The sequence below is a fragment of the Hydra vulgaris genome, chromosome 02, assembly GCF_038396675.1.
Source record: "Hydra vulgaris chromosome 02, alternate assembly HydraT2T_AEP".
Classification (NCBI taxonomy): Eukaryota; Metazoa; Cnidaria; class Hydrozoa; order Anthoathecata; family Hydridae; genus Hydra; species Hydra vulgaris.
Window position 1 is genome coordinate 12767871 of NC_088921.1, and position 72089 is coordinate 12839959.

At 25.9% G+C, this 72089-nt stretch overlaps 3 protein-coding genes across 3 annotated transcripts; 2 read left to right on the forward strand and 1 right to left on the reverse strand.

Moving 5' to 3' along the window:
- Positions 1-18607: 18607 nt before the first annotated feature.
- LOC136075851 (TNF receptor-associated factor 5-like) lies at positions 18608-19690 on the reverse strand. The gene has a single exon (XM_065789288.1). It carries the CDS (start codon positions 19688-19690, stop codon positions 18608-18610), a length of 1083 nt encoding a protein of 360 aa, XP_065645360.1.
- Positions 19691-30866: 11176 nt separating this feature from the next.
- Positions 30867-31407, forward strand: LOC136075852 (deoxyuridine 5'-triphosphate nucleotidohydrolase-like). Its single transcript, XM_065789289.1, has 2 exons — positions 30867-30894; positions 30980-31407. Exons 1-2 carry the CDS (start codon positions 30867-30869, stop codon positions 31405-31407), a joined length of 456 nt encoding a protein of 151 aa, XP_065645361.1.
- A 5847-nt stretch (positions 31408-37254) lies between these two features.
- Positions 37255-38154, forward strand: LOC136075853 (ATP-dependent DNA helicase PIF1-like). Its single transcript, XM_065789290.1, has one exon. The coding sequence runs from the start codon at positions 37255-37257 to the stop codon at positions 38152-38154; it is 900 nt and encodes a 299-aa protein (XP_065645362.1).
- The last annotated feature ends 33935 nt before the right edge of the window (positions 38155-72089 follow it).

Consider the following 72089-nt stretch of genomic DNA (forward strand, 5'->3'; position numbering starts at 1 on the left):
TAATACACTCAAAAAGATCCTTGCAGACCCATGCCATCCTATAACTACTAAATTAACTTAAACCAACATCGGAAACCCTAATAGATTCCTGTATGCTCTTAACACCGCGAAAACAACTACTTACCAAAAAACTTTTATTCAAAAATACCACCGAATCCTTTGTGATGACGTCAGTGACCTCTACCTCCCTAGCAATATTGGAAGCTCTACTGCCTTTACAATGCATAAATAATATGTTTCTCCCCTGTATTCTTGCTAAAATATTAATATTAAAGGACAGATAAAATTGTACAATTCATTACTTGTAATGCTAATCAATTTTAAATAAAGATTTATAAAATAAAAAATTAAAAAAAAAATCCATGTATGTATATATATATATATATATATATATATATATATATATATATATATATATATATATATATATATATATATATATATATATATATATATATATTATATATATATATATATACATACAATTTTAAAATTTATTCTGAAAAATAGAGTACTCAATGTTCTTAATATGTGTGTGTGTGTGTGTGTATATATATATATATATATATATATATATATATATATATATATATATATATATATATATATATATATATATATATATATATATATATATATATCCTTATCTCATAGTCGAAAGAGACTTTTAATGTAAAAAAAAATTCTCTTTTAACAACAATTTTACTACCTCAACACTCCCTTGTAGCAGCAGGCTATCTTATAGCCTGCTGCAACAAGGTAGTGTTGCTACATCGACTATCTTATAGCCTGACTCGCCTTGGAGTGTTGCTACATCAACTATCTTATAGCGTGACTCACAACGCAGTGCTGCTACATTGACTGACAAATAGCCTGACTCACAACAGAGTTCTGCTACATGAACTGAAAAATAGCCTGACTTGCAACAGAGTGCTGCGACATTGACTGAGGTTTTGGTTTGGGCAGGCAGTCTATCAAATAACTAAAAAATTTTTTTGGTCTTTAAAATAAAATAAAACCTAAAACTGTTATTTTATGGTAAAAACTTGAAGATTATAATGCAAGAGCATATATATTAGGGTGGAGTGAATATTAGTTTTTTTTACAATTCGTTTAGCCTGGGTGTGCAAAAGTTGTCTATTCATTTCAGAAATACTCTGAAAAATATCAATGCTCTAGGAAATTATCTTGAGGTTCCTCAAGACCTCTAAAATTTTAATGGGTCTCTAATATTATGTAAAAAAAAGTTTTTCAAAAGTATGTCATGTTGGGTTTCAAAAGAAGCAAAATTTTATAAAAATTTCAAAAATAACAATTATTTTATAAAAAAATTATTATTTAAGATTTTTTTGAAATTATAATTAAAAAAAAAAAACTTTTTTCATTTTTAGTTTAAAAGGTCATTTTTTCTGCAATAAACTGTAAAATAACAATTCTTTTTTAAAAATAATTGTTATTTTTGAAATTTTTATAAAATTTTGCTTCTTTTGAGACCCAACATGACGTACGTACTTTTGAAAAACTTTTTTTTACATAATATTAGGGACCCATTAAAATTTTAGAGGTCTTGAGGAACCTCAAGATAATTTCCTAGAGCATTGATATTTTTCCAGAGTATTTCTGAAATGAATAGACAACTTTTGCACACCCAGGCTAAACGAATTGTAAAAAAAACTAAAACTCATTCCACCCTAATATATATATATATATAAATATATATATAAATGTTTACAAACTTTGCTAAGCAAATAAGCTAAAAACTTGTTAGTCTAGTAAAAATTTTAATGCTAAAATTGCTAGTATCAATAATCTAGCGAAAATTTCTTAAATAAAATAAAAAAATTAGTATTGAGAATTCGTATTTATTGATGTTCATATATTAAATTTATTCAACTCTCATACAAGTTGTTGTCATTTATATATATATATATATATATATATATATATATATATATATATATATATATATATATATATATATATATATATATATATATAAATATATATATATATACATATATATATATATATATATATATATATATATATATATGTATGTATATATATATATATATATATAATATATATATATAATCATATACATATACATATACTATGTGGTCAATTCTACAAAAAAATTTTTTTTTTGGTAATAAATTCTCCCCTTTTTTGCTAGACTTAAAAGTTTTTAGCTTTTTTGCTTAGCAAAGTTTGTTATTAAAATCGTTATTGTTTGTTATTGGTAAAAATTTTATTTTAAAATTATTAAATTTTATTAAATTAAATTTTATTTATTTAAATTAAATTTTATTAAATTAAATTAAGTTTTTATTTATTTAATTTTATTAAATTTTATTTTAAAATTATTAATTATTGTTAAAAGTTGTTTGTTAGCAAAATTGGAAAAATAAGCAAGAAAATCTTAGACATTACTAACACATACTTTAGGAATAGCCTAAAAGTAAACCAATGGAAAAATACCACCGACGTTATTAATTGGTTCAACGACTTGGAAGACAAAAGTAGTTGTTTCTTCATCCAATTAAACATAAATGAATTTTATCCATCTATAACTACAGAAATATTTAATAAAGCCGTTTCCTTTGCAAGACAACACACCACAATAACAGACGACCAACTTAGAATTATAATACATAGCCAAAAATCCCTCCTCTACTACAACAATAACACACGGATAAAAAAATTGAATCATGAAAGTTTTGATGTAACAATGGGCAGCTACGATGGCGCTGAAATTTGTGCACTTGTCGGGATCTACATTCTCAACGAATTATCTAATATAATTATAAAAACCGACATAGGGCTTTACCGTGATGATGGCTTGTTGATAATACACAATTCTAACGGCCAAGAAATGGAGCAAATGCAAAAAAATGTAATCCAAAAGTTTAAAGACGTTGGATTTCAAATAGACATAAAAGCAAATCTTAAATCAGTTAATTTTCTATGTAACTTTATGTAACTTTCAATTTAGCCCAAAACGCCCATAAGCCTTTCAAAAAACCCAACAATAGTCTTCAATATATTCACATATCTTCTAATCACCCACCACAAATTATTAAACACTTACCTACTTCAATATCAAACAGACTATCGCAAAATTCCTCCAGCGAAGTTATATTTAATCAATCTAAAAACAAATATGAACAAGCACTAAAAAACAGCGGATACAAAAACTACTCTCTCAAATATCAGATCAAACAAAAAACACCCCAGAAAAATCGTAAACGCAATATCATATGGTTCAACCCCCCATTTAATAAAAACATCTCCACAAATGTTGCAAAAATGTTCTTGCATTTGCTAGAAAAAAACTACCTAAGACACGCAAACTTCACGAAATATTAAACAGAAACACAGTAAAGGTAAACTACAGTTGCACTGAAAATATAAAAAAAACTATAAAAAACCACAACAAAAAAATTATCTTTCCAAAAATTGAAAATTATGATCCAAAATGCAGCTGTCAAAACAAAGCAGAATGCCCCCTGAATGGTTAGTGCAAATCCACAAATATTATATATAAATGCATCATCGCAGCAAAAAACCAACCCAGCAAAGTTTATATCGGATTAACGGAAGGTGAGTGGAAAACCAGATACAACAACCACAAATCATCATTCAATAATATTAAATACAAAAATTCTACCGCCCTATGAAACTATGTCTGGGATTTAAAAAACAATTTTAATGAAATCCATATGCTAACATGGTCTATTCTCAAGTCAGTACCCCCCTACTCGAATATTTCCAAAAGATTTTAAAAACTTGTACCATGTACTATTTTATGTTAGCTAATAAAAACTATTGATTACAGATGATTATTATTTTTGAAAATTACTTTAACAACACTTATAGCTGTTACATCATAAGTGATATTACTCTTAACGTCACGTCTGTGGTAAAGTTGTCACGTCTGTGGATTACGCTATAAGTTTTTAATTTTTTTTTAGTAAACTGACAATTAACGAGTTGTGTGGATACTTTCAAATAATTAAATATACTCAAAGCTATAACCACAAAAAAATTTGGTTTAAAAAATTTAATATTTAATTTTTATAAAATTAACTATCGAAAATGTTACTTTTCAGGAGAATGACCCATATACTATATATATATATATATATATATATATATATATATATATATATATATATATATATATATATATATATGTATATATATATATGTATATATATATATATATATATATATATATATATATATATATATATATATATATATATATATATATATATATATTTATATATACAAACTTTGCTAAGCAAATAAGCTAAAAACTTTTGAGTCTAGTAAAAAAAAGGTGAATTTATTACCAAAAAAAAAGTTTTTCGTGGAATTGACCACATATAGTATATGTATGTATATTTATGTATATATATATATATATATATATATATATATATATATATATATATATATATATATATATATATATATATATATATATATATATATATTTATATATTTTTATATATATATATATATATATATATATATATATATATATATATATATTATATAGGTAGAGCATGCACGAGGGTACTGATGCATCAAGTTGTTTTTATCCAAAGTATATTTATAAAATGCTAATTCGCAAATCATTTTTATGGAAAAGATGGTCGATCACTAAGACGATCTTGCACAAAAAGAATATATCCAATATGCATCAAAATGTAAAAAAGCCATATCCAAACAACATAAAAATATGGAACCAAAACTGGTCAAAGAAAATAACTAAAATAAGTTTTTTAGTTACATAAATAAAAATCTAAACAACCCCAAAAAAATATATCCTCTAAAAACCAATAGCAACTTTACTACTAGCAATATTGAAATTGCGGAAGTGTTTAACAAACACTTTGGAAGTGTTTTTACGGTAGATAACGGTGATTTGCCTAAAATAAATGCTTTTGTTAGTGAACATATTAAGATGGAATGCGTAGATTTTTTAGCAAAGATAGTTCATCAAAAACTAAAAAATCTAAAACCTAGCACATCGTTTGGACCTGACGGTATACCAAATATACTTTTAAAACAGTTAGCACATATAATATGTATTCCGCTTTCATATATATAGTAGAATCAAGTTTTACGTCTAGCTCGTTACCAAAACAGTGGTTTTAAGCTTCGGATTTGCCTATTTTTAAAAAAGGATCTACTTTAGATGCTAACAATTATAGACCTATATCCCTCATATGTACTAGCTGTTGAGTAATGGAAAGTATTGTTAGTTCATGTATCGCTGATTATCTTAATATAAATAATCTAATAACACCTAATCAACACAGCTTTTTATCTAAAAGATCACTGCACAAATCTTCTAGAGTCAACTAATGACTCGAATAAAGCTTTAGACAGCAATTTAACTACTGACGTGGTGTACATTGATTTTCAAAAAGCATTTGAATCTGTACCTCATCCAAAACTTTTGAAAAAACTTGCAATGTTTGGCATAATAGATAAGCTGCTTCATTAGATATCAGCATTTCTTTCCAACAGATATCAAAGAGTTCTGGTTGGAAATTCACTATTCAATCCAACCAGCATCCTTAGTGGAGCTCCAAAGGGTAGCATTTTGGGTCCAACGTTATTCTTGTTATATATTAAATATCTACCCTCTATAACAAAAGATCTTAATTGCTCTCTAATGTTATATGCTGACGATATCAAGCTATATAGTTCATTTAAGGATGCTGATTACAGTCACGATCTTGCTGTTGCCATTTATAAAGTTTATCTCTGGTCAAAAAAATGGCAGTTAAAAGTAGCCAATAATTGGAGCTTTACTCATAGAATAGCGCCTACTTTTTTTTGTAAAGAAATAAATTACAACTATGAATTAGGAGATCATAATTGAACCTGTTCTACAAACCCAAAAGATCTTGGTGTGACCATGGATTCTTACTTAAATTACAATAGTCATATTTCAAATATCGTCCGCGCATCAAACATTCGAGGATATCTAATCCTTAAGTGTTTAAAAGTCGAGATCCACGTGTTATCGTAAAGGCCTACACTACCTATATAAGACCGATCTTAGAATATTTTTTATATACCTATATAAGACCGATCGCTATATACCTATATAAGACCGAATATACCTATATAAGACTGATCTTAGAATATTGGTCGCCATACCGCACTGAAATGAACAAAGTAGTGGAAAGAGTACAAAGACGTTTTAGCAAGAGAATTGCTGACCTAAATAACTTTTCATATTTTAATAGACTTAGAATTCTTGGTTTGGAGCTACTAGAAATTCGTCGCCTTAAGCAAGATATGATTACATGTTACAAAATTCTGAACAATTTAATTTGCTTCAATGAATTAAGTTTCTTTTTAATTAACAACTATATTTACACTTAAGGACATAATTTCAAATTATGCAAACTAAAATGTAAACTCGATGTCCGTAAATATTCTTTTTTCACTCAGGGTTTTTAATACGTGGAATAACTATCTGATGTCGTGAGCGCCAAAAATATCAAGCGCTTCAAAATTAAAATTAATTCTATCGACTTTGAAAAACACTGTTCCAGCTAACTAGATTTTGTTTTATAACTGTTGTCTTATATATAATTGTAATATATATATATATATTGGCAAATATCTCGCATATGTGTTATGTGATTATAGGGCACACTATCAGAGTCCTTCATATTTTATGGACCTGCGTGTTCTTTAGAACATGTATCACTGTTCTAATAAATTTTAATCTAATCTAATCTACAGATTTGGGTTGGGGCAGATATTTTTTTTTTAAATAGTATAAACATATAACAAAAACAAATACCGCCAAAAATAAATTATATTTTTCAAATATAGAATTTGACTTATGTTATTCTTTTTGAATTCTTATTATTAAGCCATATATCTTTTATTGTCTTAGAATATACCATGCATTGACATATTGAATAAATTATACTTATATTGTCATAGAATATACTATGACAGTATTATTGTCTTTTATAACAATAAAAGTTGTATAACAAGTTTTGTCTTCGTTTATACAATGTATATTGCATACACAAATATCTTCGTGCATATAATGTGTAACAATGTATATTGTCATTGTGTATACAACGACAATATAGATTGTATTCTTAATGTATATTCTACTATAAAAAAAATCCTTATGAAAAAAATTAAATGTAAAAAAAAATTTTTTTTTGGTAATAACTATGGCAATACTAATAAAATTTGTAAAAATTATTGATTACTAATAGTATTTTTATTCAACAATATTGTTTATTTAAGTTTTTTACAAATTTTGGGTAAAAATTTTTTGTTTTTAGTTAATTTAGACTGTATTTATAATTTTATCAAAAACTATAAATACCGTTTTTGATAAAATTATCTATATCAAAAAATAAAAAAGTCCACATTTTTTTTCAATTTATATATTTCATATATACTAAAACTAAATATAGATTAAATTGTTAAGAAAAATTTAAGAAATAGTCGATTAATGTCATAATAATTAAATTAATAACATACAATCTAATCTATTCCAAACAACTCTATGAAAGTTATTAAAATTTAGATTTCAATGTTATTTTGAGATTAAATACAAAATGGCAAACGCATTTAACCACCATCAAATAAAATATCTATGAAAAGTTAACTATAAAACCAAATGTTCCCAACAGACACAAATAAAACATGATTTTAATTTTAGTTTACATATTTGTTTGATCTGTGTTTCTTTATAATAAGGCTCACTTCTGAATGTAATTCAGACGTCTTATGAACGTTCCAGGCTGATCAAAATAAATGTTTTAGTTTCAAGAAGGTCTAGGACGTTCAGGGTGTAAACTGAACATACATTATACGTACGTCTAGTGTTTGCTGGGTATTTGATAATTTAAAAATATTTTGATTAAAATGCTTTGATAAAAAGAATAATAAAAATGCTAAACTACAAAAAAAAGATAGACCATTAATAATTGTAAACATGGACCGACGTGTCAAAGTTTTAAATCTTTGGTTTCAGTATAAGATTGATTGTCTGAAGAAAAAAATCGTTGATTTTTATGACAAAATAGAGTGAATTATCAACTGTAAAACATGGTGGATTTATTGTTAATGTGTGAGACTGTTTTGGTTGGAATGCCACTAGTGACTTTGTAAAAATAGAGGAAGTACTGACAATAGTTTATTTGTACACCTAAAAAACCATGCTACATCTTCAAAAAAATAAGTTAATGAAAAGCCATTTATTTATTCAGAAGAAAATGACTTGAATCTAAAACATATTTTTCAAAAAATTGTGCTATTTGACGGAGTCTGAAAACAATCAAATTTTGAATAGAATGATTTAGCTTCCCTAATCACAAAATCTCTCTCCTATTGAATTTTTAAGTTAGGAATTTAAAGTAATGTCAAAAACTAACGTCTAATGATGCATAAGATGTGTAAAAAACTTATTAATTAGTGTCATCAATTGACTTTGACAAATTGGATTAGTTGTTATTGTTCAAGAATATGTATATTGTTATCGTCACTAAAGGTGACTAAAAAGCAAGTAAATTATAAACTAATCTAATGGAACCTAATATTGATTTTTTTGTAAACCTAATAAGTAGGAAGATAACATATAATTCTGGTAGACTTTGCTTTAATTTTCTCTCCCAATAGTAAGTACAGCTTTGCTATCTGATTTCGAAAAGTACAACCATTCCATTAATTATGGATGTTAGTGTATATGTGTGTGTGTGTGTGTGTGTGTGTGTGTGTGTGTGTGCGTGTGTGTGTGTGTGTGTGTATGATTCAGCAAGTATATATATATTTTTCTCACGATTGAAAAAAAACTTTTTATATTAAAAGATTTTGAGAAGTTTATTAAAAATGTTTTTAAAGACACAGCGGATTTAAGAGATGAAGTTGTGAGATACTGGATCGCAATATTGGAGGTTGAATGCAGCCTACTAATTATAAATTATTGGACAATTTTTTGAGTTAAAAGAGTTTGCAATTCTACTTACGATTGTAAAAATGGTTGAGACATTGGACACTATATAGGTTTGGAGAATTATACGGAATGTTTATAGGAGTCAAACAACTCAACCATTTACTGAAAACACTACAACTACTAAGTATAAAAATATAAAATAGTGTGAGGCATCAAAGGGCCAAACAGGTTTAGTTCATTTTAACTTTTTTGCAAAGAATATGGTTTTAAGGAAGATCATGCTACAATGCAAGCCAACAGAAGAAATAAATCAAAAAAATAAAAAGAAGTTTTGATTACTATTATTTTTAATAATATATATTTGTTGTTAAACTTAAAGGTCTTTTTTCAAAATGATATTAACTATAACATCATATATATTCAATTATGTCATATTTGTCAATTATGTCAATATTTTATCTTGTTTCCTTAAATCCAAATCAAATAAAAGTTATAAATTAAAATGTATTTCAAAAGTCAAAAACCAAGCTTCTGTCAAGCTTCTATGGTAAATTTAACTCATAACTTGATTAAAAAATATTTTTTTAAGTAATTTCTATAAATAATGCTAGATATTTTCTACTGGAATACAAGAATTTAAGATTTAAGGTAAAGTGATGTAAGGTAAACATTAAGGTGTAAGGTAAATATTGACACATCTTTGTAAAATATTTTTTTTAGCTGTGACAAACTAAATTTGGTATGCAATATTTTTATGTGTTTACCAATGATAATGCTCCCATAAACTGATGAAGAATTTAATCAGTTATCTATTATAGATAATTAATGTTGTTTTTGGGGTTCAACTGGTAATGTTACCCTTATATGTGTAAAATTCACAGTATTATGTTATATGCTTTAAACGTTAAAGTTTCATCATGAGGGGTAACATCATCGGAATATTGATAAACAAAATAGAGAAAACATTTTTAATGTATAGTAATAAAATTGCAATGAAAATGTAATGTTATATTATTTTTTGAATGACATCAATTAGTTTCTGTTCTGATAGTGCCTACTTACTAATATAAAAAAGTGTGTTAATTTATGTTTTTAAAATTTTTCCCTCTAAAAATCGTCAAATTATTAAATTCTACATCACATTAATGACTCAATAACTGATTATGATGAAATTCTGCAGTGCTTTAATTTTTATTGGATTTCTTCGTTACAAATTTTTAAGTGTTTGCTTTAATTTCAGAAGCAACATACGTTTTTAGATCTGTTGACATTTAATGTATTGGTACATTTCTTTTCTTTTTTTTTAAGAATTACTCTTTTAATTTAGGGTTTGTTTGATTCCATTTCATGTAACCGCCAACTTTCGCTTGATTCTTGGCCTATGGGATGACTTAAGCATTTCTGTCAATGTTATCTCAAAACTGAAATAGAGGTTCAAAATAAAAATGCAACAAAAAAATTTAAAATCCTTAGTATTTTGAAACAACATCATAAAAACACATGTAAAAAAATTATGCCCTCCGTATTGTGTTGTTGTTTACGCTTACTATTATGTGGATAAAAATAGTTATATTTGTTAATTTAACATCTTTTAAATGAACATCTGGCTTCAACATCTGTTAAATTAATTTAAACAAAAATTAAAGAGTGACTGATAAAAATGTTTAATCTAATACATGTGGATGTTACCCACATCTCAAAGTAACCCTTAACCTAATAAGTAATCTTGTTTATTTAAAAAATAAACAAGGAGAATTACTAGTTCTAAGAGAATTATATCATAAGTTACTTTGAGCTTTATTTAATTTTTTTTTTCCTGTTACTAGAGTTTGCAGCTTTAGTTTTGGTCTTTTTTTTACTGAAGGCTTATTGTATTTAGATGCCTAAAAATAATGACTAATAATTCTTTAAATGAATTGAATTGTTTTGGAGATGGTACTCTTCAAAAAAATATTTGTAAAAAAACAATGCTTATATTTATCTCCAATAACAGAAATCAGGATACCATTTTTTAAGCATTTTACTACGTTTGCGATACTCATAATTTGACTACTGTTTTAAACAGTTTCTTCAAGTAAACAAAAAGTTTTTTTAAAAATTACCAAAGAAGAGTTACCCTAAAACTATCTTTGATAATTTTAAAAATAAAAAATAAACACGTAGAAAATTGTGATTTAAAACTTTGCTTCCAAACTTTTTTTCTTCTCAAACCATGAAGCTTCTTTTAGAAAAAAAGACGAAACTTCTTTTAGAAAAAAATCTTCAATAGCAGTAATAACATTAAGAAATTTATGATGTTTATTTTAATAATAATATTTTAATAATTTAATAACAATAAGAAATTTAAGAGTATATTTTAATATAAGTGTTAAGAAGGTAGAATAAATTATTTTTCAGAATATTATTGTCAATGACCCTGTAAGAAAGGTGCTGAATATTACCAAACTGTATGTCAATGATACAAAAAAGCTTTTACAACTATCCTCAAAACTATACCATACTTAATTCAAATTACTTAAATCAGATCTTAACTTTATCTTAACTTCTGCAATATAACATATCAAAATGTGTAGTTGTGCATTATGACCATAACAACAAAGAGTATTTCATATTAAAAAAACAGTATGCAGTTGAAAGAGTCAGTTACAGAATGAGAAGTGTTTTTTAGTGCAAATTTAAATTATAAAAATCAAGTTTTTATTGCTTCTAACAAAACAGGTCAAATGTTTGGTTGAATCAAGAAAGACTTGGACTGCTTTATATAACTTTTATTTGTTACTACAGTTTGCAATTTCAGTTTCTATCTCCATTTAGTATTTACTTAACAGTCATTAGCTGATTAATCATTACTTTCCGGAAATTGCTGGATTGATGTTCAAATTGTGAAAATATGATCAGATTAAAATTTAATTTTAAAAATTTACCATCAAAGTTATACAAATTTAAAACCATTCTTGTTTAAAGGCTTAAAGCGTATATGTACTTTTGTAAAAATTGTGCTTTAAAGTTTTTAAAAAAGCAAAAATACGTTTTTAAAGTTAAGGAATCTCATATTCAACTTTGAGAATGAGATTCCTTAACCTTTCCTTTAAATTAATTGACCATACCTTTAAATAAATATGTTAGATAAGAAGATAACAATAGTAAATAAACTTAAATGAGAAGTTTTTCAAGGTTAGTGTAATAATGAATAAAATCACAACATTCAAACATATGGTTGGTGTAATAATTAATAAAACCACAACATTCAAACTTATGGTTGGTGTAATAATGAATAAAATCACAACATTCAGACATATGGTTGGTGTAATAATTAATAAAATCACAACATTCAAACTTATGGTTGGTGTAATAATGAATAAAATCACAACATTCAGACATATGGTTGGTGTAATAATTAATAAAATCACAACATTCAAACTTATGGTTGGTGTAATAATGAATAAAATCACAACATTCAAACATATGGTTGGTGTAATAATTAATAAAATCACAACATTCAAACTTATGGTTGGTGTAATAATGAATAAAATCACAACATTCAAACATATGGTTGTGTAATAATGAATAAAATCACAACATTCAAACATATGGTTGGTGTAATAATGAGTAACATCACAACATTCAAACATATGGTTGGTGTAACAATGAATAAAATCACAACATTCAAACATATGGTTGGTGTAATAATGAGTGATAAGAGTTATATGGAAAATAAAATTATTTGAAAAAGAATCTAAAAAACCACAAGTATTTTTTACTCAATTATTTTACTAGAATAATTGTCACAAAATGTACTGAAAATGTAAATGTAACTCACTCGGACATAACAATGTAAAATAAAGTGTAATGATTTTTTTTTTGGATTGATTTTTTTATCATGTTGCTTTTTTTGTAGTGTTTTGACATTAAAAGAAATGTTATCATAAACAGAGTTCTGTTTAAGCAAAAAGCAATAAAAAGGCTATTTAGCCTTTTTATTGCTTCTTGCTTAAACAGAACTCTGGGTTATGAATTCAAATTAATTGAAATTCAAATTTCAGAATTAGTGTAAAATTTGTTATATATTTTTTCTGAATTTAAAACTATGATACCTGTGCCTACTATTTAATACATATATATATATACTATATACATATTTAAGATGCGATGATGATGATGATGATGATGATGATGATGATGATGATGATGATGATGATGATGATGATGATGATGATGATGATGATGATGATGATGATGATGATGATGACAATGACGATCAATTGTTTATATTTAGATACATCAGAGATGTGCACAGCACCGAAAAATTATTATCGCAAAAACTATGGAAAAATAAATGAAGTACAACCACCATTGAAAGTACCTGCAAATGTTGATTTGATAAATAGTTTTGTTGAACTATGTATTGTTGATGCAGTTAATACTCAAATGGATATTGTTTTTAATTTTGAACGAAAAAATTTTCTTGAAAAGCAATTGAACTATAAACCTATTCCATATAATGAAATTTTTATGGAAGAAAAGTCTGTAATATTAATATCTGGAGTAGCTGGTATTGGAAAAACATGGTTGCTTCGAAAATGTTTGCTTGATTGGTCAAACGATTTAATTTGGAGAAATGTTGAACTTGTGTTTTATTTGGAATGCAGAAGGCTTAATCAATATCAAAATATTTCTAATATTAATGAATTACTAAATGTTTTCTACAAAGATATTATAAATGATTTCAAAATTAGTAATCATCCTGCACTGTTTATAGTTGATGGATTAGACGAGTTTATTTATTTAAATAAGTTAATAAATTGCAATTCAAGTTGTAAGTATCCAATTGTTAATGCTTTAAAAGAAATTCAAAAATACAAATATGTAATTGCTGGTAGAGTTTATGCAATTGATCAATACCAAAGTATATCTACAGAGCATAGTAATAAGCTAACCGTTCAAATAATGGGATTTAACCAAAAAGGAATACTTAATTATATAGAAAATAAAGTTAGAGAAGAAAAAAAAGATGTTGTAAAAGAAACGTTAAACAGCTCTCCAATTGCAAAAGCCATGGCATCTGTTCCATTTTATTTATGTTCCATGTGTAAAATTATTAGTGATTCAAAAGAAATAAATAAAAATTCTTTCTTAACAATGACAAATTTATATGCAAGTATTTTTTTATACTTTTTTCAAAACCACATCATAAAAACGAATAAATTAATGAATAAGATAATTGAAGACAATTCCAATAAAAAATATATTTTAAATATTTGTAAAATTGCATATGAATTGTTTGTTGAAAATAAAGTAATTTTTTCAGAAGAAGAGATTCAAACTTTTATCATTGATTTTGATAACAATGAAAGTAATGTTTTTGGATTTATAGAAAAGATTGAAACAAATCTGGAATGTTATTATCAATTTGCACACTTAACAATAATGGAGTTTTGTGCATCTGTATATGCATATAATTGTTTAAGTATTGAAGAGATTATAACCAATAAAAAGCTGGAGAGTTGTTTATCGATGATTTGTGGATTAACTAATAAAAGCCAAAATAGTTTAATAAAGTTTCTTGTTAACTTAAATCCTTCAAAAAATGGTTCTGAAGAACTTTTGTATTCTATTTTAGGTAAGTTCTATTATGCAATAAGATATGAAAAACATATAAATTTTTACCTTATTTTTTTAAAAAACAATATTTTTGTTAATGCAAATTAATTTGGGGGTAAGTAGAGTAATTCTGTCATTTCTAAATTTTTTCTTGTTTTAAAATGTTATCATGTATATAACTTATATTTATTTATTTTTACACTATTACAAAAACTTGATTAAAATCAATTAATTTGTTTTTAAAACAAATGAAAAACAAAAAATGGTTTTAAAATAAATATTGAATTATTTATCAAATTTTTAAGCTTTTTAACTTTATGACAAGTCTTTTTACCTAAACTAAAAATAAGCTAAAATTGTCATCAGTAATTATAGTTTACAATAATCAAAGATTACCAACAAAAAAATATATGTCTGATGATATATGAATGTTGGAAAAGTGTGTTACGAGTTCAGTATATTTTTTTTACGAGTTCAGTATATTTTTTCTGGGTGTCGAGAGGGGGACCCCGTCAAGTGGTTCGTTATGGTAATTAAATAATTCGTATAAATAAAAAAAATTTATTCGTATAAATAATTAGAGTCTAATTCAAAAGGCGGAGCGTTACACAACCACTCTTCTTCTTTTTCTTCTTCTTGTTCTTTTGCTTTTTCTTTTGCTTCTTTTATTTCTTTTATTTCTAGTTTTAAACATTGTTCAAAGTTTAAGCCTCGGAGAGGTCTTTTTAATTTTAAGTTTGGTTGTTTAAAATCAAACGGAGGACTGTCGAGTTCCATCTCCCAGTTGTTATTATTATTATTCATTTTTTATAACTAAAAAAGTTAAAATGTTAGTATAAAGTTATATAAAACATTGTTAAAAAATGAAGTAAAAAAGATGGAATAAAAAAGACAAAAATATGATAAAAAATATATTTCTAAAATAAAAAAATACAAAAAAAAGTTAAATTTCATTTGTGTAGCTGACAAGCTTGACAATTGCCACATTTCTTAATACAGAAATAGCGCTCGTTGAATAATTGTGAATGTTTTAGTGATTCTCTTTGCAATTTAAAAAAGTAGGGATACATGGCTAAAAAAAAGAAAAAAAGTAAGTTAAATAAAAAAAATTTTAATTTAAAAAAATAAAAGAAATGAATATACCTTTCATTTGTTGTCGTATTTTTTTTGGATTTTTTGTTTTTTTAGCGTAACCATAGTTTTTCATTTTTTTTATTATTCTAGCTATAAATATAAAATAACATCATTTTTATGTACAGTTTGATGAGAATTAATATAATAATATTGCTTTAAAGCCCAAGTAATATAATTTTTTAATAAAATATAAAACGGTTATATATATAAAAAAAGCTTGATCGAAAAAAATTCTAAATGTTTTCTGTATAAGAATCGAGGTCCAGTTTCAGTTGTCTTGTAAAAAGTTTGAGTCCAAATAATATATTTATCCGAATTGTAATATTCAATAGGAATGACTTTGGCAAGTTCTTTTAAAAATATGTCCATTTCAACTTGTATTCTTGCTAATCCCATTTGCTAATCCCATTCGTGATAATGCATGTTGTATTCTTCAAAACTTTTTCTTATTAGTTGCGTTTTTTATTAGTTTAGCTATAAATATAAAATAATATCGTTTACATGTATAAATGTTTGATTCATAATAAAATGATATTGAAGTATAGCCCAATCTATATAATTTTTTAATAAAATATAAAATTGATCATATTGAGTATTGTTTAAAAAATCGTAATGATAATGCGAGTTAAATATTTCAATTGAAAGATATAAAAAAGTATGTTGCGCGTAAAAAAAACTTAATTTAGATGAAAAATGAAATAAAAACCATCAATCAGTATATCTTGGAAAATAAAACGAGTTTTTATACATAATAAATTCTTCATCGTAATAACACATTGGTATTGCATTTTTAAGTTTTTCTTTAAATAATATAATTTCTTTTTTTATTCTGCAAAATCCCAATTGTCTTTTACATAAATCTTTCAAGGTAGGGATTTCGTCGAGTTTAAATGCTAATTTTGTTTTTGAACAAAACCATACCATTTTTTCATATTGAAGATCGTATTCTTTGAAACTTTTGCATCGATGATTCTTTTTTGTTTCCATTTTTTATTAGTTTAGCTATAAATATAAAACAAAATCTTTTATATGTATAAAATTATTAGTAGTAATAAAATACTATTGATCTTGTGCCCATTGTGCATATTTTATGATACAATTATAAAAAAAATCAAGTTCTTTATCATTAATACATCGATTATAATAGTGAAATCTAAACACATTGTACAAATAAAATACAGTTTTTTTTTGAATCCAAAAAAATCTAGTATGATCAGAAAAAAATTCAATAATATAAAAAAAATCATCATTTGTATAATATAAATTAGTAAAATATAAATATCCGAGTTCATCTTTTAACAATTCGAGTTTAACTTTCATTTTTCTGATGGCTAATTTTCTTTTCGCTAATTCTTTTAAAGATTTCATATTACGTCCAATGTTATTTTTTGATTCTTGCTTAAACCAACGGACAATGTGGTTAATCTCGTATGACTGAAAGTCTTTGATTCTTTTGTTATTGTTATTTTGCATTTTTTATTAGTTATCTAAAAAAATATTAAAAAAATTGTTTTACAATAGTATTATGAATAAAACAGTGTTCTGTAATATAAAAATATTGATATTTTGCCCAAATTACATATTCTAATATTATACAATATAATTCTTTCATTAAATGTGTTTCTAATTGTTTTTTTGGATCTGCTAAATACGAAATTTCTGTAAAAAGTAAATGAAAAAGTTTCTGTAGATAGCGTCTTTGAAGATGATAAAATAGTAAATGTTTATTTTTTTCTAAAAATTCTTCATAAAATATGTGTTTTTTATAAGTATAAAATAATAGTCTAATATATATTCCATTTGTCCATTTTGTGTTTCGCATTTTGGTTCTATCAAATATAGAGATGATTTGATTTTGTAATTGCTCAAATTCATCAATGATTCTTTGATGAGCCAAAGTTCTTTTACATAAATCTTTCAAGGTAAGTTGTGATTGAATTTCATTGGTAAATTTGTTCATGTTATCTAATGTTTCATCGTCATAATGAAATAGATAATAAGAAAAATGACGTTCGTATGGAGAAAACCAAATTAGTGTTTCTTGTTCAAAGTTTTCAATACGATAATAAATGTTTTCCAAATATTCAAAACGATTTTGATTTTCGTTGTCAATCTTTTCTTTCTCGTCAATCATTTTAATTCTTTTTGTTCGTTTCTGCTTTTTTACACGTTTATGTTGGAGGCGTAATGAAGCGAATTCGAAATCTAATAATCTCTTGATATTGCCCCAGTTGCTTCCCATTTTTTTAATTAGTAATCTAAAAAAAATTACAAATATAAAAAATACATAAAAAATGAAGTAAATGTTTTGGAAAAAAATTATAGTTTTACTATACAACTAAAAAACTATAACTTTTTCCCAAAAAAAGTTTTTAGTAGAAATTAGTTTCTTGAGCACATTCAGGTAAAGGATTGTAAAAATTGAAAAGTTTTTGTTGCTTGGCTTCAATGACTTCACTTGGAAATATTGCATTTCGTGGAGAATAAACAGGTGGTAAATGTTTAACTAGACTTTCTTCGTACGTTGGCAAACGTGGTATTTTATTTTTATATTTAGTGATAATATCCATTCGATGAATCGCTTTACATAATACAAATAAATATTCTAATTTGCTTTCTATCGATTCGTAAGTATGTCCTTGTTCGTCTTGTATAATATTATCTTTGAAGTACTCTATAATATTCAATCCGTTTTTTAAATTCCAAATGGTATTCTGAGCATGAATTTGATAGATTTTACGTAAGCAATGGTTAGTTCGAGACTGATTTGACTGAAAATGTCTATTGCATTCATTTTATTAGTTAATCTAAAAAAATATTTTCATGTATAAAAACGTCATTATAAAACAAATAATTACATAAAAAATCATTAGATAAAATTCAAAAATGACAAAAAGTTTTTACAAAAAAAATATATTATTGAATAGTAATTGTAAGATATAAGTTATTGTTTATAATAAATTGATTTAGTTCTTGGTGTGAAATGAAATTAGGAAATCCAACAGCTACATTAAATTCTTCGGTAGGTTTATCAAAAGAACTCGCGTTTAAACTTTGAATATAATTTTCTGGAGTGATAGTATGAGCGAAAAATTTTTCATTATTTCTCAGAGTAAAAATTATTTTTTTACTAAAGGGCCATTTCAAATTATCATCTAGTTCTCCTCGAATAAGTTGGAAGAAAATGGCTACATTCGTTTCATTGGTGCTGCGAGTATAAATTTTTATACGATAATAATATCCTTCGGGTGAGTAAACAGCTTCAGAATAATAAGCTTCGTCGGAAAGTAATCTTAGATTCATTTGATCAAGTTTGATGATGTGTTTGTCTTTAAGGAGGTGTTGCATAATTTGTGGTTGTTGAGTTGTTTTTTTTAAAGCTAAGAATTCTGTAGCGTTTTCTTCAACAACTTGGTTGAGTTTTATAATTTCTTTATTGAGATTTTGTATCTCCTCTTGATTTGCTAAAGCTGCTATGTTTTCATATACAACATTTTTCAATTCTGTTATTTCTTTGTTCATCTCTTCCAAGGTTTGTTGTAGTGTAGTATTTTCTTCTTTTAGTTTTTTAATTTCTTGTTTATCTTCTTTTTGTTTGAACATCGTTTCTTTACTATCTGCAATTAGTTTTATTATAATTTCGTTACAATTCTTTGCTCCAGCTAAGATATGGTTGACAGAAAGATTCAAATAATTTAAATTTTTCTTTTCATCTAGTACAATTTGATCAAAATATTTATTTTGTTGATCTTTATAATATTGAAAGCATATTACAGAGTGCTCATCATAATCTTCGTTGTTTACAGCAGTCTTGCAAAAAAAGCATGTTTTTTGAAATTCATATTCACATTCATGGTTTAATAAATCTGATACCTTTTTCTTACATGTAAAACATTCGTAAGATAATTGATTTGTAGAGCATTCCATTTGGTGTTTCATGAGTTGATCTACAGTAAATTCCATATCACAAAAACAGCATGGATAGATGTTGTCTGCCATTTTTTATTAGTTGCTAAAAAACATTTATTTATATAAAAAAATTGTTAATAAAAATACACTCGTTCTTTTTTTAACAAAAACCATTTAACAAATATAAAAAATTTATAATGACAACAAGAAGATTAAGTATAAGAAAAAAAAAGTCTATTTCAATGTTCAATTCGTTTATATTTTCGTTGAATGTATCATGAAATGTAATATTTTCTACTTCTTCAAACACGTCCCCAAAACCAGGAAACAAATCATCGTAATTTTCATTATTATTATTTGCCATTATTATGTTTGCTAAAAAAAAATATATATTTAATTAATAAAAAAATTTATAAATACAGTTCAGGTAATTCGTCCATTTTTTTAATAACTTCATTGATATATTGATCAATGTCCATTTCATTAAACAAGTCGTCTATGACGTTTTGTATTTCTTCCAATTCTTTTTCCATTTGTTCTTCCATCATTTGATTTTTTAATTCTTTAATATATTCATTTTCATCTGTTTCATTATTTTCAACTGTTTCATCTGTTGCAAGTAAATCTTCCAAGTATTTTTCGTAATCTTCTTCTGACATTTCTTCATAATCCATTATTTCTTTGATAAAGTTTTCATCTTTTCCAGTTAAACATAAATCATGATAGCAAAATTCTTCATGACATTTGCATGTTTTGATATAATTTTTCATTTTTATATATTAGTTAGCTAAAAAAATAAAAAAAAATTTACAAAAAAATATTATTGTGATATAAAAATTTTTATCATTTCCATACACTCTTTTATGTTGATAAAAAGTTCTTTATTTATTTCGTTTTGAGTGCCCAAGTCCAATGTCCAAGACCAAAACGCATTATATAAAGTTTTTATTGCGTCCATTTCTGATTTTTTTTGAAATAATAATGTTAATACACGAAACATTCTGTCTTCTGCTGTTTGGTAATCGTGACGAATTACTTCGATGTCTAGTTTTTTATATTCTAGATTTTCGGCCATTGTTTCCCATCGACTTTTTAAATTTTTGGCAATGTTGATTTTGATTCGTGATATATTTGTTTGTGATATATTCATTTTTTATTATTTTGCTAAAAAAATACAAAAAATATTTATTAATTTAATATAATTAATTTACATTGTGATAATTTATATAAAAGTTCTTTATCTTCGGTTTCCCACTTTGCTAAAATCGAATATAAATGTTTTGTTGCTCTTTTTTTATCTTTGTGTTGCGTTAAATAAAGAATTAAAATTTTTTTAATTTTGTCAAAGTTTTTTATATAATCCACGTCAATTTTTTTAATAATGCGTCTTTTAAATTGTAGATCAATCGCTAATTGTTTCCAATGGTGATTTAATTGTTTTGAAATCGTATTTATTATTTGCTTGTACATTTTTTTCTATTGTATTAAAAAAGATGTAAAATTCTATTGTATTAAAAAAAGATAATAAAAAACTCAAATAAACAAAAAAATATAAACAAAAAAAACTAAACATATACAGATAGAAAAAAAAGACTATAAAAAAATGTATTTTCTATAAAAAATAATACAAAAAAATTTATAATATTTTATTTTCGATGAAATTTTCTGGATCCGGACTTTCTAAAAAAGTGAAGGAGATTTTTAAAAAAAATATTTATATAATTTTTTATTAATAAAAAGCACTTAAGTTAAACTTACGTGGTGAGTAGTCCCAGTGAGAGGGACCGACTTCTCTATTACTAGTGATTTCGTGTCTTTCTTTTACTCTTTCTAAGAAGCGATCAAGCCTTTCCATGTCATTATCTATAAGAAAAAAAGTTTTTTATAAAAAAAGAATTAATTATTTTTATATATAAATTAATAAAAAAAATTACCTAATATAGCTGAATAAGGTTTGACATGATAAAAAGGAATTTTTTTATTATTTTGAATGATGTAATAATTTCTAAAGAAACCATCATGATAAACTTCGTATCGTATTTTATTGATTGTTATGAATTTCATTTTAGTTTGCTAAAAAAATAATAGTTATTTTATATAAAAAAAAATATATTGTTTTTTGTAATAAATAAAATATACATATATATATATAAATAAAAAATATCATTTTTATAAAATGCCTAAAATAAGGTATACTCCTAGAACATTAAAGACTGTAAACATTGCACGTACAAAAACAACTGTTCCTAGAACAAAAAAAGCAGTTCAAACACAAACGAGTACAAAACAGAGTTCAACATCGACACAGACTGAAAGTCAGTATTTACCGAGTAATTGTAAAAGAATATTATCATGTTTGCGAAGAACAAATAATAGATATAAAGATAATAAAACAAACCGTAAACTTGGAAGAGTTGGTAAAAAAATAAAACGTTGGGTTCATACTGCTGAATCATATGTCGATATTAAACATCAATTAAAAGAAGCAAACATAAGACGAAAAAATAAAAATAAATAATATATTTATAATTTTTTACTTAAATACAATAATTTTTTAAGAAGATATTCTTGTTTTTTTTTCGCGTCATATCGTTTGCGATTTTTATTTTTTTTTTTTCTCAAAAATATATATAAAAACATTATAGAAAAAAATATTAAAAAAAGTTTAAAAAAATAATGTAAAAAGAAAATAAAAAAAAAACAAACTTTTATTTTGATGTTCGATTGAATTTCTTGTGTTATATTTATGTTGACATTTATTTCTACGCTTGGTTTCGCTATTTCCTTTTTATTAAAAAAAAATTAAAAAATTAAAAAAAAATAACACGTATTTTTTATAAAAAAATATTGTTTTTAAAAAAAAACTTACTTTTTCTTGTGGATTACATCTTATTTCAAAATGTACTTCTCCATCTTTTTCTTCGTATAAATCTTTAGCACAATCTTCATAATCATCAATTTCGATAACTTCTGGTTTTTTATTTTCCAGAATATCGTGATCAAAAAATTCTAACTCTTGTTCATCTTCTATTTCAATAATATCAGGTGATTCATTTTCCGATTCCGAAAGTTCTATTTCTTCTTCTGAAAAATTGATTTTTTTTTGAACGATTTCGTTGTCTTTAATATATCTTGACATTTTAGCCGTTTGTTTTTTAATGCGTGTTTTAGCCATTTGGTTTTGTCAGTAAAAAAACGCGCTTTTTATGTATAAAATTTAATCTCTACAGATTAGTTTGTACAAAAGAGTAAGTGATGCAACTTTAATCAATGAAAAGAAAATGCTGTGTCATGTTTGTTAAATTTAGAAAGTTTTAATAACGCTTTTATGAACAAGATTAAAACAGATTAAAAAACGAAGTAAACAACTTTTTAAAAACTCTACGAAGAAAAAACTCTGCGATAAGTGTTAAAACAACATGTTAAATAAATTCAAAACTTTATGAACTAACACGTCGACGTAGCATAGTGCATTCGCTCGCCGCACTATGTTTCAATCGTCATGTCATTAGACCGTTGTGGGTTCGACTCTCGTTGAAGGTAGTAGAAAGTTTAGAAAGTTCTATGTAAATACAGGGGGTGCTCACTCACTGATGTAATGTCTAGAAAGTTTAGAAAGTTCTATGTAAATACAGGGGGTGCTCGTACCACTCACTGATGTAATGTCTAGAAAGTATAGAAAGTTCAATGTAAACAGGGGGCGCTAACACCGCTCACTGATGTAATGTTCAATGTAAACAGGGGGCGCTAACACCGCTCACTGATGTAATGTTCAATGTGAACAGGGGGCGCTAACACCGCTCACTGATGTAATGTGGAGTGTGTGAGAACGAGTGAGTGTACGAGTGTGTGAGTAAGCAGGTTAAGGAAATCAGGCAGGATTAAGTAAGTTAAGTAAGAACTAAGTAAGGACTAAGTAAGAAAGTAAGTTAAAAAACGGCCGTAAAAAATAAACACTATAAGAAAAATATAAGTAAGTAGGCCTACTAAGATAAAATAAAGACAGAATAAGTAAGGCAGTGTCAGGGTGACACAAAGTTTTTTATGTTGTAAGAAAACATATAAAAAAACGAAGTCAAAAAAAAGTTGAAAAAAATACAAGTCTAAAAAAAAGTTGAAAAAATACAAGTCCAAAAAAAAATGGCCGCAGATGATGTTGATTTTTCACGGATGATTGTAAGACGAAATTTATTTTCAAAACCCTCACTTCATAAAAGTAATTTAAGACCGAAATATTCGACTAAATTACCAAAATTTACAGTAGACGGGAAATATCCTTTTCATAGAGATGCTTTTTTTGAATTTTTTGATAGGACTTCTTTTGATGAAAATGAGTTAACAGATCCTAATAATACAGAAATAAGAACTCTAAGACGTAGAAGAAAGAAAAAAAATTTAAAAAAAATAAAGCGTCAAATTTGTAGAAAAGCACTGATGTGTTATCGAAAAACAAAAAGCAAGTATATAAATAATATACAAAATCGAGAAATGAAACGAGTAGGAAAACCGATATATCGTTTTGTTATAACAAAAGTTGATCAAAATAAACAAAGAAACGAAATATTTAAAAAAAAATGAGACATAAAAAACCTAGGAGACATAGAACGGCTCAAAGATATATTTTTATTCACCGAAAACATTTACTCCATCCTAGACCTTATCATTCTTTAGTTGGTAGAGGGCGAAAACGTATATTGAGAAAACGTGGTAAAGGTCTCTTTGGTAATTTATTAGGAGGTATACCCATACTTGGTGATGTTTTTAAAACTGTATTTTGATCGGATTAAAAAACAACTATAAAAAAGCAAAAACTTTGTAAACGTTTATTTCAAAAATGAATTTACTGCAAGCGTGCAAACATGTACATAGAAGAACGCACAATAAAAAGTATTGTAAAAGATGTTTTATGATAACGTTTCATAAACACGTAAAAGAAAATTTGAAAGATTATCTTCTATTATTAACAGAAGTAAAAAAAACAAAGAGAAACGTAGTTCAAAATTTAAGAACAGATACAAGTGATTATGGCGATTACATTTTAACTTTACAATATAAAGATGGAACGGCTGAAATTATTAGCGGTGAAAAGAAAAAAGGACATACAAAAATATCTACTTTTTTAGGTGGATTAGTTTTAGATTATGATGTTTTAAATAATTTATATACAATTTCACATGTAAAAAACGGTGTATTTTATGTTGGTAAAGAAATACCAAAAATATATTGTTAAAAATTTAATTTAACAGTGTTTTTTCTGTTGTTTTTTTTAAAAAACTATAAATTTAGTTTTTTTCATTTTTTTTATTTAGTATTTTTTATTCTAAAAAAAATGGAGTTTAAAACTTGTTTACAAGAATTTTATACATCATTTGTTAATCTAGAAACTTCTAGTTTAACAGGGAATGATAGTTTAAAACAAGTTAATGGAAATTTTAAATTATTTTTTTGTTTGGATGGTAGTAAACAAATCAAAATAACTCGAGTGGAAAATAAAGCCCATTTTGATTTTATTTATGACGAAAAGAAACACGAATTTGAAATGATTTATGAAGACTTTATTGAAGTTATCAAAGAATCATTTGATATTTGGCTACTCGAAGAAGAGGTCATAAAAAATCCGTGAAGAATTGATAGAAGAAGCTCGCGATTAAAAAATGGATTTTGAAACTTATGTGACAGATTTTTATACTTATCCACAATTAACAAAATTTTATGGTGTAGTATTTAATGCTTGTAAAACAAAGGAGGATTTTTCATTATTATGTGCCTCAAAACATGGTTATTTTATCAAAGTAACACGATTAAATAACAAACTCAATATAGTTTTTATATATGAAGACGGTGAAGAACATTGTTTTGAAATAACCGAAAAAAAGTTTCTAAAATTTGTTATTAAATCTTGGGGAGGATGGCTTATCGACGAAGAAGGACAAGACGTTATAGACGTAAGATACGACGAAAGGTTCGACGAGGAAGAGGATTAGCTGATTTTATTACTCCTAAAAATGTGACCAACGCATTACAAGTGGGTTCATTGTTATACAGTATAAGAAAAGCGTGGAAAGGTAAAAAAACAAAAACTAACGATCCAAATCCTGTTGTTATAAAACCCGTTAACCCTTATATGGCGTCAGACAAAGTGTTTGAAGTATATTAAAAAAAGATACTTTTTTGTATAAAAATATTGTTTAAAATCTTCTAAAGAATAAATATGTACAAATAATAAATTGTGTTGCTTTTCTTCGATTTTTTTCTTTTTAAAACGTTTTATGATCAATGTTTTTTTTCCTTTGCAAGTTAAACAAGTCGTTTGATGTAAGACGCTTTTCACACCTTTTTTTGTCATTTTGTTGAAAATCCAAACTTCTTTATTTACAACTTGTAAAGTGCAGTCTTTTAACATCGCTGTGTTTTTTTTATCTCTGAAAATCATGAAATATAATTCTCCGTATCCATTGCAAGTTGCACACTTTTCTTCTATGATTTCTTCAAGTAGTGTGTGTGTTGATCTCTTCATGATTTTGTTTATATTAAATTCAGAGCTAGCTGCCTTTTTATTTCATTCTTAGTCATGATGTCATCGATAGGATTATCTAAAAATAGATTAGCAGTCTTTAATCGAGAATAATTGTTTGCATAAATTTTATCGCTTTCATCTTGTATCATATAATAAATATTTTCCTCGTTCATTACAGATGGAACAGCTTTAATATCTAATATGGATAATTTATCCCATGTAGCTTCGTAATTTGTTCTCAAGAATCCAGAGTCTTTTAAAAATCTTTTAATAGCATTTTGAGCTAATAATTGTCTTTCATAAATATCATGATTCAAAGGAATTTGTTTTGTTTTCAAAGACAATAGTTCACGTTCCAGATTTTCCTGTTTTCTCATATTTAAATGCAATTGCATGTCTTTTTCAAACAGTTGTTTAGCAGTAACATCAAGATATTGAAAGAGCTCTTTTTTGATAAATTGAAAAAATGGATGAAGATTTAGTTGAATTAGTTGGGATGCATGAAGAGTTGTTACTTCGCAAAAATAATAATTTAACAGTCTGCACAGTAAAGGTAAATAAATTTGATCAGTTAATAAAACATTTTCGTTGCGAAATACTAAAGCTACAAAATAAGCAGCAAACGCACCACACAAACTGCTATCATTCCATTGAAAAGGAAATTTGTTGTATGAAAAAAACACGTTTTGATTGTTAGTCATTTCGCTATATTTTAAAATAATTTTTGTAAACCAATAAAATTCATGATTATCTGCTGTCCATTCTGTAGGAAAATGATTTGTTTGTCGTATATAAGAATTGATATCCATTTCGTTATAGTTAATATTAATAGTGTTGATTTGTATATTGCTGCTTATTTCTTCTACTGCTTCAAACAAATGTGTATTAAATCTTAAATATATTGGAATTTGTTGCAATACGCTTTCTTCTCCTAAACTATCAAAACAAAAAAAATGAGCTTTGTCTATTTTCATCAATACTCTCCAATGTTGACCTGCTTCTTTTGTGGTTTCATTGTTGTAAATAATAAAAGAACCATTTTTTTTCATATTATTAATAATATGAATATGAGTGCGAGTTTGACTCAATTGATCAAAAGCATAAATTCCTATAAAATAATCTTTAAATTCAGAATTTTTAAAAAAACGAAATAAAGAATCGTCAGTAGCCATTTTTGTTTATTCTTCTTTTTCTAAACTAAAAAAACTCGTAATAAATATGGTTACATTAGCGTGTAATATATTAACAAATAAAGTTTTTTTATCGCCGGTTCCTTCTTTTATAATTCCTTCAATGTTTCTTTTAACAGATTTTTTTTTTTAACGCTCCATCTAGTTTAACTATCAAAGAAGAGACAGTGGGTAATATTTTTGTAGTAAACGTATCTACAAAACCATCTGTTTGATCGCCATCTGTTTGATCTAAAGTAGGTTTAATATCTCTTTCAACCAATAAAATAGTGAGTTTAGATTTATAGTATTCAGTTATTTTGTTATCACCAAGAGGTTGTTCTTTTAAATTATCAAAGCGTTCGAGATGTTTTGAACAAAGTTGTGGATTTTCGAGCAAATGTTTAAATTCACTATTTTTAAAACATTTTTCAATACTGTAGGAATTTAATGTTATTCTTTTAGAATCGAGTACATTTTGTAGAAAATCAAATGATTTTTTATCTGTATAATGTTCTTCTTCTTCTTGAATATCAGACGAGGGTGAAGAGTTTCCAGATTTATTTTCACAATATTCATATTTTTTAGATACTTCGTCAAGTGCGCACACTGCGCAATTGTTGTGAATTTTTTTAATAATGCTATCAACGCGATTCATTTTAAAAATAAAAGAATATGTAAAAAATTTTAAAAAACTGATTTTTTTATACTTTTTTATTTAGTTTATTAAAAGAATACGCTTCTTTTATTAATAAAAAACTCTATTTTTTTAGTTGTGGTTGTTGGATTTTGAATTTATAGCAAACAAGGAAGATCATATTTAGGGAAAAAATTGCATAAGAGAATTGTGTTTGCGTTCAATTGTCGATAAACAATTTTTCCATACACAAGTGTTTCCTTGTGTGCATTTTGACACATTAGGAGAAAAAGAGAAAAAAATATTTTTATATTGTTTAAATAACATTCATGGATTAGAGTATTACCCCACTTTTAAATATACAGTCGAAATAATTTTTGTAGATTCGTTGTCGATTATTTAAAAGCTATATTTTCGAAATACGAATACAATCTTGTTTTTTATAAAGGTGGTCATATGGAAAATGATGTATTGCGCTCGATGAAAGAGCAAAAAATATATATGTTTGATTTAAATAGGTTGTTATTTCCTAAAATTTGCCTTTTACCATTATATGCTAACAATGAAGATATTTGTATGGAACATTTTTTAAATCAACAAAATAAAGAACTCACGTTGCAACATTGCCCTAAATATGAAACATTTATGTTTAGTTTATATTTGGAAGATTTTGTGAACGGATTTATAAAAGATGGTGAAGTACAACAATATACAAAATTTAGTGTTGTCGAATACACCAGTTTTATTAAATTTATAAAAGACAATATTAAATGTATTTACATATTCAAAAAAGACAAATGTGAATGTTTTGACAATATATTTAAAGTAAATAAACTTGTATACCAACTTTTTGAAATGGAAAAAAAAAATAAAAAATAAAAAAGTGCCTTGTTTATAATCCTTCCTTCGCAGTCACATAATATTTAGTGTAGTGAATGTTTGTATGAATAGGTTGTTTTGATACTATTTTGTTGTTCTCGTAATTATAAACTTCGTCTTCTTTTCTGTATAAAATCTTTGAAATGTTAAAATTTCTTTTAAAGAAAAAAAACCATTGAGCTGTAGGAAACATTTCTATCAAACTTTTATCGTGAAAATTACAGCGATCAAAAGCTTTATAAATATAAACTTTATCATCTTCTATACGGACTTTTTCGAATATAAAATATTTATAAATAGGAACAGGTGTATAAACGGTGTAATAACCATTATGAAAAACTTTATCGTTGTATGAAAAATAAAGTGGTTTTTCTATGCAAGCAGGATACTCGTTTTGTAATATTTTACAATTTTTCTTCAATTCGTCATATTCCCATTTGTTAGATACATACGGAAATAAAAAATAATATTTTAAGGTTTGTTTAAGTTTACTTTTCCACGAAGTGCATTTCTTTTCTGTATTTTTTGTTTTGCAATAAAGTTTATACACTTTAATAAATTCATCCAATTTTTTTCTTTGTTCTTCGTGTTGCTTTTCTACTGTTGTTTTTGTTATATTTAAAAAATCATCGTTAATCAGACGACATACTTCAAACATGGTAGCTCTCCATGATAGTGATTGTTCTTCAAAAGTCATATTGCAACGAGAAGCTTTTTCAAATAAATGTAGAGAACTTTCATAGTCTTTTGCTATGAAAATATAGTATAAATCAACCCATTTTTCTTCTTCCAAATTTAATTCCAAATTAAATTTTTTTAAATATGTTAATATAATATCCTGCCATTCTTCATACGTGTTATTTAAATGATGAAATTCAAATAATATAGGATGTAATTCATTATCTGGATAAAAAAGTAAAACAGCTTCGATTAGATTTTCGTCTAGTTGTTTGCTAGTCATTTTCTCTTTCAAAAATGAACTAGAATATTATTTTTTCAACCTTTTATATAGGAAAAAGAGTAAGAAAAACAAGTTTTTTAATAATAAAACAGGTTTTTTTAATTCAAATAAAAAATTACAAAAAAATAATTATTCTTCATCTTCTTCTGGTACTTCAGTTTCGACTTTTACTTTTTTTGCAGGCGTTTCGTTTGTTTCTTTTTCAGCCAACTCAGCGCAAACTTTTTTCAAATTTTGATTTAAATTTCTAGGAACACCATTTTTATTTATTGTGTTGTGATAAGAAGGTTCTATAGCCATTAATCTTTCATACTCTGTAATATAAATTTCATCGTCTTCTTTTGCTATTCGTATCTGATAATTGTTAAACTCGACTGTTTTTAATATGTGAGTTTTAGGGTAAGCCACATGCATATAAGCTCTGTTTTGAGCAGCTTGCATATTATCCATTAAACTTTCCAATACTTTTTTGGTCATTTTGTTGTGAGTAAATTTAAAAACTACATTATTAGTAACTTCGCCTTTGGGCATTTTAAAATTGTTGTCGTCTTTTGTTAATTTCAATTCGCATCTGAATAAATAATTTGATTTGTTGAGATCACACATCTCTCTGTATTTCCATGGTAATAAAATTTCACAGCCTTCATTTTTTGGTTTGTAAATCAATTCTTTTTTATTATAGTTAAATTGAGCCAGTGGTTTAAGAGGAACAGTGGAATATTGTTTATCTTTTATATTTTTTTCTTCTTTAAAATCAATAAGCCACAAAGTAGCTGCAGCTAATTCTGCAAATTTAACATAGGCGTTATCGTTGCAATAAACAACTTCAAACTCTGACATTTTTTGTTTAGTTGTGTTTTGAATAAATTTTTAAATTAAAATGAGCTCCTTTTATACTGTTTGAGTTGAAAAGAGAGATTAAAAAAAAACAAGAACTAAACAAGTTTTTTAAAGAATGTAAAAAATGTCATAAAAGTTTAAAGTTTAAAGTGTGGTGTGATAAAAACTTTGAACTCTGTACTTTGAACTTTGTTACTTTAATTCTATTTTAATGAAATAGATTAAGTTGTCATGACTTCATTTTTATATAAAAAGAGGAAAAAATGTCTTGTTCAAACATCTTCTGTCGAAGTAAGCACTAGTGTAAAAAAAGATGGATAAATGCAATCAATGGTCTTCTGATGAAGTAAAGAGATTCAAATAAACGATACTCTAGAATGGTCTTTTTATGAAACAAAAAATAGTGCTTGTTTTGATCTGAGAAGTAAACTTGAATATACACTTCAACCCAATCAACGTGTTTTAGTACGTACTGGAGTATATATCGATACAATAGATTCAGATTTAGTAGGTTGCATATTTTCAAAATCAGGTATAGCTTTTAAATATGGTGTTGTCGTGTTGAACGCTCCAGGAATAATAGACCCTGATTATAGAGGTGAAATTAAAGTGATACTAATTAATCATTCAAAAGAAGAATATATTATTAAATCTGGAGATGCTGTTGCTCAAATGGGGTTTGTAAAAATGTATAAAGCTGTAAAAAAAGTAATAGAATTTGATGGTTGTGCTTGTCGTCAATTAACAATGTCAATGATTAAAAACGTTGAAAGAAAAGGCGGTTTTGGTTCTACTGGAAAATAATTTTTTGTATAATTTTTTTATAAAAAATGATTAAATTTGATTCTTCATTTTCTACATGAGATGTAGAATATGTGGAACAAATTTAAACATATATTGTAAATATTTTTTTGTAATTTTTTTTAGATTAGTAAAAAAATTATGGCAGATAGAATTGAATTTGATGGTGTTTACGTAAAAGAAAATACACAAAAAGAAAATGTAGTACCTGCTTTTACCATTTTTACTAACAATCCAAATTTTTTAATGAATGAATTTTGTAATAAAATAAATGATTTAGAAATTCGTTTGTCCATATTAGAAGAAATGCACAACAATGATGGTTACGGTAACAAGATATGGATTTTTGAAAATTTTAAACAATATAAAAACAAAAGCAAAGATTATCATAGTGTACCATTTTATTTTAAAAATTACCAATTTTTAATGAAATTATCTCTTAATATAAAATGTGATCATCATAATAAAGAAGAAATAGGTTTGTATATCATATTGAGATCTACACCTTATGACGCTATTTTAAAATGGCCTTTTTTAAATCACAAAGTCACATTGAAATTATGTGGTCCAAACGGTAAACAAATTAAAAAATTTTTTCTTACAGAAAACAATGTAGCTTTTCAAAGACCTCCAAAAGATGGACAAAATTGCGGTTATGGTTTTTGTGACTTTGTAAAAAAATCAGATATTGATGAATATTTAGTAGAAAATAATTTATATATCATGTGTAAAATTAGATAATTTTTTTATTATTGCGTATCAAGTGTATAATTAAATATTTTTTTTATTATAATAATTTGTATATCAAGTGTAATAATTTGAAAAATTTTTTTAGACAACTAATTAAAATGATTCAAAATTCTTGGGGTATAATTGAAAATGAAATCAAAGAAGAAAATGAACTTAAGCAAGCTTGGAAAGTATTTTTAAACTTGATCATAAACAACATTTTCGTTTAGAAAATATACATGCATATCAACGAAGTCAAGAAATTATTTCATTTAATGATGCACTTGATAATTTCGATAATATGTCAATGATTTTTAAACAAACTATTGGAAATATTTCGTTAAATGATCTAAACGCATATTTGATTATTTTTGTTTGTTTTCGAAAGCAATGTGAACGTTTAAGGAATTATATAAAAAAATTTTCTTACGTTAATAAAATAAATATGAATGAGTATGTAAATAATGTGAAATTTTTTGAAAAACATTTTTTAGAATTGTTAAGTTTTGCTAATAAGTATATTGCAGAAAATCATTTAGAATATGATTTTATTAATTTATCTATTCGTTTGTAATTTACTTTTTTTAAACGAGTATTAAATTTCATGATTTGTTTATTTGATTAATGTAAAAAAATTTTTTTCTAGTCAACTAATTAAAAAAACATGGAAACTGTTGTTAAAAAAAATAGTTGGAACAAATATGAAATCGAACGCATTAACAAATATGGAGCAATACATCATTCTGAAAAAGAATTATGGAATGCTTTGGAAAAATTATCTAAAGAATTTTATTTTCATTTTGTTATCTTGCAAGATTTTATAAGTATGGATGAACATCAAGACGGAATATTGAAGGAGATTGAAAAAATAATAGAAGCAATAAATGAAAACATCACATTTATAAAAGAAAATGTAAATTTACGAAATTTGATAACAGAAACGTTATGTCATATGATTGCAATTTCCAATGTTGGAATTGAAGAAGATAATTTTATAGTATCAAGAGAAAAAGAAGAATTTAACAGACGAGATCAAGCTATGTTTTCGCATATAAAAACTAATATTGATATGAAAGATTTTAATAATTTATCTATTCACGAAAAAGATTATTGTTAAAAAAAACAATTAAAAATTATTTTGCCAGTACTTTTATAAATATTATTAATGAGTAAAATTTTTTTTGTAATATTTTTAAACTTTGTACTTTAAATTTTTTTGTATTTTTTAGGTAAACTAAAAAACATGGATTTAATTGAAAAATTTAAATTCATATCTGGAAAATACATCACTCATAAATACAGAAAGATGGATAAACTGAACGCAGATGTTGCTGTTGAATATAAAATAGTAAAATATTTTGTTAAATATGGTGAAGATTTTAAACATTTTGTTAAAAATTTTCATGACGATATTTTAAATGAAGCTATAGATGAAATGAATAAATTAATACGAGAAGATGCTGAAAAAGACTGTTTTATAAACAGATTAAAAACTTTACAAGTGTATATGCAAGGTATCTACAAATTATATAGGATAAATCAAGAACATATTGGATGGTTGATAAGAGAAAGAGAAGAAGATAAAGAAAAACAAGAAGAAAGAGAAATGGCTATGTTAGAGTATATTGAAAAAAATGTTCCTGAATTTCGCAAAGAAATAATGAATCATTTTTCTTTTGAACACAAGAATGAAAAAACAATACGTATTCGTGAAGAATTACAACGTTCATTTCTAAAAACAATGGAATATTTGAGCACTTTTTTTGAAGAATAAATAAGTTTTTTTTAATTTGTTAGATTAAATAAATTTTTTTATTGTTTTTTTAGATTACATAATAAAAAATGGAAAATGAAATAATTACAAAAGAAATTGCAAATGAGAAGAAATCTGAAGAAAGTTGCAAATGTGAAGCTCTTTGTCCAGAATGTCAAAAACGAATTCGGGAAATAATTGACGTGATATCTGATATATCTGATAATATAAACAAAGTTCTTGGAATTGACGTAAACAAAGTTCTTGGAATTGATGTTAACAAAGTTCTTGGAACCAACTCCTTCTCTTCTTAAATTTTTTTAATGTAATTTTTTTATATTAAATTTTTTTTTCAGATTACATAATAAAAAAATGGTAAAAATAACAATACGAGCGAATAATAGTTTTATGAGACCACTACGCATAGAAAAGTGTCCAAATTGTCCATATTGTCGAAAGACTAAAATTGTTTATGCAACGAATGAACATTTGAAGACTAAAATTGATTATGCAATGAATGAACATTCGAATAAATTTTTTTCATAAATAAAATAATTTTTAATTAATTTTTATTGTAATTTTTTAGTTTTCATAATAAAATGTCTTTTGAATATCATGTTGAAAATTTAATTACAAAGCTTTTGTTAGACGTGGCTGTTTTTCACGATGATACTTCAACGATAAAAGAAATGAGAGAAAATGTGGATTCTTGCAACGAAGAAAATTGTTCTGGTTTGCAACCTTGTGATTCTTGTAAAAGAAATTTGGATTTAATTCGTCAATATATTGAAGAAGAAAAAATTAAACAATACGTACTTAAAATATATAAAAAATATACTTTATTATAAAATTTGTAATTATTTTTTAGGTTACATAATAAAAAAATGGAAGTGTTTAATGAAGGTGGAAATGAAGATGGAAGTTTTGGTATTGTTAATGATAAAATTGTAAATAACGATCTTACATCTAATATTTACAATAATGTTTATAAAGAAATGTCTCAAAAAGAATTGGATGAATTTGTAAAACAAGTGCGACAAATCAAACCGAAAAAACTACGAGTGAAAAAATATTCAGAATATTCTTTAAAACTTTTATTACAAAGTCATGCGGAATTGTTATTTTTAGGATGGTGTTTAGGTCATCACGATTCGGAAATGTGTGATAAAGTTTCAAAAAAAATAAACTGTATGGAAGCATTGCTCCATGTTATTTGTAAAGAACGTGATTTTGTATACGAAGCTCTTTGTAAAATTGCACAATGTGATTGTTCTCCTGTTTGTGTATTTTGTAATTTGAATGCTTGTCATATTTATGTTAGAATAAGAAGTATTTTTGGATATAGTTATTTTGGTAGAATTTTTTAAATATGTAAAATTTTTTTAGATTTATTTTTGTATTATTTTTTAGATTACATAATAAAAAAATGTCTAAAACAAGTTTCGCAGAGTTTGATGTATATGAAGAATTAATGGATGCAGATATTGATTTTGATGATTTTTTGGATTATGTTGCGAAAGCGGATACAAATGGTGAAATAGAAAAACTTATGATATCTATGGATTCTTGTGAAAATAAGTGTAATGCTGAAAAACCGTGTGAATCTTGTATTCATATTTTTGATAAAGTAAAAATGTTTATATACGAGAACAAACTCGTGAAAAAATTTCAAATGGAATGAATCATCAAACTAATTTTTTTTGTATTTTTTTAATTTGTTGAATAAATTTTTTTTAGACTACATAATAAAAAAATGTCTAAAACGAGCTTTGAAGATTTTGATTTATATGCAGAAGTAGTCAAGAAAGATCTTAATTTTGATGATTTTTTAGAATTTGTTGCAAAATCAGATGCAAGTGGTGAATTAGAAAAAAGTATGTTTTCTACAAAAGATTGTGAATTTTGTAGTCTCATTCAATGTGGTGTCGAACGATATTTTTGCAAGACTTGTCGAGAAATTATTTTAAAACTAAAAAAATATATATACGACAACGAACTCGTGAACAAATATCCAATGGAAACGATAAAATAAAAAAAATTTTTTTGTAATTTTTTTATATTTTTTTAATAAATTTTTTTTTTAGATTACATAATAAAAAAATGGAAAGTAATATTATATTGAGTGCTAAAAAAATTGGTTTATCAGAAGATTTGCTACGGAATACCATATATAAATATCATAAAGACGAAATTCTTTGTTTGGGTTCTTGTCCATGTTTAGTGAACAATATATGTTGTGATTGTAAAAAAAAAACGAGTTAAAGATTCTACGTTCAGAATATAATAATTCCGAAAAGAAAGACTATAAATTAGTGAATGGATTATATATAGAATAATTATTTTTTTACTTTAATGTAATTTTATACTAAAAAAAATTTTTTTTAGATTACATAATAAAAAAAATGGAACTAACAGAAAATGATTTGGATTTTTTGATAGAAAGCATATACAAAATGAATCTAAATTATCCAGCAACTTTGGAAGAGATTCGAGTGAATGCGATTGCTTTAAGACAAATTTTATGTCGTCAATGTAAATGGTATTATTTGAAATACAAGTGGGATGGGTTTTTTAATGAAGAAATGAAAAGAATACCTTATATATTGATTTTGATGGTGTTTCAATATGTTAAAATTTATTATCATGTTTATTTGAATTTAAATTTTGAAAGTTTTTATAATTTTTATGAAAATATATCTAAAGAAGATTTATTAAATCATGTAAAGGAAAAATGTTTAGAAATTGAAAAATGTAAACATTATTTGAACGAATGTGATGATTGTGATGAATATAGATATTCTGATGGAGAAAGTTGTTCATTTATATATTGTGAAAAATGTTTTGATCAAGTGTATTAAAATTTTTTTTAGATGAATAAAATAAATGAAAATGATATTAAAATGTTGGAGTTATTAAAAAAACAAAAAAATGTATTGAATGAGGACAAAGTATTAGCTGTGAAATTTTTATTACTTGTTAATGGCAACAAAAACAATTTTTCAAATCAAGTGGAAAAAGTCATTGATAGAAACATTATATATATGATGATTTTTGTAAAATACGCTATATTGTATTTATATTCAAAATAAATTTTTTTAGATGAATAATATAAATGAAAATAAAAAATGTTGGAAAAAATAATAAATATGAATTCTTTGGCAAAAGAAAATTTACAAAATGAAACTTTAAGTGACGACGAAATATCATCTTTGAAATTTTTATTGAATGAAATTGATAGTGACTTTTTATTTAAATTACGAATGAATTTGAATTATGAACTTATTTTTTTGTTTTTTTGTACTTGTATATATTTTTATTCAAAATAAAAAATGTTTTTGTAATTTTTTTCAGTTAAAATAATTTAAAAAATGTTATCTTTGCAACAACAAAAAGCACTTCAATGGCTTGATGAAGGAAAAAAATTTTTTATTACTGGTGGTGCTGGTTGTGGTAAAAGTTATATTGTCAAAGAAATTGCACAAAGTATACAAATTTATAAAACAATACATATTACTGCAAGTACAGGAAAAGCAGCACATTTATTAAATGGTGTCACTATACATGCTTTTGCTGGTATAGAAACTGGTGTTAAAAGTGTAGCTTATTATAAACGACATATGCATCCAGATATTAAAATTACGTGGTTGGAAACTGATGTTTTAATTATTGATGAAATTTCAATGATTAATGCTCAAACCTTTGATTTGTTGCATATAATAGCTTGTGAAATTAAACAATGTTATGATGAATTATTTGGTGGTATACAAGTTATTGCTTGTGGTGATTTTTTTCAATTGCCACCTATTAAAGGAGAATTTGTTTTTAAATCTAAAATATGGCAACAATACATGACAGAAGTTTTGGTTTTAACTGAATGCTTTAAACAAAAAGAAGATGCGCAATTTTTTGGAGCTTTAAACGAAATACGTTTTGGTCGAGTTTCAGAACAAACTATTGATTATTTTATAACACGATGTTTTGAAAAAGATGAAAATTTGAATAATAAATACACAAGATTATTTTTTAGAAATGTGGAAGTTGATTTTCATAATAATGATAAAATGAAAAGTATAAAGAACGAAGGTTATTGGTTTTACGCTAAAGATGTAATTAAAAATCCAAACGTACAATGTTCGTTTCAAATACCAGCAGCTGTTTATCTTAAAATTGGTGCTATTGTTATGCTGGTAAAAAATATCAACGTTGAAGAAGGATTGTGTAATGGCACTGTTGGAACAATTATTTTAACAGAAAATAATGCTGTTTGAGTCAATATGAATGGAAAAGAAGTTAAAATTGAATGTATTAAAGAAGAAATTTTAGATTGTTCTCATGCTGTTGTAGGTTCAAGATTGGGTTTACCTTTAAAATTGGCTTTTTCTTTTACTGTTCATAAAGCGCAAGGATCTACAATGAATAAAGTGGTTGTTAATTTTAATTCAAAGGCTTTTAATAATAGTCTATATTACGTTTCTTTATCACGTGTTTGTAATATTAATTATATTTTTATAATAATTAATAATAAATTAGAATTACGAAAAATATTTGAAAGTTTAACTGTTGATTCAGATGTTTTGGAATTTTATAAAAAATACATGTAATTTTTTTAGATATAAAAAATGAAATTTGAATATCAAACTGAGGAAAGTAAATTTAGTAACAATAGTATATACACTGAACATTTTTTTTACATTAAAGATAATTATAAAGATGAAGATATTGTAGAAGAATCACAACTTTATTCACAAACTCAAAGTCCAGATGAAATTGTTTATGATGTAGAACAAAAAACAATGGAAGGGTTTGAAACGCAAATGAAAAATAGTATTCATTTTGCTGATTTGTTTCAAAATTTTTTAATTGGTTATAATATTGTTACTTTGTGTTGCAAATCTATTGAAAATGGTTATTGTAAAATAATGAAACGTTGTTACAATTCGCCTGTTTATTTTATAAAACCTTTAGAAGAACCAACTAATTTACGTTTTATTCAAGATGCCAATGTGCGAGCTGTTTTTAATATTTTAGAAAACGATAGTGGATGGAAATTGATACGTTTATGCAATTTTAAAATTAAAACTCTATCTAATTTAACAGAAAGGTCAATGATGAAATTACGAGATTTTGAATTGTCAGGTTTTAAAAGAAAAATGCTCACGACAGATGAACATAATCAAAAAAAGAAAAAACATAATAAATTATATTACGAAAAAAATAAAAAAACTATTTTGGCTAAAAAAAAAGAAGCAAATAAAATAAAAAAGAGAGAAAAACACGACAAACTTTATTACGAAAAAAACAAAAAAAGAATTTTATATAAAAGTCAACAAAAGAGGAATAAAGAAATTGATGCAAACGAATGGTTTGGTGAGTGGTAAAGACCTCATTCTTTAACACAATGGTAAAAATCGCAAAAAGCGCAAACTTTTACAAAACTCTCTTATGAACAAAAAAGAAAAATGTTTTTAGATTAGAGTATTTTATTTGAACCAGGTTTATGTTTTTATTCTGCTTTTTTAATCTCTTTGTTAATTCGTCAATGGAATGTGAGCACAATTAAAGAATGGAATAAAAAGTTTTAGAAAAAAATACAACTGACTTATATTCAGAAGAAAATATTTTTCAACTCCTTTTTGAAGATCAAAATGAACAAAATATTTTGGCTTGGAAAAATGTTTTACAAAATTTAAAAGAAAAATCTAAAAATATGTCATTTCAAACTTTGATTGATTTGTGCCACTGTTTTGCTTATGAAAATACTTTTGATCGTATTAACATTAAAATTTTCGCTGTTAACAAAAGTAATACCAAAATTCGTTTATTGCATTCGAAATTAAAATCACAATATAAAAGTACTCTTACAGAATTATTAAAAGTGGTCTACGAAAGCGCAAACATTACCAAAGACGATCAAGATTCTCAAAGAGTTTTTATTAATGACGAGGAAAAAAATATAGCTAATCAACGGAAAAAAACAAAAAACACAATAAAAATTTGTATTTTTCAAAAAAACAATTCTTTTCATGCTATAAGTATGTTGAATGAAAAATTTTCTACTGTACATTTTTCTTCCAACAAGTCACGTGTTATTTTTCAATGTTCAGAATGTGGAAAAAAATTTACTACAGAGACACACGAATGTGAAGGTTTTTATAAACCTGACAAATTTACATACAACGATTGCATTAGTCACTATCGTCCACAAAATTCATTCATGTGTACAAGTAGAAACTTGTTTCCTTTTTTAATGACGTTTGATTGTGAAACAAATATTACAAAGTCTGAAGAAAATCCCACTTCAAAAGTTAAACCTTTATCAGAGTTGAGTTACCATTGTCATTCCATCGTCATTCAATGCATTCATGAAACATTAGTAAGAGAATGTTTTGGTTTAGATGAACAAGGACACGTGATTAGTCAATGGATTTTTTATTATGAAAATACTATTGAAAGTTTAGAAAGAAATCCTTTAATGTGTTTACCTGCCTATTTTCAACCAGGAGTTTCTTTACTTCACAAAACACACAGACGTATATTATGGGAAAAATTAAATTTGACTCAAGAAAATAATGAAAATTTAAAAATGGAATTACGAGTTTATGATTTAATAGCTTTAGCAGACACTTTGGTTCGATGTGCTTACGAAATATGTTTACCGCGTTTTCAAAATTTAAAAATATCATCTGAAGAAAGAAATTTAATATGGCAAGAAGAAAATCCTTTATGTTCTATTTGTAGATATCCTGTAGATAAAATACATCAATCTGATATTTATAAAAATAAATTTTTTCACATGACTCCTCAAGAAATAGAAAGATTAAATCATAACGAATTTCGTATTTACAACGACAAACGAATTCAAGTTGTTAATATCATGTTTCAAAGACTAGGTCGTTTAGAATTGTTCATGTTACCTTTAAATGTTCAAAATTATTTGATCAACAACGATGCAGAAAAAATAAAACAAGATTTATTTCAAGTATCGAGTTTGTTTTATATTTGTTGTAGATGGTGGGAAAAATTTCAATATCTACCTGCTACTAACGGTTTGTTAAGTGATTATGTGAGAATAACCACTGAAGTACTTGTAGATTATATGAAGCAACTGGCTTCCCTTGTTATGACAGATCATCAGCTAGAAAACTATTTTGATCAAGAGTATATGGAGTTGTTAGATGATCCCTACTTTTTAATCAAAATCTTTCGCAAATGTATCAACGAAGTAGGTGGTCAAAATACAGATAATCTCTATTTTTTGTTTCTTATAAGAAAGTTAAAGCAACCCGTCTACGAATTATGGTATCATAGCATGTTGGTTTCTTTTAATAAACAATTTGAAAAAAAATTTAGTTTATCTGATTTTATTCAAGATGAAAAAAATAGAGAAAAAGTTTTGAATAAATGCTTTTTTCTCAACGCTTTTGAAGATTATCTTGTTGTTGATCACGATCATTTTTCAGGACAAGTTTACGGATTGGCTCACAATTATTGCAACAAAAATTTTGGCAGATATAATCAACATTTATCTTGTCCTATTTTTGCCCACAATGCTTCTTTTGATAACCGTATTATGATTGTAGAAGGTTTAAAAAAAAAATTGGATATTCCTTTATACGGTCATTTGGCTGAATCTGAAACAACACCTTTTAACGCTTTTATCAAATATAGCAACATGGAGGATGTTTTTGTTAAATCGAAAAATGTGAGCAAAGTTAATATTATTTGCATTGGTAAACATATTAAAATTGTGGACAGCTTGAAAATTTTAAATTGTTCCTTAGAACAAGCCAGTAGTATGTTATCACAAAAAGCCCAAAATCAAATTATCAACACTATGTTGCATTATTTACGTCCTTTTCATCCTGAAATTAATCATTTAACTGAGAATATAGAGTTTAAAAAATGTTTTATTAAAAAAACATTATTTCCTTATTCACAAATAACTGATGAACTATTAAACATTGAATATAAAACAATACCACCTATTGAATTATTTGCTCAAAACGATTTGATGAAATCTAAAAATTTAGAAGAAGAAATTAAAAAAATTAAAGAAGCTTATGAAAGTGTTCAAAAATTATGGAAATTTTTAAATTTAAAAAATTTAAAATCCTTATTACATATATATACTATACTTGACACAGTAGTATTGGGTTATGGTATGATTGACTTTGATGAAAGAACATTTGAATTTACAAAATTTCATATTCTTAATCACGTTAGCAGTTTTAGTTATACAAGCAAATTAAATTCTACAATTAGTTTAATTCCTGCTCAATTTCCGCCAACCAACGAACATCAAAAAATGATTGAAAAGAGTATTCGGGGTGGCATGTCAACTAACGGCACACAAAAATTCGCCATTGATACTGATCATTTCGAACCTAAAATAAAAGAATTCAAATTAAATAGTGTATTAAGAGGTTGCTTAATTTTTATGGATGAAAATGGACAATACGGAGGAGCTCAATTAAAACCCTTACCTTTTCACATGAAATATTCTTTTGATTTGGAATGTGTTACTTTAGAGGATGTGATTCAAAAATACCATCGTGTTAATTTAAACGGATTTTCAACAAGTGCTTTAGTCCATTGTCAAATTGCTATGAAACCAGAGTATCAAGATCAAGTAGGAGGTTTTTCACCCATGGTAGAAAAGGAAATTATATCTTTACAAGATTATTCTCCAACTGAAATTGTATCTAAACGCTATCTCAAAAATAATGGAAAATATACTATAGAAAAAGACAAAACTATTAAATTAGTCATGAAATTAAGTTCACATGAAACGTGTGAATTTTTAGACACTTTAATATGGTTGACTACGTGTTGTGGATGTGTTGTTGAAAAAATTTACAAAGTACTACCTTTATGGCGTTATCCTTTAGCACAAGAAATGGTAAAAAGAAATATGGAAAAAAGAAAAGAAGCCATTAAAAAAGGTGACAAAGTAGTTGACGCTTCGTGTAAATTACAGATTAACGGACATTACGGCACATTAAGTCAGCAAATTGCGCAAAAATTAAATACTACTTTTATCAATCACGAAGAAAAAGCATTTCAAAATATCATTGAAAATTTTCAAAACATTCGTCACGTTTTAATTAGAGAAGGTCAAACGAATGAAAATATTAAGCTGTTATTTCCTTTTCATTTTCAAAATTTATTATATAACGAATCAGTGTTTATTGGCGTTGAACCTGAAAGATATAAATTGGACGTTTTTGAAAAAAAGTTTGTTTAGATTATTACGACACTGCTGATTTTAATTACGACGATTATTTTAAAGAAATGCTTCTCAATTTGATTACTGATGTCAAAACAAAAAGTATTTTATTTCATGATGAGAACAATCATTACGAAATGAAAGATGTTTTTGAACTTTTAAAAATAAAAGATCATAAAAATGCTCTCATTTTAACAACCAGCGAAAAATGCAAACTCGTTAATAAATCTTTACGTATTGTAGCTTCACAAATTTTATCGTATGCTAAACTTAACGTTGGACGTTTTAGTTGGGAATTCGGGCAAGTATTAAGAAATCATGGAGCTGAAAAACATTTAGTAGTAACGGATACTGATTCTGGTTGTTTTTTCATTACTCAAAAGAAAAAGAAAAACAATATGCTTACTTCAACGTTTCGCGAAAAAGTAGATGAATGGATTTATTTTTCAAAATTTGGTGATCGTTGGATGGATTATTCCAATTATAAAAAAACTCATCCTTTTTATTCCACTCTTTATGATAAAGAAACTGATCATTTTCAAAACGAAATACCCCCTCCCTATTATATTGCTTAAGCTTTTGCTATGGGACCTAAATGTTATAGCGTTCACAGCTTCAATGGAGATGAAGAAAAAAACTATTACAAAAATAGAGCTAAAGGTCTACCTAATTCTAAACTCTTATTTTCAAATTATGTTAACGGTTTTGATACCTTTGCCGCAAAAAGATTAAGTAAACAACTTCCTTTTGCAGTGGTAAAAGAAAATCAACTTATTGAACAAAATAGAATGAGTATCAATTACAAACAAGTTAAAATACAAACACACGTTATTGATTTTTTAAAAAGATTTACACAAAAAAATTATGTTTTTGATGACGGAGTCATGACTGAAATTCGAGATCATTATCTTTTAAAACCAATACGAGAAGCCAATTTAAAAGTGTTACCCGATATAGAAAAATTTTGTAGTGATGAACACATTCAAAATTTACTTGAAATTGAAAACAATATTATAAAACAATCAGAACGTTATCAAACAATGGCTATGTTTAATCGAAAAGTTTTGATCCCTTTGTTATACGATCTTAAAAAAAATACAAATTTGTAAATTTTTTTATATAAAAATAAAATGGAGTTTAATTTTTTTGATCAAAAACTGACAACACAACAACTTAAATGGGACTTAATTTTTTTAATCAAAAGTTAACAACTCATCAACTTGAAAATAAATTAAAAGAAATGGGTTTAAAAGATTTTTATTTAGAAGAAAATACACAAAACCTACTCGAATATATGCAACATACAGGAGAATTACGTAGTTCACGTATTATTTTAAATACTTCTCTTAGTACCCAATTAATACCCGAAGAAATTTTAAAAGGTTCTACTGAACGTTTTCTTGAATATTTAAATAAAGTGTTAAAAAGAGAATTTACTTGTTATTTAGAAAAAGAAAAATGATTGATAATATATTATTAACAGAAGTTTCAAAACGACTGAGTCGAGATTGGAAAACATGTGGAAGATATTTAAAAGTAAACGAATGCGAACTGGATTTTATTGATGCAGATTACAGATATATTGAAGAAAAAGCTTTTCAAATGTTAAAAATATGGAGTCATAATGGAACCAAAGAACAATTACTTTATGCAATGAACAAGATACCAAGAATGGACATTAAAAAAATTATTTTAGACGGTTTTTTGTAATTTTTTTTTGTAAAAAAATAATTTAAATGTAAAATTATTTTTGTTGTTTTTTATTTCCTCAAAAAATGGAAGATAAAGAAGCAAAACCTATTGAACAAATAGTAGAATCTGTAGAAAAACCTATAGAAAAACCTATAGAAAAAAAAGATGATAGATCTATAACTGAAATATTAAACGAAAAAGGTTTTCATGATTTTTATTTAAAAGGAACATCAAAAGAAACCAAACTTAAAGATGAAGAAGATAGTTCGCGAGTTCAATTTATTATTTTTAAACCTACTCAAGACGTTTATCCTGAAAATACAATTATTACAGGACCTACAAACAGTGGAAAATCAACTATGGCGAGAGAATTATCGCATTGTGGAAAATTTCCTGATGCAGAAATGTTGTTTGTGATACAAATGAGAGAACCTAGTGAATCTCAACACAAAACATGGCAAAATATTATTGATTCTTCAAAAAATAATTTGGAAGCATATGATATTATAATAGTAAACAGTCCTGAAAATTTAGATTCAGTAATACAGAGAGCAATTAGTTTTTCAAAAGATAAATACGGTATTCAAAATAGTGATCATCGTTATTTAAAAACAATTCTTTTATTTGATGATATTAGTGCTTTTTGTTTAAAAATCCAACAATATACTAGCGCTTGTTCTAGCGGTTCTCATCACGGAGTAGGCACCATTACCGTCTTTCATTCGATTCCTACTAAAGCTACTAAATGCTGGAATAATTTAGTTTCTCACTACAAATGTATTATTTCTTTTGATAACAACAGCGAGATTGAAAAAATATTTAAAAGTGATTTTCCTTCTACTGGCAAAACGCATCATCACGTTATAAGTGATTTGTTGAATAAAGAATCTTCGAATCAACACGGACATTTAGCTTTATTTAAAAAAAATAGCTCGGTTGCACGCTTGAGAACACAGATTACGAGTAAAGAACAAAGAGTATTTATTCCGGTAGATGCTCAAGGTAAATTAGACTTTGATTATAAAGACATGAGTGTAAACAAAAAAATTGTTACTTTTAATTCTTTTCCCTATGTTAAAGCTCCAAATTTAAAAAATCACTATTATCTCAAATCACATCATAATAATTATAATCAAGAGAAGGAGAATAAACCCAACGAAGAAGATAAAAATGTTATAAATAAAGAAAAAGAAAATCCGATAAAAAAAAGAAAATGGAGCGAAAGTGAAAGAGCTACTCAATTACTCGAAGAAATTAAAAGACAAAAACGTTATGGATTGTGCGAATCTTCAGACGAATCTTCAGACAGTAGAGCCAATTTTGATTCTGAATGATTGGGAAAGTGAAGAATTTTTAAAAATTTTACAAAGCGATTACGATTTATGTAATAATGTCAACAAAACGAGTAAACGTCAAGCCATGAGACAAAAGTTGGCTGTTCGAGGACAAATTTTTATACCCAAAATGAACAGAAGAAAAGACATCGACGAAAACGAAATTAAAATATGGATGAAAGAAATTTTGACGCGTTTTAATGCTGTAAAAATGTTAAAATGCGAACTTTTATCTGATCACGAAAGACAGCAAATAAAAAACGCTTTTCAAGAATACGTTTGTATAGAAATTAAACTCTTTGTCAAAGAATATTTATATCCTTATCCAAAATTTAACGAAAACGGAAAAGTCATCATGAAAAAAGAAAAAATGAAAGATAAAAATCAAGCAATATCAGACTTTGTTTATAACAATTATGACGTTTTAAAAGAATATTTCAACTCTACTCGTTTTAAACTTTATCACGAAATTATAAATTATTATGCTAATAAATTAATTTCATTCGATACTATACAACCTACAAAAACTGTAATCGATTTATTAAGACAACAATTTGACATTGATTATTGTCAAAAAGAACTTTATTTTCAAAATAATTTGTATTTTTATGAAACATGAATAGATATAAACCTTATAACGATTCTTCTTTATTGACTTTACAAAAAATTTTAGCCAAAAATGCGTATAACATGGATGTTTTTAATAAAAAATTATTGCAAATGAACGAACGAGAAAATACAGAAGTAAACTTAGAATCTGAACCAACAAATGAAACAGATTTGTCTCAACTTATTGAAAGATATGATTTACATAATTCTCTTAATTATGCAGATCCTATCAATCTTGAAAATCAAATTGCTGGTGAAGTTAGTTTTCAACAAAATTTAAATAGTTTACTACCTCTAGATACTATGCTTAACAGTGATTTGGCTACAAGTTTAATCAGCGATCAAGAAAAATGGAAAACTTATCTCAATGTAGGAGGAGATGCTTATGCTTTTAAAACTATTTTAAATTTAAATAAACAAAGCGAATTCAACGAACAAATTGATCAAAGAAATATAAGCGAATCTTTAAGAACAATGAGAAATTTAAAAAAATTTCCAATTCAAGACGACACTCTAACTAATACTACACCTCCCACCTCTATTCAATCTACATTAAACACTCTACCACGATCTACTACTTTAAACACTATTCCATCAACTCATAAAAAAATTTATTCTTTGACACCTCTTAGTAAATTTTTAATTTTTCACGAAACACCCAATTCAAATGAAATTTTACAAGAACTTTATAAAAATGAATCTGTAAAAAAAATTTCCGACTTGCCTCGAAAACTCGTTGATATGTGTAAAAATCAAGTCAATTATCGATTTGGATCTCATCAAATATCTTTACGCGTTTATAAACCGAGAAACGAAAGTGCGACTTTAAACAATTTAAAAATTTATATTTTATATCTAGCTAATGTTGTAAATGTAGAAGAATCCATAGCGAGTATTATTAATAATGTTACAAACAATGCTTTTGAAAAAATAAACGATCCAAAACAATATTCCTTTTACGCAAACGAATTTTTAACTTTACTTACCTCTTCTCATTCTGTAAGCAACATGAGAATAGTAGCCGATTATTATCAAATACGACAACTTACTTTTGCTAAATTGTGGAGTTTTATTAAAAAATACAATATACCCTTCCGAAATGAAACTAAATTAACATCCGAAGGCGTTTATGCTAGTGCTTTATCTCGTGATTCTTACACTGTTGTGACTTCTGGTTTTATAGAGAGCGAAACTATTAGCGATAAAAGTTTTGCTGGAACAAGAGCTTTCGAAATATTAACACAAACAAAAAATATTATTAATCAAAGATGTACACAATATGCTGAAATGTTTCGAGGTGATAAATATGAGATTTTGAGAGAATATATTCAAAACAAAAGCTATTTACTATCTAATAAAGAAATTTATGATCGAATGATAAATAATTATGATGAAAACGCGGTAGCCAATAGAACTATCGGTGAAAATATGCTCTATTTAACATTTAAAACTTTTTTCAATCATGTACCTTCGTTACCTTTTAGAGATGTTGCAGATGTAGTCATATTAAAAGAAGATGTACAGCAAACTTGTGCTAAAGGAGGAATGTTGGGTTTATTGGAACGTATTAAATCCAATTCAAATCAATTTTATAACACAGAAAATATAATCAAAGAAATAAGTTTACTCGAAATGTTGATGATAATGGGTTCATTGTATACTTCTCAACTTGCTCGTTTAAATTCACTTTTAATATCTTATCAAAAATGTTTTGAAATGGATCCTAATAATATTAAAAATTTTGCCGAATCTTTAAAATTAGTTACCAATTTTATAAAAAGAAATTTATACACTCATCCGTTAACAAGCGCTTCATTATTACATATTCCTACACCCAAAAAAGGACCACGAACGCGATCAACTGATCCCTATTTACCACCGATAGAAACTAAAAAAGAAGAACCTATTTCATCAACTAAAGTTGAACCTACAGAAACACCTGAAACTTCTAGTGAATTATTAGGTGCTACTGCTTTATCTGAACCACCAGGACCTAGTGCTTCAACCGACGACAGTGAACCTACCATAACTACAAAAGAACGAGTAACATTAAAAAGAAAACCAATAGAAACGAGATCAATGAGAAAAAGAGCAGAACAATAAAAGCCAATCTAACCAAAAAAAATTTTAAAAAATGGACAACGATTTGAGAGACGCTATTGATAACCTTGTAGAAGATCAATTGACTAAATTATCAAGTCGTTTGTTTGCTTTGACAGACGTACCTAAAATTAAAAAAGTTTTGCTTCAATTTGATACTTTAAAAAAAAATCCAACCGATTTAAAATTTTATGAACAAATAAAAACGCTTTTAGAAAGTTCCAACTATGCCAAATGGAACGGTTTAATAACAGCTTGGTCACACGCTACTTTACTTTTTAAAAAAACCAACTGATGCCAATGTTAAAAAACAAGCACCTAGGAAACCTTATGTATATGAAACTCATCAATTATCATACGATAGACCTCGACAATATTTTCAAGCTGATTTAGCTAACATGAACAGTTTTAATATAAATTTTGCTCCTCATCGTCCCAAATTTTGTTTAGTTGTGGTAGATGACGTGTCTAAAAAAGCGTATTTAAGAGTGACCAAGAGAAAAACTGCTGATAAAGTGCTTAGTAGTTTTAAACATATTTTTGAAGATATTAAAAGAGATGATAAAACTTTTATCTACCTACAAACAGATCAAGGTGGTGAATTTTTTAATAACAAAATGGAAGAATGGTGTTATGAACAAAACATTTATCATTTTAGTTCTAAAAATTATTGAAAAGCTTACTTGGCTGAATCAACAATAGGGCGTTTAAAACAACTTTATCAAAAATTAAGAAAACAAGGTGAACTTCAAAAAAACAATTGGAGTTTTTATATCAAAGACATTGAACAAAAACTAAACGAAAAAGAAAGAGCAAAGAGTGGAATTGCTCCTGAAGATTTGGATGGTGATGACGCTAAAAGTAAAGCTCTTCGTTTAGTCGATCAATACTGCGATGGCAAAAGACGTGGTCTTCATTTTTCTTCCAACATGTTCCATCGAGTAGAAAAAGAATACAAAACAAAAACTTAAAAATATATAAACCTCTATCCGTTGGCACAGAATGTTATTTAAAAAAATACAAAATAGATCCTAAAGACACCTTCAGCAAATCAACTACTCGTGATCAACCCTATTGGGACACTACAAAAAAAGTAATTATAATCAAAGCTACTCAGCGCGTCAACCCTTCAGTAGAAGGTTATTTACCCGTTTATATTTATCAAGTGGGAGTAGTAGGTGATTTAAATACAACATTTAAAGTAAAACGAGAAGATTTATTACCTATTAAAGAAGAAGATAAAGACATTTATTATAAAAACTTTAGTGAATATGTTAATACTTTTTTAAAGCCTATGAAGAAAAGACTGCAAGAAAAAAAGAAAAAAAGAAAAAATGAACAATTTAACGTTTGACGATGTTTTAGATGTAAATAAATATGATTGTAGTACGTATTATTTTAGCGAAATTAAAAATAAAATCGAAGCGAGCACGCATTATAATGTTTTGAACGATTTTACTTTACCCTTGACTCCTAACGATATCGACAAACCCACATTTAAAAATAACACCATTTTACATTTAGCCAGTATGGACGTACCTACCAATTTAACTCGAGTAGATGAAAACCTATACTTCTTAGAAAAAAATTATTGTTTAAGAATGGAATCCAAACCTTCTATCAAACAAATGTTAACAGACATTCAAAATGATATCATTAGCAATCCCACTAGTAAAATTCCATTTTATCTCATAACAAAAAATGTTGTTTTATACACCAATTTTCAAACTTTACCAGGTGACACATTTTTAAATTTTGATATTTTGGATATGGAAAAAATGACATCATTTCATCAAGAAGCAATGGCAAGTCTATTAACGTACGGAAAATTGTTTGGTAATGGTAGTCCAAGTCCTTATCAAGACGATTTTTTAATTAGACGTTTAGAACTTTTTAATACTTCTTTAAATAGAAAACTTTATTTTACTGACTTTTTTTCAAGTTATCAAAATAAAATTAATGGTATATATAATCAAAATTATTTAAATTTGAAGTATTTATTCGATTCTAATACACACTTCCGTTATGTGTTATAACAACGAAAATACTATCATTTCAAAATTAAATATAGATTCAAACATGAACATTAAACAATATATACAAGCCTATTCTTTCATTACCGTTCCTAATTATAATTTTTTTTGGTATTATAAACCAAAAACAAATGAATTTATTAATAATCCTTCTTATCTTTACCCTATAAGATCGATTATTGGAAGTAAAACAAACGAAAGAGGTCTATCCTATTTTGGTTTTTTTCCAAACAGAACAAGCGGAGATCGATACACTATTCAAGATTTTACATCTTTACTGCAATATGATTATCTTTCTCACAAATCTATATATGATAATTTATATAACTTCTCTTTATCAACTCGAACTAACAAAAAATTTTTCCTTTACATAAATCATCCAGAAGTAGCTCCAGAGGATAAGCAAATCTAACACCTCAAAGAGAAATCATTTAAAACAATGTAGAAGAAACTTTTATACGTCCTTTTATTCATGTTATGGTAACACCAAAATATGGTGGAGCACTTGTTCGAAAATCTCCATTAAGTCCTTTAACTCCAGACACGCGCGATGCTAATATTTTAAGCGTTGATTTAGATATTTATATTAATAATCTTTTGTCTACTACAGAAAGCGTAAAAACAAGCAAAATGAAACATTTTGTACCATGGCAAATTGCTTTTTTTTTATTAAAAATAATGACCAACTCAAACACAATAAAATCCGAAGGTAATATATATAATATAGAAACTGAACTCATTGATATTCCTATCAAAATTAACGCTTTATGGAAAATTTGGAACGATCATGTCAATATTAAAGACACTAACGGAAACTATACACAAGAAAAAATGACTTTAGAAGGTTTTATAGAAATGTTTAGACTTGCCATTATAGAAAATTATGGAAAAATAGCAACAAAATTCCTTTTCGTTAATGGTTCAAGTATAGGTGTCGAACCGACGGAAATCCTTACAAGTTTTTATCAAATTTTTTTTCCGAATACAAGTCAAAGAAAATATTATCGATTTACTTTAAAGAACATACCATTATTATCTTTACCAATACCTTTTTTTTATGTTGAACAAATCATATGGCCCGAACGAGAATTAAAAATGTTAGATGTTTTTACTGAAAGTATAAACTATCAACTACCTAACAATTTACTCAAATTAAATTTAAACAATATCACTTTTTCTGATTTTGTCTATGAGGGTTCTTGTCGTTATACTTACAATAAACTAATAACAAATCAAGAATATGAAATCGCTTCTTGCATTCCTAAAGACGGTTTAAATAATTATTACACTTTTTGGTGTTTACCGTCCTTTGAAAGACAATTATCATCACCGATACAAATAAGTAAAGCCTTAATTAATTCAAATAATTCTCTTTATTTTGAAATGAAAGCAAACGAAATTTCTCCGTATCATCGACAATTTGGAACAACTGTTACTTTACAAACTTTACCATCCAAATTACCTACCGATATTTATAATTTAATGATAGTTGATTTAAGTTTAATTGCTAAATACAACACAGAAACATTTATTGAAATTTTGTTATATTGTGAACAAATCAAACCTATTTTTTCAAACGCTATCAAAGTACCTCTTATCACTACAACTAGTTTTGAAAGAGCGACTACACCGTCTCATAAAACATGGTTAAATAGTGTCAAAGCTATATTACAAGGAAATAATCTAACAGAATTAATATTTTATTGCACTTCTCTTAATGGTCAATTCATTTATCAAAAAAAGAGCGATGGTACTATTGTTCAATCTCGGACAGACAGTTTGCCATTAAAAAATATTATTTTAAAAATGTATCAATCTATTGGAAACAATCCTATACCATATACTTTACTTTTACAAAGAGATCAATACAGTTTAACTCAACAAATTAATCCTTTCATTATGCAAATCGATCAAAATATGACCAACACCATGGCACAAGATTTTAAAATTCAAAAAAAAAGATTAGCTTTTTTAAGATGCACTCTTACACAAATAAGTAACTTTAATAACACTGTTTCCAATTTTCCTACAACTACAGACGCTTACATTTTTATTAAATGTGATCAAGCTGTTAATTGTGGAATATATATGAACAAAGTTTATGTTCCTGGAATTGTTGCTTTTTTTAATTTATTAGACTATAGCAATTCTACTCAAGTTACTACCAATATTGATTTTACAAAAAATCGAAACACTTCCATTCAAGGACAATTATCCACCTTTGATATCAACGATGTGGACGATTGGAAACAAACAAGATGGTCGTTTCTCAATTCAAAATCTGAACCTCTCACCTTTAGCAATCTTAGCTCTACCGTTTTTTTAATCCTACGTTAAAGATTCAAATGGTTCCGTTTTACAATTAACTAGTTTGATTAGTATAAAATAATATCTTTTATTTTTTTATTTATTATTAAGAAAATATAAAAAGAAAAAAAAGTTGTTATTTTTTTCACCAACTATATTTTTTTTACAAAAATGAGTCTCTTTTGCGCCAAAGGAAGATATAATAAAAATTTAGTCAATTTAGAAGAAAAAACGATGGAAGATTCAAAATTTAATCCTAAAGATCAATTTAATCAAATTAAAAATCATATGCAACAATTACAAAATCAACTAGCTCAATATTCGACTAAATCTGAATTGTTAAACATGAAAACAGAATTGGACGAAATAAAAAAAATGAAAAATAAAAAAAAAGATATACAAGATGAAAAACCTCCCAAAAAACTGAAAAAAAATGTACAAATCAAACCCAAACCTAAAAAACGAAAATATTCAGAATCTGAAAGCGAAAGTTCTGAAGAAGAAGAAATTGTTGAAAAAAAACCTAAAAATAAATCATCACCCTTACACATATGTTCAAACTGCTTTCAAGAAGTAAATGCTGTTGACAAAATAAATGGTTTATCTAAAAATTGTATTATCCAACAAAGAGCTATTTTATCAAGTCCGCTCATACAGAATAACAACGAAAAAAAGAAAAAAAAATTAAATAAAAAAAGTTTAATTAAACTTGGTTACACTCGAGCTTTAAAAGATGTTAAAAACAAAAAAAATCCACTTAAAAAAAACACTTTAGAATCAGAAGATGAATAAATAGAAAAAAAATTAATTTTTCTTTTTTTTAAAAAATGGGTTCATTAGCTAAATATATGAGGGTAGACGATGGTAATCGCTACACACCTAATTCAAACGGTCATGTTACTATTGAAGATGTTTTAGCACAAGCAGATCACGAAAATCGTTTATTACAAGAAGCAACAAGTGGTAATATTAGTGCTGAATATAAAGCTATTTTAAATGAAAAATATCCTGGTTTTTAAACAGCTCAATCGCAAGATGAAGTCATTGCTGTTAATACTCAGAAATTTTCTTATGATCTTACTTCTGATATGGCTAATTTAATTACTTTTACCACTATTCTTAACGAATGGACATACCCACCTGATTTTTATTTGGATTTGGATGTATTTGTTTATAAAAATTTAAGCACGCAAACAAAATTTGCAGCAGACGATCCTTTATTGCAAAGATTTTGTCTAGTCGTAAATTTTATGCACGCTTTAATTAAAACTGTCAAATTTTATCCCAATTATCAAAAAAACAATAGTACTTGTGCAAACAACGCTATAATTAATCGCTCTTATGATCGTTTAAGATCTTTACTGATTAAAAAAAGTTATATGAAATCTTTTAGAGAATGGATGATTAATCCTAATTTAGGTTTAATAGAAAGCTCTGAAAACGGCACAAACGCTGTTACTTTTGCCGATACTAAAGCACTAGTGCAATCTGCTGACCCTAACGGTCTCATTCGTCCTCCTAATTCAACTTCAACACCTTCTTATCAAACAGCGCTTGCAACTAGATATAATGCTATGATGGCTGGAGATAAAGGTTATAAATTTAGAGTACCTTTAAGTTTATTGTGTGAAGTTTTTCAAATGAAAGAATATTTTGGAAAAAATAAACAATTTAGATTAGAATTTCATATAGAAAATGATATGAATCAACTATTAGAATGGATACGACCTATAGCAGACGCCGACGTAACAGCACTTGCCAATATAGGAATAGTTATCAAAAACCCAATAATTTATTGCAACACTTATAGACTCAAGCCCAGTTTACCGTTAGAAAGATCTTTATATATCAACAGTAAAAAAGACGAAATGTATACTTTACTACGTTTTGCCCACTACGAACAAGTTGTAACCAATGTAGAAAATGTTGCAGAAGTCACTGTCAATTTAGGAAGTATAAAAACAGCAGATCTTGTACCTCACAGCATTTTATTTTTTGTTAATTCAAAAAAAGAAAGCGATCATTTAAGCAAAGGTTGTATGATGCCGGTGGAAATGGCTTGCAATATCATTAAAAAAGTCACTCTATATAATTTTAGAAGAACATTTGTTAATTCATCGGGAGATACTACCGAATACGATTTGACAAAGCAAGATGATCAACAGACACTTTGGAGAAATTATGTTTCTTGGTCTAAAGGAAATATACCCTCTACTTTTAATATTAACAATTTTGCAGATTATTATAATAGTGACGATGACAGTTTTTTAAGACACCCTACTTTATATTTTACTACAACTAATACTACAGAACCTTTAGTCATCGACACCACTAGCGATTACAATTTCATCAATGATAAACCTCCAGCTGTTATTGCTGGAAATAATTCGTTTCAAATCAATGTTCAATTTACAGAACAATTTAAAGGAGTACTGACTATGTATTTGCAATATCCAGCCGAACTTGTAGAAACCGGGGTAGGAACCGATTATGAAGTAACCTATGTTCCTACGAAATTTAAATCGTTTTAAATTTAGCATAAAACATTTTTACTTTTTATTAAACATACCCTATTTGTATTGTATTTTTGTAAATAAACGACTATTTAATTCTAAAAAAATCTTAAAAAAAGCAAATCTTGTTATTTTTTATTCTTGTCTTAATGGCTCGCAGGCGTACAAGAAGAAGCGGACACCGTCGTCGAACTCGACATCATAGAGGCAAAGGAAAATTTATAACCAAAGTTAAAAATTTTGCTAAACGACTATTAAAATCAAGCGCAGGAGGTTACGCTTTAGATTATCTTCAAAAACAACGCAATGCGTAAAAAACTTTGTTGCACCGCTTGTAAAATAAAAAAAAGTTTTTGTAAAAAAAGAGGAAAAGGAAGAGTTTATTTTCCTCCTTTAAAAGGCGCGGGTAAAAAACGAATAAAAAGACGAAGAAAAATTTATCCTCACTATAAAGCTTAAAAGAAACAAATGCAAAAAATAAATTTAAACATGTTAAAAAAATATGTCTTTACAATATAAATTAGTTTAACTAAGCTCTAACATGTCGTAATGCATAGAAAAAGAGGAAGAGGAAGAGTTTATTTACCTCCGTTAAAAGGCGCAGGTAGAAAACGTTTAAGAAGACATTTAAAAAAACGCATGCGTGGTAAATTTCTTCCATTGTTAGCTGCAGTTTTAGCACCGACATTATTATCATCTCTTATACCGCGATAAAAAAATGTATAAAAGAAGACATAAAAAAAATAATTATAAAAGACATTATAAAAAACATAGAACAAGACGAATGCGTTGAAAATTTTTTGGACCTCTTTTAGGATTAGCATCTAAAGCTATTTTACCTTCTCTTACTAGTGCTATATTACCTACCATTGGTAAAGCTGTTTTGGGTGGCGCTATCTCTGGTGGAATTTCTTACGGAATTAATAGAATTGGAAAATAATATTTTATTATAATATATAATATAATCTTTACAATGTTTTTATTTTATTACAAATAAATAATCCCAACATTGTTCCGAATAATATCAAAGCAGCCAATAACGCTCCAAATAAATAACCTCCCACTAGAATAATAATAAACACACTTGAAATTGCTAATATTGTTAATATTTTTTCTTTATTAACGCACTTCAAAATATCGAATACGATTTCCATGCGAGTCATGCGTACCACCATTATCTATCGGAGGATCAGGTTTATAAGGTTTAACTACTGCAACTGTTGAACTCGTTTGAAATTGTTGTAATGGTTTATTTTTTGTTTCCATTGATTATAACTATTTTTTTATTTTTTTCAATCTTTATATACATTCGATCACGCTTCATTAAACTATTCATCATTTTTAAAATTTTCAATAATAGAAACAATCGCATATAATACAATAGAAAAATATAACCATATTCCAAAACGTATCATATTAAACAACGTGGGTAATCCTTCCATTATAATAACATATAAAAAACATGCTAATGCGATAAAAGGAATATATATACAATTCAACACCAACGTAACATAATCAATAATACTCATAATTAATAAATAAAATTTTTTATTTAGTGTTTATATACTTTTAGTCATGCTTCATTAAACAAATTAAAATTCCTCACTCTTTTTTTTATTTACTTTATTACCACAACGAACCATCACTTGACGGGTCCCCCTCTAAACACCCAGAAAAAATATACTGAACTCGTAAAAAAAATATACTGATCTCGTAACACACTTTTCCAACATTCATATATCATCATATGTCAATCTGATGACAGATTGCATATTAATAATATTAAACCATTTTTAATATTAGCGATTTTAAATTTTAACCAGAGTCAGTTCATAGCAAGCGTTGTTTTTTTTTACCAAAATTCTCAAGTCTTGTTTTAAAGGTAAATATATTGTTTTTTAATTTGTTATGTGAGTTATTTTTTAGTTCATTTTGTTTCTTAATAGGTATTACTATGGTAAACTAATAATAATATACAAGTTATTTTTTTTTTAATAGTCCACTTAGTAACTCACATATTTCATTTTTCTTCAAGTGACGTCAATTAAAGATAATATAAACGAAAATCACAATTATTTTATTATTCCCATTTTTATTTTATTTTTCTATAATATTTTATACAGAAACTTATTTGTTTATGTTCTCTAGCACAGTTTTAAACAAATTAAAAATCACATTTTCAAGCCTTAATCTTGATTTATAGTCATAAAATGTGATCAAAAAAAATCTCGAAAATTTACTATTGTTTGCAATTCGTTAGATTCTCATTTTATAAAAATTGTCGCGTTAGTTACGATACGTTTAACTATTAGCATAATGGTTGTTTACAATTTGATTATAATTTTGTTCGAATTTTCTGAAAGATTTTTTGAAGTTCGATGATCGAGTTTTTGATATTTAAAATCTCATAATTTGTTTTTTTTTCTTAAAATGTTTTAAGGAATCATTTTGTCACCATCGTTTATTCAAATTAACACTGATAGCTAAACTTTTTTTAAATTTAGTAAGTTGGAAGTATACTTCAGTTTTAATTGTCGTAGTTTATTATTATTTTTAAAAATCTTGTTTTGAAACTAAATTCAAGTTGTTACAAGACCATAGCTTGAAACAATTTTTTTTTATAGAGCATATTTTTTTTTTGATACATAAAATTATTTCATAAAAATTTAAAAGTGAACAGATCTTTTGATTTAGTTTAATTAGAGTGAACAGTATAATTTCTTAGGAGAAAACTAAACGTTTTATATCAATTAAACATTTTTGAAGCAATATTAATTTTTATTTAACGCTCATTTTTTTAAATATAAACATCAAAATCAAGCTTGCCGTATTGATTATTAAACATTTTGAGATTTTAATCGATTGTAATTTTAATTGATTTTCTTTCCAATCTATTTAGTTACTATATATTTCCACAATTTTGCACTTTTTTTTTGTTAATTAACAGTCGGTCCAAGTTTTAATCGTTCAATTTTACTTACCGGAATAAGATATAATTCCTGTAATTAATTTTTTTGTTTTTTTTTCCTGCTTACAACGTATGTTTAATTATCGCCGAGAACTTCTGTAACTATAGCTTAAATAGAATACAGAGAAATATCAAATATATAAAGTAAAAAAATATATTTATAAAATGATTGTGTGAAATTAAGAGTTTAACGACTTTTAATATTTGTATTTTAAATATTTCTAAAACAAAAATTTTTCCGTTTTATTTAGCGAAAAACATTTTGTTAGAAAGCCATAGATTCGTTGTTAGTTTTTATTTTTATTTTTTAACATTAAATTGATTTAAAAATTTGATTTAAAAATTTGTTTTCAAGTGATATTTTTTCACTTCATTCTTCTATTTACCATTTTATCTGGTTTGCCTTGATAAGTTATTGGTATTTTTTTTAACCTAAAATATGAATATTTGTGTTCGGTTTGAAAATGCCACTTATATATACTTTTATTTGAATTTTTATTTGGGAGTCTAGAATTAACGTATTTCGTAAAATGTATTTGATGCCAACCCTGGTAGTTATGCTTCAACAACCCTAGTAGCAATGAAATTATTTCTAACTATGATTTTGACTATTATTTTGCAATAAGTTTTAATAATCTTTTGTTTAAAAAATTTTTTTAAAAGTTATAAAAATCTTTTGTTTTTCGTGACCTGTTCTTATTTCTTTTTATAAGTATTTCTTATTTCTCTGTGAAATTTTTTTGTTTATTCTAATTAAAATGCATCACATAATATATTTCATATTATAAAATATATAAGTTATAAACAGATTATATTTTGTATTATAAAACATAAATTCTCTGTGATGTTTTTTTGTTTTTTTTTTGAGTTTCAAATCAACGTCGAAATCGAATATTTAAACTCTCACTCTTTGAGTTTTTTATGGTTTTAATCACATATTTCAAAAAAAGATAGTTGAAGGAGATTTTCGATTTTATATCTCTAAATTTAATTTTTTAATACGAATTCGATTTACAAACTTTTATTTAAAATCTGTGTTTGAATGAAGAACGATTTACTTGTGTATTATTAAAACAACTGAACGATGTTATTTTTGTAAATTTGTATTAGTTTCTACGTTGGTTTGAAATGAATAACGAAGTACTTTTTTTTTTTGTTTATATGAATTAATTTGTTTTATATTATTTTAAGCATGTTATATTTATAATAAAATAAAGTTATTTTGTTTTAAAAATGTGATAAATAAAAATTATTTTTAAATAAGATGTTAAATATGTGTATGATAAAATATCATAATAATATATAACTTTAATTATATTTAATATTTATTTATGTATTAATATGTAGAATATTATAATATATATAATATTATAATTTTGATTATTATTTTAACTTTTTTTTAATTGTTATTTTATTTTTGTTTTTTCTTTAGATCATCTACTTAAATCAAGAACTTATTACGACGAATATTATTACGTTGAAAATTACGTTGATTTATTCATTGAATGTTTTTATGAAAGTCAATCATCATTTACTGATAAAATATATTCATTTGGTGTAATAAAATTTATCGTCGATGAACGAGACAGGGCGATTTCGATTAACAATGGAAAAACTTCTTACGAAACTTCTTGTGAAAATTATTTCGTAAATCATTACATTAAATTTGGAAGAAAGTTATCGAAGTTAACTGTTGATAAAAATATTTTAAGTGATGAAGAAAAAAATCTTATAATTCAATGTTCAACAAATGTTCGCGATGTCTGGTTTAATTGTCCAATTAAATTCGAAGGATGGAAACCGAAAGATAAGATTGAATATTTGTGGATAAAGATCTCACGTTATTTAATAACGAAAAAAGATTTTGAAGAAAATTTTCTGGCGTGGATTAATCTTTGTGAAGAATTACAACTTTGGCTTCACGACGACATCGATTTCATTAAAGAGATTTATGAATGGATTCGTAGTTCGAATGTCAAGATGTTGAGGATCGAGTACCGTGGAAAATACATTCAAAACCTCGATAAATTAAAAAACTTTATAACACAGAAAAATATTCAATATCTTAATTAAAATATGAACAATAATTATAAAATAATATATAACATCTTGAACTTCACAACGACTTCGATTTCATTGAAGAGATTTATGAATGGATTCGTTGTTTGAATCTCAAGTGGTTGGAGATCAAGTACCGTAGAAAATATTTTCGTAACCTCGATGAATTAAAAAACTTTATAACACAGAAAAATGTTTAATATCTTAAGTAAAATATAAACTATAATTATAAAGTAATAAATGAAATATTTAATATATTATTTTATAAATAAAATATACGAATTAGTTTTAATAATTTTGTTTTGTTAATGTTTTAGTTTTACATTTTTAATGTTTAAAAATTTAAATTTATAAAATATAATTAATTTTATTTTTAAATATTAGTAATAGTAAAATCATCAATTATTTAATATATTTTTATTGTTGTTATTATTATTATTATTATTATTATTATTATTAATATTATGCAACATAATTATTACTTTCAATATATATTTGTCGTAATGCAACATACTAAAAAGTTTTTACACTTTTTCAGCAACCTCTTAAATAAATGTTTAAAATTTTAGTTTAGTTAACATTAATTATAATTTTTATTGAATGAATATAATAAGATATATAGTTATAAATTAAAACTAGAATTATTTTCGTTTTCTTTTTTTATTAATTGAATTTAAATAACGTAGACGTTGTGTAAAATTTTTTTGAGGCTTTAAAAAATTTGAAAATGGTAATAACGTTATGTGGAAATCTTTTGTTTAATATTTTATATATTTAACATTTTTGTGGAATATGTTTAATATTTATTTTTTAAATAAAATATTAAATATATTTTATAATATTGAAAAAATACAATTATTTTAATTTTCGATTTACTAAATATATTTATGCTCATGAACAACTATTTTAAAAATTTAAGGATTTCGCCAATTGTTTCTTCAAACGATTTTTGTTGTCAAAATAAAAAAGTTGGAAAGTTTTGTAGAATTTTTCTTCGAAGTTATTTTGTTCGGAAATAAAAGTTTCATTTAAGTTACAAATAACGTTGTTTACTTAATTGTAAATTAATAGATAAATATTAATTTTAAAATGTTAACATCTTAAAAAAGTTTCTTTTGTAATAAAATTAAATTAAACATGTTAATTGAAGAAAACTGATTCTTAACTAAATAAATTTTAACAATTTTTCAAAGAGATGAATAAAGATGTACCATGTTTTGTTTTAATCATGAATAGTAAAACTTGGTGTATATTAAATTTATAAAGATTAAGGGCATTAAGTTTCCTAAAAAGAGATTCGTAATTAACCATTTTGTAAACGCCAAATAAAATCCTGGGGACATTTTTTTGTTTACTGTTTATTTTTTTGATTTCTTTAGTTAACTGAAATAAGTAGTTTCTCAAGCAATATTGCAGTAGGTAAGACAACCGTTATCAAATAAAAAGTATATATTTCATATTATATAAGATTTAGTATTAAAAAATGGTCACTATTTATAGCATAGTAAAAATAAAAAGTATACTTTTTAAAGACTTTGTATTAACAAGTAGTCACTCTGTATTTAGCATAGAATGAGATTTTTGAGAATTTATTTCTAATAGAATTTGTATGAAATTTCCATTGTACAGTTTATGGGGGGAGGTGTGGTTACTCAAAAACGCACTAGCGCGTGCTAGGGGCGGTTTACCGGCGCTTGTTTTTTTCTTTCTCCTCAAACTTGATTTTTTTTTTTAACGAAAGCAATAAAATTCACGAGTTAAAGAAAAATCATTATTAAGTTATGTAACAGAATGTTTTATTAGCCAAATTCATTTCAGAGGCCTGGTCTCGAAATTAATTCGATCTTGGGAAAAAAGTAAAGATGGTAATTTTATTATTAAAAAAAAAATTGTTACTAAAAAAAATAACTTTGTTATTAAAAAAAAAAAACTAAACAATACTGTTGCTGCTACTATTAGTTCCTAATTCATTATGATTAAAAACGTAAATGATACTGTAAATGATTTGGTACTTTCGAGGAATTGCGAAACAAAACGCAAATGTATTTATGTTATTTAAAGCTAAAAAATAAACTGAAGCCTGATAGGCTATTGAATAGCAAACCTGTATTTTCAATGCAGTCTCACTTAAAATACCTAAAATTAAAGCTGAATGGTCATCAATCAAGATATATTACTATAAGAAAGCTAGTGAAGATGTCATTTACAGATACTGTGACCATAAAATGGAGGGACTTCCTGAAAAAGCGTAAAGAATTCTAAGACGTTAAAATAGTTACCTGGTTAAATGTTGCATGCATTAAATCTAAGAGTATAAAATTATAAAGTCCCTACTTGAGATTAGTTTTCTAACTTTTTGATTGATTTAATCCTGATATAGAACATTGCAGTTGTCCTGTTAGTTCCAGTAAGTTGTGTACTTTCGCTTACTTTCACTTTTGTGTTTTTTAAAACACAATAATGATAAAATACTAACTGCAATGAAAACCGCATAAGAAAAGATTTACTCTGTCTTGCACAGAACAGTTACAAAGTGTAACCGTTTTTTAAAATTAACAGAGTCCTTAAATAATAAAAAAAAGAGATGACATAATTGCTATATCAGCAGATCCAGAACTAAACTTTTTTTAAAAAGATGTATCATTAATTGTTTTAAAATTGAATAAGCACTTTAAAAAAGTGGCTGTTTATCTGTAACGTGTTTATTTTGTACAAATTAAATTGAAATTTGAACGCAAATCATCTGTCTGTCAACATTTACATTATAAATAGTTACAAAGAACTGCCTTTGTTTTATCAGATTGTATTTTATTTAATACCTAATTATTTGATTTAATTATACTTCACATAGATAACACTAAAATTGAAAACATTGACCTCTATATAAATAAACTCACAGAAGATTCAAATAATAGTGATATTTTAAGAAAAATTACACTTTTAAAAATAATACTATAAGGTCACTAATATCATTCTAAATACCACTGAAAATACTCATGTACAAAGCACTTGTAACGGTTTAAAAGGCATAACATATTTCTCATTAATAGAGAGCGTTTTGACACTGGTATTGTAAATATTGATCTTAGTAACCGCGTGGCTTCAAAACGAGCCATGTTTTAAAGTTTTATATTATATTGGATTGTTTTTAAATATAAAACCAGGCTTCTACACCAGGTCTAGGCCATTTAGAAAATATTCAAAAAGGTAAATTATTTGAAAACTTCTTTCTAAAGCTGAAATTGAAAAATGCGTATACTTTATTAACCTAATGAACAATAAATATAGTTATAGCCCTGATAAAGATATGTAACCCTGATTGAAGTTTGTTAGACCAGAAAACTCAAAGCTGTGTTGATTGTGTTGGGCCTTGAACAACAAGTAGAAAATTTCCCTCAATGTTATGTTCAATGCCAGCTACAGATTGAGTGTGCAGATACAAAACTATGTTTTTTAATCATACCTGCTAGAGACCAATACATCAAATGTTTTTAAATTTAACAAATAATACTTTATTAGTCATTGCTGAAGAAACAGAAAATTCATTATATGGTTGGAAGAAAATGAAAAACTGAAAATATCTTGAAATCAAGTTTTGCAATCTAATTTCGCTATGCTAAAAATCAAATTTGGCAATTTGGTTTTGTTATGTTAAAACCATTTAGAAAATTTATAAAAAACTTAAAGTTTGTTCCCTTTGTAATTTTTTCGAGATAAAAGCAATTTAAATATTTTGAAAATTTTATTTTCGAACTTGTATATATGAAGGATTCCTTTTATAATTTTTATAAGTATAATTTTCTTTTTGCTGAATTGTATTTTTGTTTCAGCATATCACTTTGTTTTTATGATTGATTCAATTTTTATTTTAGCTAATCTTTTTCCATATTGTTTAACTGGAATAATAATGTCTGACAAAATGTTTGTATTTTATCTCTTTTTATAAACTTGTTTTAAACAACTTTAGTTAGGTTTTTTGTACACTTTTTGATCTTGGTAAACGATAGTATTTTGAGTAGACCATTCCCATCTTTTGATTTAAAATTATTATAAAGAATAAAGCAGAAGCACAAATCAATTGAAGCGTTTTAAAAATCTAGCCGGAAAAAGTATAAATATTAGGAACACTTGTTTTTAATTTTTATCAAACTGAGAAGCTACCATTTTTTATTTTTTTTACTACATCGTAAACATAAGTGTGCGGACCGCGATAAATGAATTTGGCAAATGAAACGTGGAATTGAAAAAAATTTTTGTTTTTAATGTTTTAAAAAACTTTTGCGTCGGGTTAAAAAAGACATTATTTTGTAATTAATAACACATAAGTACGCAGAGGAAGAGGGGGTTAAAAACATATAGTGGTAAGGGGTTCTAAATCAGTGATTTTAATGCGTGCGTACTTTATGGATGCCCCCTAACATCACATAAAATAACAGAACAACCTAAAATTAGTAAACAGTGAGAGTTACAAGATGAAGGTTTTTCAGATGAAATTAAAAACAGACTTTTTTAATAGTAATAGACTTTTCATGGAAAATTTTGTTATTAAAATTGTTTTTCAAAATCTGAGATTATTTGATTGTTGATATTGTTAACTTTTTGTTAAACTATTTTCGTTACATCTGTGCATATGACAGAATAGGGCATTATGAGCACCTAAAGCGAAAATTGAAATTTTTTAAAAAATTATCATGATGGATGCAAAATTTTTGCGAACAAACAAATTTTAGGGATCACTACTCATCGTCTACATTTATATTTGGGTACCCGATTTTTTTTTCTTAAAAATACAGAGGTTTTAAAAAAGTAGCAAAAATGCTTATATAACCCAGACCACTTGGTAATATGAGCACTTTAAATAAGCTCAATAAAATAACATTAAGTAAAAAAATACCTATCTGACAATTAGAACTAATTTTTCGAATAAAATGATTCGTTATTAACAAACTTATCAATAAAAATTCAAATTTTAAGCCACTTTTTATTGAAACAATGCTATGTCTTATGCAACAAAAAAAAAAGTTATTAATTTTTTCAATTTTATTAATTCAAACCTTTAAACAATAAAATTACAAATGTTTTTGAATTTTTTTTTTTTTTGAATTTAAGAAAAAAATTCAGTAGGGGTGAGTGGGGTAATGGCGAACAACTAAGCGGGATTGTTAATTAAAGAAACCAGTTAGACAAAATTGATCACATTTGTTGCTAATCAATTAGTTTAACTATTCAGTCACCAAACCCTCAAAAGCAATTTTTTAAAAATCTTAATATAAAATAAAAATTTATGGCTAAATTAAAACCATTGGTGTTCGGAATTACCCTACGTATATGGGGTAATTTTGAACCCATCGGGGGTGTGTTTTGAATTACCCCATGTACGTAGTACAATTAGCATTTTATTCGTTATTATCACAAACACCTGTGTAACAACGAATAAAATGCTAATTATAATAACTTAGTACAAAAACTAAAAAAAAGAACAACAACAAAAAATAGGAGTGTTTTGAACTCACAGAAGCTGCAACAGAATGTTACTCAAGAAAAAAGTTGCATTAAATTATCGGAAAAAATTAAAATCAAATTATAGTGAACAACAATTGCAGCTTCATTACACTACTGCACGTCTGGAACTGAGGATTCCCTCTCAGCAGGTAAAAAGATATTGTCAAATTTTTTTTTCTTTAATGCTGTTTTTACCATGTTCGGAGTTACCCCGCGTTCGCCATTACCCTACTCTCCCCTATTGTTAAAATATTAAAAAGTTCACTTTGCTTTGTTTTTATTTAATAAGCAATTAAAACCACTGCACAGTGCACAGTGGGACGTGGCCAAAATTAAAATTTTTTATACTTTTTACGAATTTTTATATGGTGAGTTCATTTGCTAAAACATTCAAGATGAAAATGTGAAAATATCAAATTTTTGAAAAATACCAATGACGAGATATTTAGTTACAAAGTGAAATTTTTTTGTCAAAACGGTCATCCAAGAGAAGTTTTGTGGGTAATGTTCCGACCGATTTATATATAAATAATTTTTATATTTTCTCAGACATTTATACATTGATTAAAAGGTCATTGAGGCTAGTTTTAGATAATTTAAGTTAAAAAAATATAATGTATGTAGTCGTGAAAGTAGGGCCAAAATATGAAAAAATATTGCAAAACAATAGGGTGCTTTAATTTTAGTAGAGCAGGAAAACTGATTTACAATTCTTTATAAGGTGGTCTCAGCATTTGTTGATGCTAAATTTGCTCAAGAAAAATTTACTGAAAAATGTAATGCTGCACCTTTTTGCCTTTTTTAATCAATTGCTTTTTAGTGACGCAAGGTCTTTTTAAAGTATTTCTTTTTTGCAACTTTAATAAGTGTTGGATCCAGAATTGTCATAACATATGAACAATAAAAGACAGTTTTAAGAAATTTGAAATCTATCGATAAATTTGAATTTAGTATAAAATAATAAATAAAAATATTTTCATAACTCATTGCCCTCGATTAGGGCTTGGGGGTAAACCCTTTTAGAGTATTTATTCCCATACTCCGATTTTTGCGAGTTTTTGCAATGCGTTTTTGTTTAATATATTCGTTAATTACAGAATGTATCATTATAACTAAATACTATTCTGTAATTCTATTGCGGAAAGCTATAGAAGACTTGATTTACGACTATGTGATTTGTGATTATAATAACTCTTAATTTATAATAATTAAGCGGTTTTTAAACTACAATTTTTGAGGGTAATTTGTGGATCGTTACCCAATATCAATTTAAGTAACCTTTTGTAAAATTAAGACTTTGATTTAGTAAAGATAAAAACAACTTAATTCTTTGTTGTTGTTACTGAGAGAAAACCACCCATTTTTGTCATAAAAAATTACTTTAAAAATGGAATCCGAAGCAAATACTACTAGATGCGATGAAATATGTTCAAATTTATCCAAGAGGGAATTTATCAAGCACTTTAGTTGCTCTAATACCGTCATAAAAAATTCTTAAAAGGCTTTTGAGTATATTTCTTCAGTAGTAAGTATTCGTGAATTTAATACCCTAAAACTTTTAAATTTAATGAGAGTTTTGTATATCATGTATATAGAAAAGTGGGAAAGAGTAAATAAACTTAATGCTAGATTTAAAAACCGGTATAAATATGAATAGACAGTTAAGCTTTTCCAATCAAAAAATATACTAATTTATCAAATAAGAAAAAAGCGGGACGTTCGTCAAAAAAATTATTAAAAAAGATTCAATTGAACGAGTTTTACTTGCAGCAAATTTACAGCATATAATAATCAAAACTATATCATGGTTAAGCTTCTAAAATTTGTTATAGAATATCAAACTGTAGCAGTTCAAATATTACACAAATTAAATAACAATGACGTGATGTCAGATGATAAAGTTTATTTCATCAACTTTGTCAGATGGTAAAGTTTATTTCATCGACTGTAATCACACAAAACGTTCATATCACGATACACAAATGACAGCACCTGCTAGATTTCCAAGCTATAGGACTATTAAAAAAAAATTTCACCAAAAGAACTACAACATAACTACAACAAAAAAGTTTATCAAAGTAGAATTAAAGGCTCTCATGAAGAACACAGCCAAAAGATTAGTTGATTTGAATCAATCAATTATTTTGAAGCATTTGAAAGAGAATAATAAAGGTTGTAATATTATTTAGTTCCTTGGGTCTAGATAAAATTTCTGGAAACGCTAAATATCATCAGAGCATGGATTGCGTCGATGATAGTGATTTTGATTTAATAACAGAAGCGACAACGCCATTACAGCTAACATTATACAATAACACAAAAAATTTAATGTGGCTAAATCTTACACCTCAAAGTATAAGATTCTGTCGACCTATCTACATGGAGCTTACAAAAGAAAAGATGAGACCTTAAAATCAATAAGATATAGATAAAGAAATATCGCTTTAAAAACCTATTATAGTTGATTTGCGAAATGGCAAAATTTTTTTGGATTCTATATTTTTTTTGAGTATGATAGACGGCAAAGTTATGGCGTTCATCACAGACAAGTCATCTATGCAATGCTGTACTTTTTGTGAAGCAACACCTAATGAGATGTGACATGGCCTGTCACCATTACACCATTGGGTTCGATTTTTTGAATGCTTACTACATATTGCCTATTGTATTGAATTAAAGGTTTGGCGCGTAATTAAGGGATATAAACAAATGTACGCTGAAGCAAAAAAACGTATACACCTTTTAATGTTAAGAAATTTGGGATTGAGAATCGACAAGCCAAGAACAGAAGGATCCAAAAAATCCAGGAACTAACATAATTACATTACTAACAAGTGCTCAAGAGAAGAAAATTTATTTGATGTATTTACACTTGCGAAAAGCTCATCAGATCCTGTTAAAAGTACAAAAGTACAAAACTCTTTAAGTACAAAATCTAAAAAATAAAACTTATATTTTTCCAAAAGAAGTTACAGACATTTCAGTACTAGAAGAAGTAGACCATAATCATCTTGTTATTGACAATTTACAAATTAAACAAGTAACAGTAACTAACTTTCTAGGTGCTTGTATAGGTGAAAATCTTACATGGAAATATCACATTAAAACTTATCAAGTTAAATTTCAAAAAGTATAGAAATATTGTGCAAAGCAAGAAATGATTTAAATAAACATACTTTAGTAAAATTAAATGATTCATTTATTCACTGTCACAAGCTATGCAAACATTGCTTTAGGTAGTACAAAGCAAAAAATAAACTTAAACCTCTTTATTGTTAGCAGAAGCATCTAGCACGTCTTATATATTTTAAAGACCGTTATATTCATGCCAAGCCTCTATTATTTGAAATGAAAGTTTTTAATATATATTAGCTTAACACTTTTAATATTCTTTGTTTTATGTTTAAATGTAAAACTAATTCATCCCCAATTTCTTTCCATAATTTGTATTCATCAAAAGAAATAAATAAATACATTTTTTCGCAATAATAATTGTATTAAGCAGCCCATTTTTCAAACAAATATTCCTAAAGTATGTATTGATCATCGCGGACCATTCTTGTTGAATAAAATAATTTTTAAAAATTTTACTGAGGATTTTATTCATTAAAGTTACTACTTTTCGTTTAAACGAAAGCTGAAAGAACTCATTTTTACTATCGAAGTTTTCACAATTATACTTTTGATATTTTTTTAGTGATCTTCCTATTTACCCTCTATTTAACCATTAATTTATAAAAATTATATATGTATCATTATTAACTGTAATATTTAATAATGTATCTTGCATTTATAACGGAATATTTTAAGTTTCTTACTTCGTTAACTTATCGTTTATCTTGTAAATACCTTATAAGTTTTAACACGATTATTTCTTTGCGGTACTCGATGACAAGACCGTATGGTCTTCTACGAGTTTCCGCGTTCTATTATTATTTAATTACGATCATTATATATATGTATGTATGTATATATATATATATATATATATATATATAAATATATATATATATATATATATATATATATATATATATATATATATATATATATATATATATATATATATATATATATATATATTATATATTTGCATTTTAAATATTGTAACGAAATGCTAATTTAAAATGCAATAAAAAGAACAAAACAAAAAAACAAAAAAAAGTAGACGTTAATACAAGCAATGGCAAAAATAATGATGACACATCAGATGATGACAGCGATATTGATCGATTTAATGAAAATCTTAATATGAATGTAGAAATTGATGATGTTTAAAATAAAAAATAACAGTAAAGGAAAATCTTGATTTGGTGTTTGATCCCAAAACCCCTCCCCGTGAAAAATCTTATTTGCGCTAATTCTACAAAGTTAAGTTTCTAGGAAACTATAGATTAAAGTTAAGTGAAATTTTGAATATACATATTTAGCTACAAACATTTTATTAAAATTTTAAAAAAATTGGAAAAATAATTTTGGCCATCCTTTCCTATGTTAAAGTCCGACTGTGCAGTGGTAACATTTCATTGAAATAGGAGGCAAAATATATAATCGATGTATTTATGTGGATATTAAGCCTTAATTGAGTAAAATAGATAATATTTTTTATAAAATAATATTTTTTATTTTGGTGTTAAGCGAGCTCATAGGCGCAGCAAGGAGGGGAACAAAATCCACATGAGCACTGGGGGTACCAGTTGGATTTTTTTATGTGATATATACTTTCGGGCATTATTTGAATAATGGACGATTTTCAAATGCTCCAAACATGTTAAATTCATGATTAAGTCAAAATATAATGTTTTGCAAAAAAATTGCCGTGATTGAAGCCCGGAATCACAAATACTCGCAAAATTAGCCCTACTCTTCCCAAATATGAGAGGAATGAGTCCAAAAAAAGATTTTTGCTGCAATGTTATAATAAATTTAAATTCATTGACAAACTTTAACTTTTATTGAATAATCTTTTATTTCCTGAAAGTTATGATCATGAAGACCTTTAAACACTCTCATTCTGGGGTGGGAGAAAACTTTATTTGAAACCCAAAATAAATATGATCTTCGAATTAATGACAATCTTATTGCCCCACTTTGCCGTAAAAGCAAAGACCAGTTTTTTGTTTCTTACCGAGGTCCTTATCTCTGGAAAAAAATAGTCTTACCGAACTTTGATTTTTCTACCCAACTGACTTTTGCTTTATTCAAACAAAAACTTAAAAAAATATATTTTTAATTGAAAATATCTTAATTTATTTTTAACTGATTTGTTGTTGTTGTTGTTGTTTTAATTTGTATATTATTTCGTTTAACATTTTATCTTGGCTTTTTAACATTATATCTTGGTTTTTAAATATCTTTGAAAAAAGGTGTATCATTATTTTAATACAGACATTGTATTTTAATTAAAAGTTAACCATATGTTGTAAAGGGCTTCATGACAAGATCCTCCTGAATCCTTCTAGAAGTCCTGTCATTACTTATATAAAAATTGTGAAATATTTGTAGTTATTGTAATATTTTTAAACAACAAAATATTAGGAAAAAAAAGTTTTTATTATTTTATTTAATATTATTTATATATTTAATAAATTTATAAAGCAGACAAAAAAATATAAAGTTATATTATACAGATTATACAGTTTAGAACTTTACTCTTCTACATCTATATCTAATTATAGATTTTCATCAACGTTGTCAACGTTTAAATATAATTCATCTAGTCATTAAATTCATCTAATTCAGTTTCATCTGATTGATTTTTCTATTAATACTATAAACTGCTGACAAACTTTTAAATTTTTTTAGTAGGAACAATGTTTTTTTAATAGTCAATTTTTTAGTTAATGAGGTTAAACTAAATA

What these genes read in the sequence shown, in the direction of transcription:
- LOC136075851 (XM_065789288.1), bottom strand. Translation starts at nt 19,690, where the DNA reads ATGGCAGACAACATCTATCCATGCTGTTTTTGTGATATGGAATTTACT.
- LOC136075852 (XM_065789289.1), top strand. Translation starts at nt 30,867, where the DNA reads ATGTCTTGTTCAAACATCTTCTGTCGAA. An exon ending in TTCAAACATCTTCTGTCGAA is followed by an intron (nt 30,895 to 30,979) that starts GTAAGCACTAGT and finishes ACGATACTCTAG; the next exon opens with AATGGTCTTTTTATGAAACA.
- LOC136075853 (XM_065789290.1), top strand. Translation starts at nt 37,255, where the DNA reads ATGTTATCTTTGCAACAACAAAAAGCACTTCAATGGCTTGATGAAGGA.